This window comes from Trachypithecus francoisi, unplaced genomic scaffold (assembly GCF_009764315.1).
Source record: "Trachypithecus francoisi isolate TF-2019V2 unplaced genomic scaffold, Tfra_2.0 Lachesis_group1, whole genome shotgun sequence".
NCBI lineage: Eukaryota > Metazoa > Chordata > Mammalia > Primates > Cercopithecidae > Trachypithecus > Trachypithecus francoisi.
Window position 1 is genome coordinate 105,229,010 of NW_022681454.1, and position 71,730 is coordinate 105,300,739.

Here is a 71,730-nt window from a genome sequence, read left to right on the forward strand (position 1 = left end):
CCATCCCTGTAAAGCAGGGCAAGCTTTGGGAAAGGAAAGATGAGTGTAAGGGGGATAGGACAAGAAACTGGAATCCAAAACATAGCATGGAGCCATGAGGAAAGATTGAACCCCAGGTGACTTTTTGTTGCCTTTCACCCTAGTGGTATGGGTGTCCTGCACAGGCTGGGGCCCATTGTCATGAAGATTATCACATACCTCAGGTCCAGGAGTCGGAGGAGCTAAGGGGGATGCAATGGGAAGTGGAGGAGTTGCAGGCTCAGTCACTGCCTCACAGCAAGGAGGTAAGTCAGTGACAATGTGTGAAGGCCACAGAACGGCGACTGCTTCACTTCCTCCCTCAAAATGTTATACCAGAACCTCTCTGGTGGCCCGCTGTAACCACCAAAAACATGCAGGAAAAGGAATTCTTGGAAATTACAAGAATCTAGAATTTAGTCCAAGCAAGTTGACACATTATGAAGTCACCACAGTCTTTCCCACTTAAAATAAGAAGCTATGCATAGCTTGTAAACCATACTAATTTCCAAATAAAAACAATAACAACTTCATGTTTTCACCTAACATGATACAGCTATACCACCTACAACCAAAAACACATTATTTATTTTCCCAGAACGGGATACAGAGTTCCCACGGCCCCTTTAAAAACATTTTTGAGGTGATGTTCCTTTTCCTCTTGCATTCTAGCCATGCTTTTCCTTACCCTAATTGTGTACTAGTAACAACAATTTCCCTTAATGATCAGGATGAGTCACCCCAATGAGATAAAGTAACCTCCCTATATACATGTTGGTTCAATGTCATGAGGAGCCCTAAGTGGTCAGGTGGCAATCTCCCTTCCCTTCCCTTCCCTTCCCTTCCCTTCCCTTCCCTTCCCTTCCCTTCCCTTCCCTCCCCTCCCCTCTCCTCCCCTCCTCTCCCCTCCCCTCCCCTCCCTTCCCCCTTTCCTTTTCCTTTTCCCTCCCTCCCTCCCTCCCTTTCTCTCTCTCTTTGTCCCTCTCTCCTTCCTTCCTTCCTTCTTTCTCTTTCTTTCTTTCTTCTTTCTTTCTTTCTTTCTTTCTTCCTTTCTTTCTTTCTGACAGAGTTTCACTCTTGTTGTCCAAGCTGGAGTGCAATGGTGTGATCTTGGCTCTCTGCAACCTCTGCCTCCCAAATTCAAGTGGTTCTCCTGCCTCAGCCTCCCAAGTAGCTTGGATTACAAACACATGCCACCATGCCTAGTTAATTTTTTTTATTTTTAGTAGAAACGGGGTTTCACCGTGTTAGCCAGCCTGGTCTCGAACTCCTAACCTCAGGTGATCTGCCCGCCTTGGCCTCCCAAAGTGCAGGGATTACAGGCATGGGCCACTGAGTCTGGCCTCAGCTTCTGTTTCAAAGAATCATTGTTGTGTTCTCCAGTGGAAGGATTTCCTTAGAACCAAGACCTCTAGAGCAGCAGAACTTGAAGTTGCAGGAATGGGATGCAAAAGTTTTTTCTAGTAGATCGTTGGGGTAAATAGTGAGAGGAGCCACTTCATTTCTACTCCTTGATACCCAGTCCCATGAATCCTGGGACTCATATATATATAGCACCATATATTGGTCACTGATTTAGATCATATACTACTATGTCCTCAAGGGCAATCTCTCTAGCTACACAAGTTGTTGTCATCTAGCTGGCACCATAAGTGGGTCTTCAAAAGGCCATTTCACCATTTTTGTAAGACAGTTGTTTCAGGATATTGGAGAACATGGCAAGACCAATGAATTCAGTGAGCACAGGCCCTTTTCCACACTTAATTCCTTGGTCAGAAATAATGCAGTGTGGGATACAATGGCAGTGGATAAGTTATTCTGTCCATGAATGGTAGTTTTGGCAGAGAAGCATTGCAGACAGGAATAGAAAACCCATAGCCAGAATAACTGTCTCCTCCAGTAAAAATAAAGCACAACCTCTTCTGTGATTGAAGCAATACAATGTAACCAACCTGCCCCAAGGAGGGGTGGCGGGGGGAGCTGGCTGATCCCCTGGGGAATGATGCCATCTTGGGGGTTCAGTATTAGACATTGCTGTTGGCAGAGTGGGCACTCAGTAGAGGCTATAGTCAGTTCGACTTTGATGAGTGGAAATCCATGTTATTGAGTCTATGTATAACCTCCATCCCCACCACCATAAGCCCATTTCTTTATAAACCAAAGTGATAGGATGGGCAGTGATAGGAGTGACTGAGTGATTGATTCTGACCATCATGGGGAAATTGGTTCTAGATTGCTTCTAGAAAAGCAATCTGCTAATGAAAACTCTTTAGAAAGGAGAAATTAAATAAATAAGCAGTTCAGAAAGGGAAAAAAATAATTGAAAATCCCAAGATAGACATCCTAGGTCAGGAATCTCAGTTATATCCCAGAGCAATATTAGGAGACAGTGAAAAATAAAAGCAAATTATTGAGTATTTGAAAGGAATGAGTGATTAGTTTTATCCTTTAATCTTCTCTCTTTCCTTCATTTTAACTTCTGATCACACCAAAAACATAAACTATGTGTGAGACGTGATAAGGGCATGGCTCACATCAGGGAATCCTCAATGTGTCCCGAATGAGCACTGTTAGAAGATCTTGGCTCTCTGCAAACCCGTCTTGCTTTCTAAATCTGTGCTTTCTACTCTCACAGTTCCATTTCCACTTTAAATCCCGTGCTACTGTTGCTCTCTTCTTCTCTCTAGGGAATGGAAAATGAGCTCTGGCTTTCTACTTGCTTGTGGTAGCTGTTTATTTCAGTTCACAGATGATATCGCTATTGATATAAAAAGTAGCAAGGATGCATAAGTCAGCATCTGGTGGCCAATGTTTCGTTACATCCAAGTCCATATGACCTGGTAGAATCATAGTGTATTTGTTACTGTGTCACTCGGGTGAGTTTTCCTAATTAACATTTTTATGTCTGTCACTGATGGATAAACTGTTTTTCTTCTTGCTCGCTAGTAATTGAGAATCAATTCATCAAAATAACTGGTTTGACTGCACTTCATTAGGAGAGTCAACCATCCATGCCAGTTGATGACTCTTTCATGTGTCTGATACTAACATTTTTAAAGGGTGTGACTGGCCTGGGAGTCAGAGTCCTCTGGGTGCCAGCCCCAGCTCTGCCTCTGAGGCTGTGGGGGCACTTCAACCAGAAAAAAAGCAATTGTGATCTATGTAAATCTAATATAATACTGAGCATATAAAGTAACACAGATAGAGATACAACAAGTTATGGCAAAAACCACAATTACTTTTACATCAACCTATAGATTTATAAATACAGATGTAGTTAGGCCCAAAGTCATAAACTTAAAAGACACAAAAGTAACATTCCAGTTAGGATGTGATAAATGAAGTCAAAGAATTCTAAAGTGTTTGCATTAATCAGAAAGAGGACAAAAATCTCAGTGAATACTGGATTATTGAGTCAAGGATGTATGCTCTAATTTCTGGGGTAACCACTTAAAAATGGTAAAATGGCAAATAACTTCCAGATTCATGATGAGTAAGAAACAAATGGAATGATAAAAAAAAAAAAATGCTCAATTTATCCAGACAAATTGGATAAGTAAAAGAAATACTCAAATATATTCCAAAGAAAGCAAGAAAGGAGAGAAAAAGGAAAAAGGAACAAATAGAACAAATGATAATTAATAAAAAAGATATATTTAAATTCACATATATCAGAACTACATTACATAGAAATGCTCAAATTAAAAGACAAAGATTGTCAGATGGAATAAAAAATACAACTCTATATGCTCTTTATAAGATGCCCATCTGGCCAGGTGTGGTGGCTCATGCCTGTAATCCCAACACTTTGGGAGGCCAAGGCGGGTGGATCATGTGGTCAGGAGTTCAAGATCAGCCTGACCAACATGGTGAAACCCCGTCTCTACTAAAAATACAAAAATTAGCCAGGCTTGGTGGCACGTGGCTGTAATCCCAGCTACTCAGGAGACTGAGGCAGGATAATCACTTGAACCTGGGAGGTGGAGTTTGCAGTGAGCTGAGATAGCGCCACTGCATTCCAGCCTGGTGACAGAGTGAGACTCCGTCTTAAAAAAAAAAAAGATACCTATGTAAACTCATGGATATAGAAAAATTGGCAATAAAAGAGTAAAAAGTCTCTTCTTTGGAAATATTTAATAATCATACATTTGTATGCATCTAGTAATATACTCCAAATTCTATAAAGGAAAAATTGATGGTACTACAGAGAAATAAAAATGTCATGCTTATTATGGGAGACTTTTACACCTATCTCTCTGTAATTTATAGACAAGCAAACAAACATTACAATAAAGATATATAGAAGGTTTGAACATGATCAAAAACTTAATGACACACATAGAACACAGAATTCACACGCTTTTCAAGTACACATAACACACTTAAAAAAATTGACCACATAGTAGGTAATAAAATAAATTTCAACAAATTTCAAAGGAATGATAGCATGCAGAGTATGTTATCTGACCAAAATGCAGTAAGAAATCAATTAAATTGATAATTTAAGACCTTCTCACAAAGAAAATACCAGCCTCAAATGACCACTCAGTAAATTCTACCTAACATCTAAGGAATAAACAATGCTAACATTCACAAATACTTTCAGAGACTGGAGAAGCAGAATTTGTTTTTTGAGGCCAGCCTAACCCTCGTACTAAAAATTGAAAAGGACATTATCAGAGAGAAAATTTTCAGGCTAATCTCACTCAGGAGCATAGACATGTAAATCCAAAACAAAATCCTTGCATACCACATGTATATGTAATAATGCATCATGACCAAGTGGGTTAATTTCAGGCTAGTTTAGCATTTGAAAATCAATTTGTGTACACCATCAATGTAATTTTCCTGCCAAAAATGTGTAACCTGAATTTAATCAAGAGAAAAATTAAATTCACACTGGTGTTTTTCAAAACAACTATCTTGGACTCCTAAAAAATGTCTATGTGCTGAAAGAAAAAAAAAGATAGAAAAATATTTTGGATTAAAGGAGAATGAACAGAAGCAACAACCAAATGCTATGCAGGATCCTAGAGAGGATTCTGAATTTTTAAAAAAGGCTACAAAGGCCATTATTGACACAATTTAGGAAATTTGAATATAAATTTACATTAGATAAAATAACAATGTTAAATGTTCCAAACATGATCATTGATTTGTAGGAGAATGCCCTTGTTTTTAGGGGAGACAAAGAGGAATACTCTTTGTTTTGGGGAGAGACAAAGCCCGCGCTGTCCCCTGTGCTGTCCCCTCTGCCACGCTGTCCTGTCTGTCTCTTTTTGTAGAGACAAGGTCTCATTATGCTGCCCAGGCTGGTCTTGAACTCCTGACTCAAGCGATCCTCTCCCCTTAGCCTTACAAAGTGCTGGGATTACAGGTGTGAGTCATCACCAAAACCCAAACTGTGTGTGTATGTGTGTATGCAGGTAGTAAAGCAAGTGGGGCAAAATATGAACAATTGGTGAATTCAGTGAAGGATACGATGTGAAACTTCATGAAAGCTTTGAAATTTTTTAGAATAAAAACTTGGAGAAAAATACATAGGAAAAAAATTTATAAGAATTTCCCTGGAGAAGGAAAAATTTAAATAACAAAACGTAAAATGGCTACTGATGTGAAGGAGATTAACAATTAAAATAGGGCCCGGTGCGGTGGCTCAAGCCTGTAATCCCAGCACTTTGGGAGGCCGAGACGGGCGGATCACGACGTCAGGAGATGGAGACCATCCTGACTAACCTGGTGAAACCCTGTCTCTACTAAAAAAATACAAAAAAAATTAGCCGGGCGTGGTGGCGGGTGCCTGTGGTCCCAGCTACTTGGGAGGCTGAGGCAGGAGAATGGCGTAAGCCCAGGAGGCGGAGCTTGCAGTGAGCTGAGATCCGGCCACTGCACTCCAGCCAGGGTGACAGAGCGAGACTCCATCTCAAAAAAAAAAACAATTAAAATAAAGTGATAATGTATAGTGACTTTAAGAGAATGCACAATGTAAAGGAAGTCCTCAAAGAGGACTGAAAGCATTAATGGGCAATAAAAGATAACATGCTTTAAAAAGAAGAAAGAGAAAAATCAATATAATCACCACATGTAGAGAAGAAGAAATCATATCATGCTTTAAATAGATACACATATCCTTTGATAAAATTTATCATTCACAGTCTTACCAACATGGTGAAACCCTGTCTCTACCAAAAATACAAAAATTAGCCTGGCATGGTGGCATGTGCCTATAATCTCAGCTACTGGGGAGGATGAGGCAGGAAAATCACTTGAACCCGGGAGGAGGAGATTGCAGTGAGCCAAGATCACGCCACTGCACTCCAGCCTGGGCAACAAGAGTGAAACTCTGTCTCAAAATAAATAAATATATAAAACAAAATAAAACAAATCACTTACTAAATACCAAGAACAGTGAGAAAATGGAATTTTTAAAAGGATACCATTTGCAATGGCACCATAATATATCAAGTACCTCTGAATAAAACTAACCAAATGTAGACCCATCAAGGTATAGATTCTTTATTTCAGAAATCTTGGAGAGGATCCCAGATTTTCCTTGCATCTACTTCAGCTTGACGTCTTATCTTGGATATTGAGAATATTTTTTTCTTGCTCTCCCTGAAAAATATCCCTCCACCCTCTTCACAAAGTGCCCTGTTTAACGCCTACTTATGTGCTTGCCTGTACTGCCCCAAAGAAAGCCTTATCATCTTAGTCAAGTGAATGCGTGCCTTGTTGAAGGATGTGGGCAGGAAAATTCACTGCCTCTCAAGGCTTCACTAATCAAGACCACCTGTGTGGTCTTCACTAGTCAAGACCTCCCGAATGCATGATTGGGATGGACGTACAGACACTCCCTAACATACCATTGTTCGCTTGGAATTCTTTCACTTTACAGTCATGTGAAAGCGATACTCATTCAGTACAAATTGTACTGTAAATTTTGAATTTTGATCTTTTCCTGGGGCTAGTGCTATGTCATTGGATACTCTCTTGTGATGCTGGGCAGTAGCAACGAGCCGCAGCTCCCAGACAGCCCGGGCATCACAAGGATAAACAAGTGAGATCTACAGTGTGCTGTGCTGCCTGATGACTGTGCCTAGTTGCAGGCTAATGGAAGTGTTCCTAGTATGTTTAAGGGAGGCTGAACTAAGCTATGATGTTCAGTAGGTTAGGTGTATTAAGTACATTTTTGACTTAGAATATTTTCGGCTTACAATGTGTTTATCAGGAGGTCACACCATCATAAGTTGAGGATCATCTGTACTTGGCAGTTGGAGTAATCCCCAAGTCCTTGACCTGTGGAATAAGAGCTGTCATGGTTAGGTAGGCAAGGTTGGGGCACCTGAAGCTACCACTCCACATTCCTGTTCCCCCACCAACCAAGGTGATAAATCAAAGACAACATCATATTCTAGGGAGTTGATGGGGGAGACTAGTGCCACTCTTAAAAATCTAAAGGATGCAGGGGTGGTGGTTTCTATTCCTCATAACATCTCTCCATTAGCCAGTAGGGCATAGAGACTAAATGACAATTATGGAGAATGACTGCATATTATTGCAAACTCAGCCACGCAGTAGTCCCAATTACAGCTGCAGTGCCAGGTGTAGTATTGTTGCCGGGGCAAATTAGTAAGACCTCACCTACATGATATATGGCTGTTAAATGGGGGGAATATACTTATTTTTAAGCTAATCATAAAAGAAAATCAGAAATAATTTGCATTCCTATGGAATGGGCAATATTCTTTACACTTTTGTCTTAGAGCTATGCTAATTCTCCTGCCCTCTGTCATAACTTAATCTGAACAGATTCAAACCATCTGAGCATCCTGCAGAGTATCCAGTGATCCATTATGTTGATGACACCATGCTGACTCAGCAGGAGGAGTAAGAGGTGCTTCTCGGTATGACCCAGTACGCTGGAGGCCTGGGTAAAACAAGCATGCTGGGGAGGGCGGGAGGTAAACCCTATGAAGTTTCAGAATCCTGCTATTTTGTAAAATAGATGCTGGCTGCTTTCTAGCGACACTCGGTGGTGGCCTTGAAAGAGCAGCAATGAAAAATCTTCCCACTGGTAGCACTTTGAGTAGCACACTTGGTCATCCACCTTGTGTGGAAGGAGGAGTGAGGTGCATATGGAGTTATGAGCAGTGGTGAATGGCCTGGCTAGCTAGCCAGGAGTCTGAATGTACTAGAATACCTGAGACAAAGGAGATATGGGATAGAGGCATATAAATGGGTATAGGGAGTAAATACCACTTGTTATTTTTGTATCACATGTAATATCCACTAAGAAGTGTCCACCCCGGAAGCGGGACTGAACAACTGAGTAGACAAAATTACTTGACTGGTTGACATTAGCCAGTTTTTGTCACCAGCCACCCCACAACAGGCACAATAGACTCATGGAGGCCATGCATGGGTCAACAGCATGCATTCCCACTTACCAAAACAGATTTAACTATTGGCCCCTGGCATAGCTAATCCACTCACAGCAGAGAACAACACTGAGCCTCCAATATGACACTATTCCTTGAGGAAACCAACCAGTCACTTGGCGGCAAGTTGACTTTATTGAGCCCTTTTCATCCTGGAGGAGCCAGAGATTTGTTCCCACAGGAATAGAGTGCCCGATGCCCAGGCACAGAATCCCATAAATCAGATCATCCAAAGAGCAGAGCCACACTACAATTAAGATGTGCAGGAGTGGGCCTGTGCCCATGAGACTGACCAGTTGTATTACACTCACACCCTCCAGAGGCAGCCAGGTTGGTAGAATTGGAGTATACTGCTGGAGGTGCAGGTGAGGCACCAGCTCAGGGGCAATTGTCTGCAAACATGGGGTGCCATCCTTCAGGATGCAGTAGCTGCACTGAGTCAGAGATTTCCATGTCACTGTGTCTCCAATATGATCCTGCCAAGAGGCAAAATCAGGCAGTGGCCGCACTTACCTTCAGTGACTCGCTGGAGAATTTTATTCTCTCCATCCCTGCAACTTTGGGGAGGTTGGAGGCCCTGGTCCCGTAAGGGGGTGCACTTTTGCCAAGGGAAAAAGCAAGGGTATTGTTAAACTATGACTGACACCTGAGCACTTTTGACTCCTTATGTCTAGGGAGCAGCAGGAGCCCCTGTGTTGGTAGGGTTAACTGACCGCGATCAGCAGGTAGGTAGGGCTGCTTTCCACAGTAGGGGCAGGAAGGATATGTGTGGAACCCAGAGGACACACTTTGGTGTCCTTTGGTGCCCCTTGTCTAATTGTATCTCTGAATGGACAAATACAGCAGCCCTGGTCCAAGAAGGGCATCTTCACCAGGGGCTCAGACTCCTTAGGAATGATGATTGGTGCATGTCCAGATGGGCGGAAGTGTTAGCTGAGGGTGAGTGGAATTTCAATCGTGGACAAAGGACATGATGAGTCCAGTTGTGGCCCTGGGATTATTTGCAGTGTCTGGGGTCCAAGAGGACCACACTGACATAGCCTTGATTTTGACACCATGGAAACGAGGCAGCTACCTGAAACCTCACTCACAAGGGGTATGTCTGTTGTATTCAGGAAGGAGTCATTTATTTCTATATCTTCCTTCCTGGTTATAAAACCTAAATTATAGGAGTGGAGTATGTCAAAAAGTAAACCCTTAGTTTTCAATTATTTTCTACTTGGAGAACTCATAACACAGGTATGAGACTTTCTCCTTCCTCCCCCTCTCTTGAATGTAATAACAACTCCGATAAGAATGTAATAACAACTCTGATAAGAACGTAGTAACAACTCTGATAAGAACGTAATAACAACCTGCTGATCACGGTTAGTTAACCCTGCCAACACAGGGGCTCCTGCTGCTCCCTAGACATAAGGAGTCAAAAGTGCTCGGGCACTCTCTGAGCGTGCTAACAAAATATGCTCACAGGAGTGTCGATCTGTGAAAGATCTGATTATTCTCGAAATGCTCTTGCTCCCTAGAAGCAAACCACAGAGATCTCTCTTCCGTCTCCTCACCAGCTCCTGGCAACCAACCTCAGCATTATCCAACCAGGGTCCAGAGTCACAGTGTAGTTTTAGGAGCAAAAAGTGTTTAACATTAAGACCCTGCATTTTTATGATGAACTCAGGAAGGAAGCTTTTTACAATTAATTTTCCTCTCAACCTCCCGCTTAGCTATCTTTAAACAGAGGTAGCAAAATTATCTTTTCTTTATGGAATAAAAAAAAACAGGCCGGGCGCTGTGGCTCACGCCTGTAATCCCAGCACTTTGGGAGGCCGAGGCGGGTGGATCACGTGAGGTCAGGAGTTTGAGACCAGCCTGGCCAACATGGTGAAACCCCATCTCTACTAAAATATACCAAAGTTAGCCAGGCATGGTGGCGTGTGCCTGTAATTCCAGCTACTTGGGAGGCTGAGGCAGGAGAACCCCTTGAACCTGGGAGGCAGAGGTTGCAGTGAGCCGAGATCTTGCCCCTGTACTCCAGCCTGGGCAACAGAGCAAGACTCTGTTTCAAATATAAAATAAAAATAAATCACAAAGTTTAATAATTATTAGAAAGGCAATAGGGAGAGAATGGGAAATATTAACCCTGAAATTCAGATTTCTTTCAGTTCAGTCTATTAGCCTCCGAATGAACCTCTCATGGCAGCATCATGTAACTAAGAGATCCTCGATGTCCTAGTTTCCTCCAACTTCCTTTTGCCAGTGCTGGGCTAGAGATTGTGTGTGTGTGTGTGTGTGTGTGTGTGTGTGTGCACGCGCGTGCGCATTCATGTGCTCCTGCTAGAGTGCATGCGGGGGGTGTGCATAAGTGATGATAAACTTGATGATAAGAGAAGATTTCTTGGCCGGATACAGTGGCTCACGCCTGTAATCCCAGCACTAGGAGGCTGAAATGGACGGATTGCCTGAGCCCAGGAGTTCGAGACCAGCCTCCTGGGCAACATGGTGAAACCTGTCTCTACAGAAAATACAAAAATCAGCCAGGTGCAGTGGTGTGCACCTGTAATCCCAGCTACTCAGGAGGCTGAGGTGGGAGGATTGCTTCAGCCTGGGATGTCGAGGCTGCAGTGAGCCATGATAGTGCCACTGTACTGCAGGGTGCTCTTTCTCACACCCTCAGCAGCTCAGGAGAGAATGGCAAGGCCTTCTGCTGGAAGCACATCAAATGCAGGAACTAGGCCAGGCAGTGCCAGACAGTTCCCAGGCCCCACTGCCATTCGAAGCTTACACTTCATTTTAGTTGCCTGGGCAACTACCCTGCCTCAAAAGATCATTTCTTACCTGACAGGTAAATGATACAATCCATGAATAGACAAAGCAGAAGTCTCCTGACTCTGAATGCCCTGCTTCAGCTCTGGCTGCTGTTCCAGAAACATCTTTGTGCGTGTGTTTCTGTGTATACTCCTTGTTCCCTTCTCAGTCCCCACAGGATGGTGATTAACCAGGTTCCTTGCTAGAGGTCTGAATTATTCTATCACTTTTTAATATTTGCTATTTGTGATTTTTTTTCTGAATGACTTTGCTTTTATCATCCCAACCCTTAATATTCCCTGCAAAGGGTAGGTAAACACTTTTCTGGTATTTTTTTGTTTACATCATATTTTATTTTATTACAGTCAATAAATATACTATTACATATGAAATCCTTATAGAATACATATTTTAAGGCACTAAGTCTCAAAAGTGAAGGAACCTGTTACACTTTGCTCTCTAATTTGAAACATTAAAACATGAGAGGTAAACCTGCCAATTTATTTTGAGTTTGCAGGCTTACGTTTAATAGAATAAATCAGGTAGCTTCAGAAATCTCAAGTAAGAAAATTAACAGGCTAGAGTCTGAACTAATAATCTTGACATGGTTTGATTATCACTTGGGTTATTCTGATTACTCATTTGCCTTTTTATTTACGAATCTAAACTGACAATTCCACCTTTAGAGGTACAATAGAGCTATTAACTGATGAGACACATTTACTCATTCTCTGTAACTCTGGGCATCTCATCTTGCTTTAAAATGCAAATCGTTCATGTCTTGAGCCTCTTACTGAGCAGTGAATGTGTATCTGTGCACATTCCATTTCTCTTTCTGCTGGGATTTTCTCTGGAGTCAGTGGTGCTGTCCCTAAGCAGTTCTACGTGGGCTTCTTTCAGCATCTGCAAGACAGGCACACAAAGCTCCAGTGGGCATCCACCTCTAATCCCAACCAGCCTCCACAGGACTGACTTAACAAGCCCACACACAAACAAAGGACACAGAGAAACCAAACAAAATAACACTGCTTGCTCCTTTCTAACCTTCTCCTCAGTATCTTCAATAGACATTTAAAATGTGATGGCAACAGAAAATCTGGGACTCCGAGTCAACTTTTCATAACATGTGTGCCAACTTTGCTAACCCTAAAGTGGGATTTCTTGTGCTGAACATTTTTGTTTTGTTTTGTTTTGTTTGCAGGACTCTTTTTAATGCTTGGGGAACCAGTAGTTAACGGCTGCAATTCTGTCTTAGACTTGATAAACTATTCTTGACATCAAAGAATAATTGATTCCTTTAATTGGTTTGTGTTGTTAGACGAGACAGAAGCCATGCTGTTAGCAAATCACTCGCTCTCCTTCAAACAGCCTGATGATTTTAATCATGTAAAAAGACTTTGCTGACTCCACTGGATGTGCAGGAGGGCTTGAGGCACTGGGTGTTCCTTTATGCATCTAACTCATAAACAAATAACAAATTATGCAACAAAGCCTCTCAAGTTTTTGCCTTTCTGTTTCCAGTCCAGGGTGCTCTTTCTCACACCCTCAGTAGCTCAGCAGAGAATAGCAAGGCCCTCTCCTGGAAGCACATCAAATGCAGAAACTAGGCCAGGCAGTGCCAGACAGTTTCCAGGCCCCACTGCCATTCGAAGCTTACACTTTAGTTCATTTTAGAACCGAACTCTGGCACTTCAGAACCTTCCTGCTAATGCTTCTGCTGATTGTAAAGGCAGTACTTGAGAATCGGAGGCAGTGTCAGGCAGCCCTCAGGAAAAACAGAAAGGAATTTAGGCCGTTTGAATCCTCCCTCCATATTTTGTAGGCCGTCTTTGCAGGCCCACGAGGCTGTTTTTGGTATAGGAATGATCCTGTAAGAATGGTTCTTTGGCTTTAGTCCTGTCAAATGATGTGACACTTGCTGTGGAAATTTAATTGTGCACTCAAAATTGCAACAATAAGCCAACCTAATACAGGCTGGTATTGTTCTAATGGTTATTGCACAATTTTTTGAAAATTTGTATTCCCTTTTTAAACATTCCCCAAATTTTAAACTTTCCCCTAAAAATAAAGTAGCCGACTCTTACCTTTGTTTTGCATGGAGTATTCTCAGAGGTCACACTTTCACTTTTGGTTCCTGTGGCTTCTTCTAAAACTAAATCAAGGAAGATATTATGGAGAAGACATAACATAAAATAAGATTAAAACCTAAGAAACAAATCTCTTTGGTATCTTAGCAATACCTTCAATGAAGAATAGAAGGAAATGTTATGTGTTAAAAAAAAATGGGCTGGGTGCGGTGGCTCATGCCTGTCATCCCAGCACTTTGGGAGGCCGAGGCAGGCGGATCACAAGGTCAAGAGTTCGAGATCAGCCTGGCCAATATGGTGAAACCCCGTCTCTACTAAAAATACAAAAATAATCCAGATTTGGTGGCATGCGCCTATAGTCCCAGCTACTTGGGAGGCTGACGCAGAAGAATCACCTGAATCTGGAAGGCAGAGGTTGCAGTGAGCTGACATCACACGACCGCACTCCAGCCTGGGCGACAGAGCAAGACTCTATCTCAAAAAAAAAAAAAAAAAGAAAAAAGAAAAGAAAAAGAAAAAGAAAAAGAAAAAAAAAAAGTCACTATTAAAATCGCTTTAAGATTTTTTTGTAGTATTTTACCATTATCATTTATAGGTGGCACTAAGCCCATTTTACCTATTCATCATTCACTGTACTCAAAAGAAATTCTTCTGGTCTACTATTAAGAACACTCAAGCTCTGAGGTGATGCAGACATAGACTGACAGATTGTCCCAAACCACACTCTCTCTTGTACCCTGCCCTATGGGATCAAAGGACACACCTGCTTGTGAGGAATGCTTGCCAGGTCTGGATGTGAGCATGCACTCTGAGTCCAAAGACAGTGACCGTATTTTTAATAACTTTAGTGGACTCTCAAGTTTCCAAACATTCACTATTCACTATCTATTTTGTATGCTATATGGATTCCTAGCTTCTCAGTTTTACTCTGAAAGCTGAGTAAAGAAGCTGAATCTTTTTTTTTTTTTTGAGAGACAGGGTCTTACTCTGTCACCCAGGCTGAAGTGTAGTGGCACGGCTCACTGCAACCTCCACCTTGCAGGCTCAAGTGATACTCTCACCTCAGCCAAGTCCCAAGTAGCTGGGACTACAGGCGCATGCACCACCATGTCCAGCTAATTTTTGTTTGTTTGTTTGTTTTTTCAATAGAGACAACCTTTCACCATGTTGCCCAGGCTGGTCTCCAGCTCCTGAGTGATCCTGATCTCAACTCAAGCGATCTGCCTACTTTGGCCTCGGGGATCTTATAGGCATGTGCTGCCATGCCACCCTGAATTGTAAAAATATAACTAAAGCAAAAACAACAATGCCTATCATTTGTATCATGCTTTATGCTATTCAACATGGTTTTACAGTACTAATTTACTTTCTAATCCAATGTATGTTCATAACAAAGAAATAAATTAACCTAGTTGCATAATATAGGTAAACAAAAGATACATTTTTATGATAGACAATGGGCATGGTAGCATGCTCCTGTAGTCCCGGCTACTCAGGTGGCTAAGGGAGGAGAATTGCTTGAACCTGGGAGGCAGAGGTTGCAGTGAGCCGAGATCCCACCACTGCACTCCAGCCTGGGTGACAGAGCAAGACTCTGTCTCAGAAAATAAATAAATAAATAAAAATTTAAAAATAAAAGTTAAAAATGCAAAGTTAGGCTGGATGCAGTGACTTACATCTATAATCCTAGCACTTTGGGAGGTCGAGGCGGGTGGATCGCCTGAGGTCAGGAGTTCAATACCAGCCTGGCCAACACAGTAAAACCCCATCTCTACTAAAAGTACAGAAATTAGCCAGGCATGGTGGCGGGTGCCTGTAATCCCAGATACCCAGGAGGCTGAGGCAGGAGAATCACTGAAACCTGGGAGGTGGAGGCTGCAGTGAGCTGAGATCACAACACTACACTCCAGCTTGGACGACAGAGTGAGACTCAGTTCCCCAAAAAAAATAAAAATAAAAATAAACCTTGCAAAGTTAAACGATTCAGCATATAGCAAAGAATTGTCACACTCTAGCCTATATAATTTTTTTATCAGAAATGTTTCATATATTAATGGCACAATGCTGAAATACTATACACTGTAGTATTTGTGGTGCATGGCACAATGCAGACATGCACTTTTAAATATGCTAGCTAGTCTAAAGTAAAAATAAATGACAAAACAGTATGTTCCTTCAGCAAAAACTTATATTTGGAGTTATATGAGTACAAACTGAAAATTTCTTTTTTTTTTTTTTTTTTTTTTTTTTTTTGAGACGGAGTCTCGCTCTGTCTCCCGGGCTGGAGTGCAGTGGCCGGATCTCAGCTCACTGCAAGCTCCGCCTCCTGGGTTTACGCCATTCTCCTGCCTCAGCCTCCCGAGTAGCTGGGACTACAGGCGCCCGCCACCTCGCCCGGCTAATTTTTTTGTATTTTTTAGTAGAGACGGGGTTTCACCGTGTTAGCCAGGATGGTCTCGATCTCCTGACCTCGTGATCCGCCCGTCTCGGCCTCCCAAAGTGCTGGGATTACAGGCTTGAGCCACCGCGCCCAGCCCAAACTGAAAATTTCAATTTAAGAGTCCATGTGGTTACTTTTTGGCTATCTTTTTCTAGTCCTAAATGGAAAGTTACACATTTATTTCTGCCCTGCCTCACTTCCATCATGAATAACAAGATGCATATGGTCATTACGGCTAGGCCAGTGGGTTTGGGAGAGGCAACAAGAAGACATCTTAAAGATCCATGGACCCACCTGTTAGAACCCCATCAAGTTGGTCCACCATGAACTTTGCATCTTCTTCAGTGAAGCACATTGGTGGTTTTATTTTAAGTACATTTCTATGAGGTCCATCGGCACTGAGAAGCACACGTTTTTCTTTCATCCTAATTTGTGTAGGAAATGCATGTGAGTGCGTGCAAAGGATAACTACAATTACTGAAGAATGATGTGAACATAGAGCAGTTTAAGTATTCTGCATTTAAGAAGCCCACATTATAAATAGGATGTATTTTAAACTTTCCTTTTTCAGAGGGATGGGAGGAAGTCAAGCAAGCTTTCAAGTGGGTAGGCATCCTGCAGCCAAGATAGCAAACAGGTGGGTGTGGGGGTGAATTACTTGTAGATGATGTGCTGAGCTTCCGCTGTGGCAGGGGTCCTTTTCAGATGGTCCTTCACTAAATCAATTCCAATAAAAAGGCCAACGCCCCTGCGAGAGGTAAAGAAAAACTTGACACACAACCTGTCCAACACTCCATTGTCACAAAAAGTTAACACTATCCCCAAACTTCCATTTAATTTCCAAGTTTAATTCTAACTAATCCAAGATACCAATCTATGTTCACAATTGTTTCTACTTTTGGAAATAAATTAGTTTTTGTCATCCAGTTTTCTTTTCTCAATTATAAAAGAAAATGGCTTAAAAATAACCCTTTCATGCTATTTAGTTTCTCAGGATGTTAACAATGATAAATGTTAACATATATGTATATGCCAATGTTTCATATATATATATGAAAAATATCCAGCTTTTCAGAATAGCATTTTAAATAATTTTCAATAAATTATTTAGAGCTACATTAAGTTCCTTCTTTTCATCTTTTGGGTGCTGACATTATCCTAACTTTATTTAAAAAGTATAAAAGTCAGGAAAGACATGTACCGAAATGTTTTTTGTTGTTGTTGGTTTATTTATTATAGAAACAAGGTCTTGTTATGTTGCCCAGGCTGGTCTCAAACTCCTGGGTTCAAGCAATCTTCCTGCCTCTGCCTCCCAAGGTGCTGGAATTACAGGTGTGAACCACCACATCCGGCCCCACCCAAATGTTAACAGTGGTGATATCTGGGCTCTGGAATAAGAATAATTTTTGCTATCTTTGTTTTTTGGTGTTTTCTAGATTTAGTTTTATGTACTTTATTGCAAACTTACAAGATAAAATATAAGCTGTTATTGTTATTAGAGACAGGATTTCACACTATCACCCAGGCTGGAATGCAGTAGCACGATCTCGGCTAACTGCAACCTCCACCTCCCAGGCTCAAGCGATTCTCATGCCTCAGCCTCTCGAGTAGCTGGGACTATAGATGTGCGCCACCACACTTGGCTAATTTTTTGTAGTTTTAATAGAGATGGGTTTCGCCATGTTGCCCAGCCTACAAACTATTATTATTTTGAAAAAAATGAGTAACTACATGACAACTTCATAATGAACATACCTAATATCTCCTATCAAAGTATGTTTAGCCTTCTGTTTTTTCAGTAACTCAGTAAGATAATTCCCTACTCTTGTGGCGTTTCCTTGAAGGTCTTCATTTTCAATTATATCCAGGACAGCCAAACCAACAGCACAAGATACTGGATTTCCTCCATACTGTAAAAAAAAAAAAAAAAAAAAAAAAAAAAAAAGATGACAAATGAGAAAATATACCAGTTGAATTAGTGGTATTCCCTCATCCATGAGAATTTGGCTCATACATACATAAGTGAAGATATAATTTTAATAAAATGTTCTCTTATAATATTAGCTTCTCATATTTAGAATAGAGCATGACTCTATTTATTCAGGATTGAGTGAAAATTCGTTCTAAATTATACTCTCCAAGCTGCATAGCTGGTATGAAGGACTACCAGGGAATTTATTTGCTCATCCAAACAAAAACCAGACATTATGTTGGCAGTTTAGGATTTCATAGTGTTGCCCTGTGAAGGAAATAGGGGTTTCTGCCCTTGAAGAGCTGAGTAAAAATAGCTAAGCAATGACATGTTCTCCAAATAATTTATGTCCTCAGATTTGAATCTTACTTTTAGATGTAACAAGTCCTATTATATATACTGAACAAACTACAATAATTTTTTCAAGCTTAAAGCTTATGGGGATAAAGCAAAGAAATATAATATCCCAAAGATAAAAATTTAGTATCTCTTATGACAGCCATATAACATTCATAGTACTGAGTCACCAAAATACTTTAAAAGTGTTTTGGAAATTTAAGTATGATATGAAACAAAGAAATGAAAATATCATAACCTGTGGAATTTAGCAAGGCAATCATCTATCATTGGAAAAATTATAAGACTGTTTTAGGACAGGTAAAGATACACAAGCAGAAATACAAGAAGCATTTTGCCAGATAGAATGAAATCTGGTTGGATAAAAGTTTGGCCATACCTAATGCACGTGGGGCTTAAAACCTAGATGACGGGTTGATAGGTGCAGCAAACCACCATGGCACATGTATACCTGTGTAACAAACCTGCACATTCTACACATGTACCCAGAACTTAAAGTAAAATTTACGTGTTTTATTAAAATAAGAAAATCTTTGGCCAGGGTTCTGGGTGGTTAGCCGACAATACTGAGCTTTATTCTTTACTACATTGTCAACAAATATAAGAACATGCATTGTTTTTCCTTCTTAGCATTAAAGTTGGAGACCAAAATGTACCGTATTAAAATATTCCATCCCAGAGCTGCTGAAGGCTTCTGCAATTTCTTTGGTTGTTACCACACATGCCACTGGATGGCCGTTGCCCATAGGTTTTCCCATTGTGACGATGTCTGGAACAAAGTCTTCACCATGCATTTGGAAGCTCCAGAAGTATTTCCCAACTCGGCCAAAGCCCACCTGAACTTCATCAGCTATAAACACACCCCCTGCGCCGTGTACATATCTGAAAAGCAAAGCAGTAGTCTAATGCATTCAGGTCACTGAGAGCCGCAAACCCAACCACAAAGATGCAAATTACTGAAGACAAAAAAAAAAAAAAAAGTTGTTAACCTGAAGACTTAATTTTTGTTAAAAAACATTTCAGTACTCTAAACCCCACATAAATGTCATTGACTTTATAATATAATCACATAATTTTTAGATTAGATATATTCCATACCAGTTGGGTTTGTGCTGCTTAAAGTAAGCTATATTGCAGTATTTTTTTAAGTTTTTTTAAGAGATGGGAGCTCACTCTGTTGCCCAAGCTGGAGTGCAGTGCAGTGGTAAGATCAAACTCCCTGTAACCTCAAACCCTTGGGCTCAAGCCATCCTCCCACCTCAGCCTGCCCTGCCGAGTAGCTGGAAGTACAGGCATGGGCCACCAAGCCCAGATAATATTTTTAAAAAAGTTTTGTAGAGAGGGAGTCTTGCTATATTGCCCTGGTATTGAAGTCCTGGCCTCAGGTGATCCTTCTGCCTTGGCCTCCCAAAGTGCTGAGATTATAGGTATGAGCCACAGCACCTAGTCCTATTACAGTATGTTAAGTGGGAAGAGAAAGAATCAAACAAGTAGTTGGTAACAGGGTTAGTCTTCAAATATTTACCAATTGGGAAGGCTTGTGTGATGGTTAATACTGAGTGTCAACTTGATTGGATTGAAGGACACAAAGTATTGATCCTGCGTGTGTCTGTGAGGGTGTTGCCAAAAGAGATTAACATTTGAGTCAGTGGGCTGGGAAAGGCAGACTCACCCATTATCTGGTGGTCACAATCTAATCAGCTGCCAGCAAATAGAAAGCAGGAGAAAAATGTGAAAATGAGAGACTGGCCTAGCCTCCCAGCCTATATCTTTCTCCCATGCTGGGTGCTTCCTGCCCTCAAACATCGTACTCCGGGCTCTTCAGTTTTGGGGCTTGAACTGGCTATCCTTTCTCCTCAGCTTGCAGACAGCCTATTGTGGGACCTTGTGATCAAGTAAGTTAATACTTAATACCCCTGTGTGTGTGTGTGCATGTGTGTGTGTGTGTGTGTGTGTATGTATGTGATTATATATATATTATTAGTTCGGTCCCTCTAGTGAACCCTGACTAATACAGATTTGGTACTAGTCAATCAGAGAGGATGCAGGCTGGGGGCTGGAGCAGAGTTCTGAACCCCCGCTGTTGGACCATGTGTTAACCTTGTACATGCTGGATCTTGGGGAAGGCTGAGAGAGCATCCAGGAGTCCTGGGATGGCAGGCACTCAGGTGTGGCTATTTACCAGCTAATCAGGAATTATTTTGATATCTTAGCAACTAGTATGGCCCTACAGAATTGTCACAGTGTTCTCAGTTTGACCAAGGAGGCCCAAGTCAAGTACATACTTTGCCACTTTCTGGAAGTAGCCTGCTGGAGGAATTATTTGTCCACCACAACTCTGCATGGATTCAGCAATAAAGGCAGCAATCTATACAAAAGAAGATGGGGTCAAAGTCCATTAGGTCCCCCTACACCCCCCCCCACCGCCAAAAAGAGGATATCTTATAGAGCAGGTTGTTTTAAAAATAGCTAGGAATAGACCTGTAGCAAGTGGCAAATTGGCCATTTGATTAAAGAAAAAAGAACAGAAAGGGACATTAGATATAATCCTTTTCCATCTCTTCATTGAATCCCTTTTATAAAAGATGTTGAGATGTTTCCAAAGCTATAAATACAAACCTTCCTTCCACTATTATGAGCATCTTCAATGATTTTCTTCACTTCATCTGCATAAGCACTGGCTGGGTCTGCATGGTCTTCTCTATATTTTCCTCTGTAAGTATCTGGAGTTGGTGCCTGAAAACGTCAAATAATGTGGTTGCTTGTAATTTACCCTTTCGACAAACCTTAACAAAAAGGAATTTCCTGGCTGGGTGCGGTGGCTCATGCCTGTAATCCCAGCACTTTGGGAGGCCGAGGCGGGTGGATCACGAGGTCAGGAGATTGAGACCATCCTTGTTAATAAGGTGAAACTCCGTCTCTACTAAAAATACAAAAATTAGCCGGGTGTGGTGATGGGCGCATGTAGTCCCAGCTACTCAAGAGATTGAGGCAGGAGAATGGCGTGAATCCGGGAGGCAGTGCTTCCAGTGAGTCGAGATTGAGCCACCGCACCAGCCTGGACAACAGAGCGAGACTCCATCTCAAACAAAACAAAACAAAATAAAACAAAACAAAAAGGCATTTCCCCACAAGAACATGTTAGAATGGTGATCATGGGAACTTAAGATACTTTAGGTTTTTTTGTTCTTTTTTTTCTTAACATTTCTAAAATCTGTGAAGAACTGACATCTTCGAACTGTGAACAGAAGCTTGGATTTGCTTCCAGACTGCTATAAATCAAGACTATATCCCTCCTCACATAAATAGAAAATTCAAATCAACAAGTGTGATGATACTATTTTAAAATGTCAGTGAATGGAAACTGTATTAACTAGTCTGTATTTAAAATGAGCCAACACTGATCAACTATATTACAAATCGTAATCATTCAGAAAACTAGAGTGTGTTAGCACTCACTCCAGATCTTAAAATCTTGAAAGAAAGTATTGATGATTCTCAAGAAATTGGCCAGGCGCGGTGGCTCACGTGTGTAATCTTTGGGAGGCTGAGGTGTGCCAGTCTCTTAAGGTCAGGGGTTTGAGACCAGCCTGGCCTACATGATGAAACCCTGTCTCTACAAAAAATACAAAAATTAGCAGGGCTTGGTAGAGTATGCCTGTAATCCCAGCTGCTCTGGAGGCTGAGGCTAAAGAATCGCTTGAACATGGTAGGCGAAGGTTTCAGTGAGCCAAGATGGTGCCACTGCACTCCAGCCTGGGTAGCAAAGTGAGACTCTGTCTCAAAAAAAAAAAAAAAAAAGAAAAGAAAAGAAAAAAAGAAATTATGCTGATCCTCAGTTAAGACAAACACACCAAATAAACTTTACTTTTTCAACAACTTGGTTGGTTTCTTTATTTTACTTAATAAAGCTATATAATAATTTAGCATTATTATACAGAGCAATTTTTTAAAATTTTTTTCCTTTTTTTCTTTTGAGATGGAGTCTCGCTCTGTCACCCGGGTTGGGGTGCAGTGACATGATCTCAGATCACTGCAACCTCCACCTCCCGGGTTCAAGGGATTCTCCTGCCTCAGCCTCCCAAGTTGCTGGGATTACAGGCGCCTGCCACCACACCTGGCTAATTTTTGTACTTTTTTAAAGTAGAGACAGGATTTCGCTATGTTGTCCAGGCTGGTCTTTAATTCCTGATCTCAAGTGATCTGCCCGCCTCGGCCTCCCAAAGTATTGGAATTACAGACATGAGCCACTGTGCCCGGCCAAGAGCAATTTAAATACACACTTAGTTCAACTCTGAATTTTGAGTTGGCATTTGTGACAGAAAATGTAACTGAAGATTAAAGAGCAAGAAAAATAAAATGATAGCTCTGAACAACTACTAAACTAATTTGCCTATTGTAATACTCATCAATATATTTTAAATAGATAAATAGATTTTAAATAACATTCTGTCATTATTTAGCCCTTTGACCTTAGCAAGCCACATAACTGCTCTTGATTTTAGTTTCTCTTTCATGGTTCATTTAGATGAAAGCATTGGGCTGGATTATCATTAAGCATTCCTCCAGTACTAACATTCTGATTTAGGATTCTAAGACACTTACCACATGTACAAATTCTTTTTTGACATCTTTTCCTTTCTGAAACTTATATGGGCTAATCTCAATTAAGGATGATAGGTGACCATGGTAAGCACTGAAAAGAATAAAAAATAAATAAAAAATAAATAAAAAAGATAAAATAATAAAAAATAAAAAAATAAAAAATAAAAAAAAAGAAAAAAAATAACTAAAATAATTCCAAGAGAGATGTTTTCAAATATATGAAAACCAGTGTTGCATTTCATCCATATGTATCCATCCAGGGAGAATCTCAACATTGGTGCCAGATTTGACTATATGGGATCTAATTTTTCATGGCAAGACTGGCCCTTAATGTATCCAATTCTTCCTTTACATGTAATACAACTCACAGAAAGCCAAGCATGTGTCCTCATTGACAATTTCTTTTTAGTTGGGAAAAACTGATGTATTTGGATTATATTGCTAAATCAGATTGTCTAAATGTGAAAAATTGTTTTCTATATCCTCATGCAATACTTTACATGTATGTATTCTTTAAATGTGTTAAAAGAATACGTGTTACATTCTAGTAAATTTAAAAACAACTTTATCTCATAGAATGGGCATCTGTTTCTGTTTGGGATGATTTCTAAAGCATGTCCACTTGCTAATATTAGGCAAATACTACTTGAGTAGGAAAAGGAGGCCTTTTTAAGAACTAAGATTGAAGCTAGCCATATGCAGAAGAATGAAACTGGACTCCTGCCTTTTACAATATACAAAAATTAACTCAACATGGATTAAAGACTTAAATTTGAGACTTAAAACTGTAAAAATACTAGAAGAAAACCCTAGGAAATACTATTCTGGACATCAGCCTTGGCAAAGAATTTATGAATAAGTTCCCAAAAGCAATTGGGAAGGGCATGAAATGAGGTGCATATTTAACTTCACCCTCTACATCTGAAGTCAGTGAGTAGAGTAGACAAAAATTTAAAAGAAAAAAAAATCCCTAGGCTGAGCTCGGTGGCTCACGCCTGTAATCCTAGCACTTTGTGGGGCTGAGGAAGGCAGATAACTTAAGGTCAGGAGCTCCAAACCAGTCTGGCTAACATGGTGAAACCCTGTCTTTACTAAAAATACAGAAAAGTTAGTTGGGCATGGTGGAAGATGCCTGTAAAACCAGCTAACTCCAGAGGCTGAGGCAGGAGAATTGCTTGAACCCGGGAGGCAGAGGTTGCAGTGAGTGGGGATCGCGTCACTGAACTCCAGCCTGGGCGACACAGCGAGACTCCATCTCAAAAAAAAAAAAAAAAAAAAAAAAAAGTCTAATAAAGATGGAAGTTGCCAGATTTCTTGTTTAAAATGTAATAAATTCATGTTTGAGAGCTAAGATTAGATAGTGACTGTTAATAATTACAGGCTAATGAAAAGTTTTAAATTTTACCTGGCTGCTGGTTTTCTTTAAAATTTGCTCTAAATTGTTATCTTTAAAATTAGTGACTGCGAATAATCACAATAGTGAAGTGAGTGCTTGAATTTTTTGGAAATTAATTATATTCTTATTTGGAAAGCAATTTTATTACTTACATGTTACTAGTGGCTCAATAAATAATGTGTGAAAAATAATCCATGATTCATGCAAACTCCATGAAGCTACATCCCTGACAGTACCCAAGAGAGCTTCTCCCACTTCCTGGTACTTAGAAGGAATCAAGTATTCCTCTGGATTTAAGCTGGCCTTAATAGCTTAGTACATAATTTTTAAAAACATGGCTCCATATATCTGTCCTCCTTCACGTGTGTTTATGGTATTAGTATGGATAGGATCAATACGATTTTGTCTCTGAAGAATCTTCTTGCTTAGAAACCTTGTGTCCAAGACTTACTGGTCAAGAGTGATCACATCCTGGTGGCCTCTGAACTGCCGAGCCAGGCGTAAGGCTAAGTCGTTGGCTTCGGATCTATTAAGATAACAGAGAGAGAGGACACTGACACAATCTCTTTTTAAAACATTTAGGATGTGCCAGGCACGGTAGCTCACACCTGTAATCCTAGCACTTTGGGAGGCCAAGGAGGGCCGATTGACTGAGCTCGGAAGTTAGAGACCAGACTAGGCAACACGGTGAAACCCCATGTCTACTAAAATACAAAAAATTAGCCAGGCATGGCAGCGTGGGCCTATAGTCTCAGCTACTTGGGAGGCCGAGGCAGGAGAATTGCTTGAACCTGGGATGTGGAGGTTGCAGTGAGTGGAGATCGCCCCACTGCACTCCAACCTGGGTAACAGAGTGAGACTCCATCTCCAGAACAACAACAACAACCAAAACAAAAACATTTAGGATGTTAATTACAAAAGTTGTAAGATTACATTTATTCAGAAACTTACAAAATAATAAGTTGAAATCCTCTCCTTCCTCTAACTTGCCCACCCACTTTACCCTTCTAATATAAGTTTCCCTAGATGTTTTCAATAAAGAATGAGACGTATAGAAGAAACCCCATAAACTTTAAGGATATGCTGCCCATTTCAGACTTTAGTTCAGCCACATAGTGACTGAGGACATGAAGAAGCCTTCATTAAACCTGATCTCCACAGGAGGAATGGTAGACTGAGGGCCCATTAGGTTGGCTGCCAACCTATGTCGTATTTAGCCAATATTTGACTAGCTTCCTTCTCTATAAAATGAGTATCAAATTTTTTCCTATGTATTTCAGATAATCTAAATATACTACCCAAACACAGGAAGAAAATAATAATAAGTGGAATGTTTACTATCTGCTAAACATCATGCTGAGGATTTTGCTTGTATTTATTCTTGTAATATTACAAGTACTGCCATCTCCTTTTTATGGATAAAACAGCCTCAGAGAGGTAAAGTAATCAGAATAAGGTCTCATAGCTAATATGAGGTAGAGCAGGATTCAGACTGAAGACTTTTTTACTTTAAGAATATTTTGTTGGCCAGGCATGGTAGTGGTGGCTCCTGCCTGTAATCTTAGCACTTTGGTAGGCCAAGGCAGGAAGATTTCTTGAGGTCAGGAGTTCAAGATCAACCTGACCAACCTAGCGAGACCCTGTCTCTAAAAATAATGAAATATTTTTTTAAATAAAAAAAAAAAAGAATATTAGTCTTGGATGGGTGCAGTGGCTCATGCCTGTAATACTAGCACTTTGGGAGGCTGAGGCGGGCAGATTGCTTGAGCCCACGAGTTTGAGACCAGCCTGGGCAACGTGGTGAAACCCCATCTCCACAAAAAACACAAAAATTAGGCCAGGCATAGTGGCTCACCCTGTAACCCCAACACTTTGGGAAGCTGAGCCAAGCGTAGTGGTGTGACCCACCACGCTGGACATAAATTTGGTTTTAAAATATCTTAATGAAAAGTGAATCACAGAGAGTCATATAATCAAATATTCACAAAATGTCTAATAGTTAATTTTCTTCCTTCTTTCTTTCTTTCTTTTTGACGGAGTCTCATGCTGTTGCCAGGCTGGAGTGCAGTGACATGATCTCGGCTTACTGCAACCTGACTCCCTGGTTCAAGCAATTCTCCTCTCTCAGCCTCCCAGGTAGCTGGGACTACAGGTGTGCACCACCACGCCAAGCTAATTTTTGTATTTTTAGTAGAGACAGGGTTTCACCATGTTGGCCAGGATGGTCTTGATCTCTTGACCTCGTGATCCACCTGCCTTGGCCTCCCAAAGTGCTGGGATTACAGGCATGAGCCACCACCCCCAACCATATTTCATTTTTAAAATAGGAGTTTCTTTTTTTTTTAAGACGGAGTCTTGCTCTGTCACCCAGGCTGGAGTGCGGTGGCCGGATCTCAGCTCACTGCAAGCTCCGCCTCTCGGATTCATGCCATTCTCCTGCCTCAGCCTCCCGAGTAGCTGGGACTACAGGCGCCCGCCACCTCGCCCGGCTAGTTTTTTGTATTTTTAGTAGAGACGGGGTTTCACCGTGTTAGCCAGGATGGTCTCGATCTCCTGACCTCATGATCCGCCCATCTCGGCCTCCCAAAGTGCTGGGATTACAGGCTTGAGCCACCGCGCCCAGCCAGGAGTTTCTACTATACATTTATATAGCTTCCCCTAATATAATATTGCATTTCAAGCACATATTTAGGCACACATTCGCAAAAACATACTTCTAGATATCTGCATAATAGTCTATAGAATGGATATACAAAGATTTGAATTTACAGAATGTAAAAGTAGGGGCCAGGCACAGTGGCTCACACCTGTAATCCCTGCATTTTGGAAGGCTGAGGTGGGCAGATTGCTTGAGCCCAGGAGTTCAAGAGCGGCCTGGGCAACATAATGAGTCCCTGTCACTAAAAAACAAACAAAACAAAACAAAAAACTAAGTTAAAAAGTTGAGGCAGCCCGAGGGGCCTGTGTGGGGATGGCCAGCCTGTGGGCATTGGTGCTGGCCCCAGGGACCCCACGCTGACCCTGAGGTGCCACTGGTAGCCTCATGCATGGCCTTCCAGGCCAGCCCAGCCCTCTTGGGTCTCCTGGCTGGGCGCGGTTGCTCATACCTGTAATCCCCGCACTTTGGGAGGCTGAGGCAGGCAGATCATCTGAGGTCAGGAGTTTGAGACCAGTCTGATTAACATGGAGAAACTCCATTTCTACTAAAATACAAAATTAGCTGGGCGTGGTGGCGCATACCTGTAATGCCAGCTACTCAGGAGGCTGTGGCAGGAGAATCACTTGAACCCGGGAGGTGGAGGTTGCAGTGAGCCGAGATAGTGCCATTACACTTCAGCCTGGGGAAAAAGAGCAAAACTCCATCTCAAAAAAAAAATAATAATAATAATAATAAATAAATGAAACTTGCAATGTATCTATTTGAGTTTCCCTCTTTTTCCTTTCTTTCTTTCTTTTTTCTTTTTTTTTTGAAATGGAGTCTGACTCTGTTGCCCAGGCTGGAGTGCAGTGGCACGATCTTGGCTCACTGCAAGTTCCCCCTCCCGGGTTCACACTATTCTCCTGCCTCAGCCTCCCGATTAGCTGGGACAATGGGCACCCACCACCACGTCTGGCTAATTTTTTGTACTTTTAGTAGAGACAGGGTTTCACTGTGTTAACTAGGATGATCTCGATCTCCTGGCCTCATGGCCTGCCCTCCTCGGCCTCCCAAACTGCTGGGGTTACAGGCGCGAGCCACTTTTTATAGGCAGGCCTTCTTTTTTCTTTTTTTGTGTTTGTGTTGGGGAAATATGCTCAAAAATCTTTAAAAAGTTATAGCTTGTTTAGTAGAGTTATTTCTCGGCTAAAGTTCCTCATACACTCATTGAAAGAATATCTTGGCCTATTGATCCTTTAGCTATTTATTGCACTGCCTGAGGAGGTGAGCATCGTTTGACCAGTTTGATTCAGAGTCTTGGAATAAAGTGGAGAACCAGAAAGGCCAGGTCCCTAATGTGTGACCACTTAGTGAATGGCAAGAAACTCAGCAGACCTTTTTAGACAAGCTCCACCATGAATCAAAAGGAAAGATTTGTGTGAAAGAGTAGACAAAGTTTAGTGGGAATGGGGAGGGGTGGGAAACCATGAAACATACCCTGAATTTGTAAAATAACAAACAGAGAGTTTTTCCGGCAGAGTGGCTGAAAGGCGCTTGGCATACTCAACAATGTTGTCGTGGAGGAATCGAGAATTTGTATTTAGCAGTTCCATTTGTTTCAGGGCAGCTTTGACCACTTCTGGGTGACAGTGTCCCACTAAAGTTTATGAAACAAAAGCCCAAGAAGTAAGTTAGAATTCTAAGTGCCTGGGAATAAGAGGAATGATGAAGCAAACAAACAAACAAACAAAAGAAAGTTGAGTTCCTTTCTCTTCCATATTTTGCTGCGATTTTCCCTGCTAGGACTACTGGCCCACTCAGCAAAGGAACTGCAGCCACTGCAATTCCCTAGACAAATATTAAGTGTTCCAAGTCAGCTTTACTCCATAAACATTTCCTTCAAAGCACTGCAAGGACAGGACATTTACCATGGGCAACATTGTTGATGCAGTCCAAGTACTGTTCACCGTTCTCGTCAAACATGTACTGCCTCCGGGCTCTCACTATTTTGATGGGATCCGATGCAAAGAAAACTTTGCATGAGGGCCTAGAAATAATCAAAGGAAACACTTTGGTCTGGTAGGACTACTCTCAGTATTTTTCCTTCTCAATGAATGTCACCATCTGTGGAAAAGTACAATTACATAAAGGAAAGGGAAAACAAAACCTGGATGACATATATTTCTTTTCATTTCATGTAAACCTGGAAACTTTTATGTTAATCCCCCATTCATGACATTGTTCACACTCCTTATGCTTGTTATGTTAAATGTGCCATGATTTGACAGTTTATTAGAGGCACATGAATCCGCTCTCTGATGGTTCTAATCACATAAACCAATAACTACTTTTCCTTTGAGAAATTTTGTTCTATCAGAAAAAAAATAACCAAGTTTTTTGGGGGGCTTAATGTGTCAGAAACTGTTACATATTTTGTAAATATTATTTAATTCTGCCAACAATCCTATGAAATAGAGGTTATTATCATTCTTACTCTCACAGGTGAGGAGACCAAGGCACAGAGAAATTAAGAAACTGGCTTAAGGTTACACAGACAGTAAATGAGAAAATCAGAATTTGCAAGTAGGCTGTGTTGTGCCATCGCCCAAGGTAGACATCTCTATTTCCCCTTCAATCTAATGTATAAAGACATGAATAGCACTGAAAACTAAATACAAATAACCTAGAGTTAAATACTACGAAGTTTTATAGATCATTTTCATTTTCATGTATTTTGAGTGGTACTTGTCCTGTATCAAATGGATTTTCCATTATTAACTAATGACATTCAATTATGCTTCTAATCACTTAATATTTTTTTAGAGCATAATAAAGTCATCCATACTTTTATTTGCATGAATGTCTGGAGTATACATTTTATCACACAGAAATTTCATAAAGGCTTCTAATCTTGGCTTTACGAACATTTAAAAACTAAAGTTAAATATATTTATTTATTTTGGTGGTTTTGCATACACACAAAAAAGCCCTCACACGCATTGGAGGTAGTTTTAGTAGTAGAAATATACTAAATTGGTATGTAACTGTTTAGAAGGAATTTTGATTATTATGAACAGTAGGTAACCTCAAATTTTAAAATTGCATAAGGGTGTGTTATATATTGATGCTTTTTAAGCATCATCAGCTGAAATGAAAATAGTATTTTATAAGAATTTCTTATTGGTTCAAACTCAGCTATTAGTTTACACCTAAAAGTTAAAATCCAAAAAAAAAAAAAAATCTTTGTTAAGGATGTGGGCTGAAAGCTGCAGACTTCACATTGCCTTTTAAACCCATTTTCCACCTTGCCCGTCAGACTTCAGGTAAAATTCTCCTTCTTCCAGTCAGCCCATGGCTACACTCGTGCTTTTAGAAAATTTGTTCTGCTCATATCAGAAACTATTAGGCATTCACTGGAATCTAACTATGTAAGATTGAAAACTAACGGAGTGAGTGATTAGAAAAAGTAGGGTAGTGATTGATTAATGGGGGAAGAACTGGACTATTTTGACCCCACTTCGTGGCTGAGAGAGACAGGACTAGTCTTCCTAACCATCATCTAGAAACCCCTCCAGTAGAGTGAGGAGCTTCAGTCTGAGAAACTGTCCAGCATTCCTCTGAAGAGGATGCGGATTGTTTTCCTCCTTGTAATCTCAAGCGCTCTCTCATGCCCACTGGCCCAGCTGCAGTCGTTCATTTCAAGTGAATATTGCAGATGGTTGACTTTACAGTGTTCGGGGTCATGAATCATCGTTTATATTGACACGTATCTTTTTAAAAACCACCCACAAAACACTAACATATTAATCTCATCTGCTTGCTCCTGTGAAGTAGAATGTTATTCCTACTTTCATAGAAGAGGCATTAAAGTAATTTGACAGAGGTCACACAGGGAATATGACACCCAACGAGGGCCAGAGCCCCGTTGGTCTTATATGCTCACCATTAGATTACCAAGTCGTCTGTGACAGGGGCAAGACAAGCAGGCTGGGGAGAACGCAGCTTGGGAGACCAAGTTGGGTAAGAGGGATCGAAATAAAATCTCTGCTTTTCTAACTGAAGGTGGTTTCAAGTTTTCCATTGGCTAGGTTAACACTTCACCGCTTAACCAAGCATGTAAGAAGAAAAAGTTCACTTTGAGTAAAAATTGTCAGAATTAGTTTGTTTGCAGAGCTATCATGAAAAAATATTTCTGAGTTCACAGTTTCCAAAAACTTTCGAGTTGGGTGGGGGTGGCGGAGCGCTATCTTTCTTCCACCCACCTCCCATCCCTGGAATGGTGTCTGCTAGGGCTACTGGTTGTCTGCTAAGGCTATTGGCTGTCATCCATCAACCCCTCTAGTCGGCCGGCAGGCCCCGCTAGTCCGCCGACTGCAGAGCGAGCCGGGGACTTTCGAGCGGGCAGGGAGCCCAGCGTTCCGGGCTCCAGGAGCGTTTCTGGGAGCCCGCGCGGCCCCTGCAGGTGGAGGCGTTCAGGGCGTGTGCACAGGCGCGGCGGGCACGGAGGGCGGCGGTGGCATCGCTGGTTCCCTACCTGGCTTTATCTCTCCACCCTCTGCACTCGTTATTGCCCCCTGTCTGCACTTTCTTCAGGGCCAAGGTGCCCTTACCCGATGTGCTTCTTCCTCAGCGCCAGAGTGTCCCGCTTGCAGTACAGCTCGCACATGGTGGCGGGGTGCAGGGCGCCCCGAAGCTGCAGGATGCCCCTGTCCGGTCTGCGCAAATCCTTCGCGAGCCTGGGACTGCCTTGGCGGCCCCGGCCTTCCTCCCGTTATCCCTCGTGGCGTTCTCTTGCCCGGGGCATCGGAAGTCACTGGTGTCATCAACTAGCTAGGATTATCTCCCTTTTAAGTCTGGCTCTGGCGTTGACCTCCGCCAAGCCCCTCCTCCTCCCCCGCCCGGGCCGCGGGCAGGTCGCCGGGCTGGCAGCTCATTCGACACCACCCTGTCCTGCCCGGGCGGCTCGGCCCTGCCCGCCCCTGTCATTCCTCTGAATTCTCCTTTCTTTCTCCTAACTGCCTCCTTTGCTTTTCCTCCTCCTCTGCCTGCGAATTCCCTCCTTCCCACGTTCTTTCTGTTTCTTTTTAGTGTAGTCTTTTATTTTCTGGTAAAGATTCAGGAGTTAGGCGTTTCCCGGATCAAGACTCACTGCGCAGTCGGATAAGGTAACCTACCATTTACTCAGCACAAGGACACGTCCTAACGAGAAATAACCCGGACTCAGCCTGTTATCTCCATTGGAGGTAATGATGTAGGTAGTGTTTCAAATATCTCCTTTAACAATAATTACACTTCTAATTCCTCTAACTACACAACTTACAAAACACATTCACATGACTTATCTTGTTCAGTCTTCAAAACAACCCTGAGAGATGACCACGAGTGTTAATAAACGGGGAAAGTGAGGTTATTCCCTGTTATAATGATTACACATCTGCTGGATGCTGAAAACGGGACTCATTCTTAGATTTCTTGACTTCTCTAAAGATGGTCTTCTCACACTGATCATATCTGAAGCTAAATATGTGCACAGGTAGAATCTTAATTAACTGTATCATTAAATCATACATTATTTTAACTAGAAGTCATCTGGTTTAACTTCTCTGCTCTGTAGATAAGAACGATGAGGCACAGGAAAGGTGAAGGTTTATTCAAGTTCACACAAACAGTCATTGGGTTAAGGATAGGTCATTTTATTCTCTCTGTGTTTTGAAAGGGCAGCAGGGAAAGCCCAATTTGCATGTAGCAACACATTTGATAAATATTTGCAACTGATCTGTCTCTTGAAAAAAGTTATTAATATATATTCATGCACTGCAGGAGGAGTAGAATTGGATTACCTAAGGTAGAAAGAGAAATGGAGTCCTGTGAGGAACACTGTGTTAATTCCAGGTTTTAAGCCAGGCATGGTGACTCATGCCTGTAATCCCAACGCTTTGGGATTAATCCCAAACAGGGCAGATCACTTGAGGTCTGGAGCTCCAGACCAGCCTGGCCAACATAGCAAAATCTCGTCTCTACTAAAAAAATACAAAAATTAGCCAGGATGGTGACGGACAACTTTAATCCCAGCTACTCGGGAGGCTGAGGCAGGGAGAATCGCTTGAACCTGGGAGGCAGAGGTTGCAGTGTGTTGAGATCATGCCACTGCACTCCAGCCTGGGGCTACAGAGTGAGACTCCATCCCATCTCGAAAAACAAACAAACAAACAAAAAAGAGTTCCATGTTTTATAAATGAAAAGCAGGAAGCACTTTGGAGACTCGCAAGAGATCCCAATTATGTAATCTTGGTCTAGTTCTGTGCCTGAAAGATATTGCCAACTATGTATCTACTCTCAAACCACCCTGACCTGGTGAAGTCGTAGTCACGCTTCCTTCACAAAACTTTATGGATTCTTGTTGTTAATATTCCCAGTGCCTTAAGAAACCCTGGATTAAGAGTCTTGGGTTCTAGATCTGGTTCTTCCATAAAACCAGCTGGGCTTCTTAACCTTTCTGAGGCCAAATTTCTTTGTATTGAAAACTGAGCTCCCTGGCTAGTGGGGAGGTACACAGCTGTAATCCTAACACTTTGGGAGGCCAAGGCAGGTGGATCACTTGAGCTCAGGAGTTTGAGACCAGCCTGGGCAACCCGGTGAAATTCCGTCTGTACAAAAAATGTAAAACTGAGCCAGAGTTGGTGGCATGTACCTGTAATCCCAGTTGCTTGGCAGGCTGAGGTGGGAGGGTCCCTTGAGCCTAGGAGAAAGAGTCTGCAGTGAGCTAAGATTGTGTCACTGCACTCTAGCCTGGGTGACACAGTGAGACCCTGTCTCATAAAAAGAAGAAACCCTCCAACTCAAAGCGTTACAAGTAGGGCTTGAATGAGATCATGATTTTGTCTTTATAAAAGTAGAGTCCTGAGCCCTCTTCTTTTCTCTTCACTCTTTCCCAAGAGTGCTAACTTATGTTTTAACCATTTATTTAGGAGAAGGCTTTTTAGATTCATTACCTTTTATGGGAAAGCAAGCCATTGCTACATAAAAGATAATTTCCCCATTATTTAACTTTTTTCACAATAGAATATATAATATTGACTAAGTACCAAGAACAGTCTTTAAATAAAGAACTGACACATAATGGATCAAAATAAGGACGGATAAAAGTCGACAGACAACCACACTATACAAAGCTTTATCAAAAACAAATCCCAAGGTATTTTGGGGTATATTTTCTTTTTTTTTTTTTTTTTTTTTGAGGCGGAGTCTCGCTCTGTCGCCCAGGCTGGAGTGCAGTGGCGCAATCTCGGCTCACTGCAAGCTCCGCCTCCCGGGTTCACGCCATTCTCCTGCCTCAGCCTCCCAAGTAGCTGGGACTACAGGCGCCCGCCACCTCGCCCAGCTAGTTTTTTGTATTTTTAGTAGAGACGGGGTTTCACCATGTTAGCCAGGATGGTCTCGATCTCCTGACCTCGTGATCCGCCCGTCTCGGCCTCCCAAAGTGCTGGGATTACAGGCTTGAGCCACCGCGCCCGGCCTATATTTTCTTATGTACCTCTCAAATGTATAATTATTTGGTAGGAATGTATGCTGTAGTGCATTTTCTCTCCAGAAGTTGACACTTGCGCCAGGCATGGGCCGGGCAAATGCTGGGATTGCAGGCTGGGACCTGCAATCCCAGCACTTTGGGACGCAGAAGTGGGCAGATCTCTTGAGGTCAGGAGTTCAAGGCTAGCCTGGCCAACACGGTGAAACCCCATCTCTACTAAAAATGCAAAAAATTAGCCAGCTGTGGTGGCGTGTACCTGTAGTCCCAGCTACTCAGGAGGCTGAGGCAAGAGAATCACTTGAACTTGGGAGGTGTAGGTTGCAGTGAGCTGAGATTGTGCCACTGCAGCTCCAGCTTAGGTGACAGAGCAAGATTCTGTCAAAAAACAAAGGAAAAAAGAAGTTGATGTTCGCTCAGTGTTGGTTCTGACCTTATTGATTGGCTCACTCTATTAAGTGAGTCCTGATCCGAAGGTCATAGATTTCTCAACAACCTAGGCTTGGTCAAACAAACCATACTTGTGCATGACTGAAATGAGGAGGTACAGCCCACACAAGCTTGGGAAAATAAGAATTCCATTCAATAGTCCAATGAGAAGAGTCTGAATGACAAGTTTTAATTTTCTTGTTGGTAAAAACTCTGCAAAAATGGGTGGGTGAACTATACGTTTCCAAGAACAGAGATTATTCAGCTTATTAGACATTACTCAAGATGGAACATGGGCATTTGAAATTTTTCACTCTTTCCTGTTACCCTGTCATGCCCTAATCTACCCTACCCTTCACAGGGATTTGCGTTTTCTGAAAATCATACATCGTCTAGGACAAATGCTGGGTGTGGTGCTTTTCTGACCTGACATACGATATCCAAAGAGGGCATCCTTGATCCCAGGCAGAACTTTGCATGAGCAATATAGTTCACATGTCTGAACTTCACCTGAGAACTCTACACTGCTGTCAACGTGTGCATATAACTGGGCACACAGCTCCTAGTTCAGATTAGAAGGAGGCTGACAGGTTAAAACAGGTGTCTATCTCTGGGAGTTCAGAACCACTTCAAAGAAGCCATTTGAACAACAATACGTGTGGGCTGGGTGCAGTGGCTCACACCTAAAATCCCAGCACCTTGGGAGGCCAAGGTAGGTGGATAACTTGGGGTCAGGAGTTTGAGACCAGCCTGGCCAACGTGGTGAAACCCTGTCTCTACTAAAAATGCAAAAATTAGCCTGGTGTGGTGGCATGAACCTGTAGCAGCTACTTGGGAGGCTGAGGCAGGAGAATCGCTTGAACCCAAGAGGTGGAGGCAGTGAGCTGAGACTGCACCACTCAACTCCAGCCTGGGTGATAGAGTGAGACTGTGTCTCAAACAAAACAAAGCAATAAGTGTGAATGTGTGTCTCTACTGTGTATCAATGGCACATCAAGATTGTGTAAACTGGCTGGGTACAATGGCTCACACCTCTAATCCCAGCATTTTGGGAGGCTGAGGTGGGAGGATCAGTTGAGCCCGGGAGTTTGAGACCAGCCTAGGCAACATAGTGAGATTCCATCTTTATTTTCTCTAAATAAATTAATTAAATATTAAAATTGTATAAACCTTTTTCTCTACTCCCTTCATCCTGAAATTCCCTTCCAAACTAAGTCCAGAGGAGTCTTCCAGACTTGTGTTTGTGTGTGGTGAGGGGAGACTTCTGGAGAGGGGGCAGTAAGGTTATATTTTAAATACCCTAGTCTCATCTTAGTTCTCACTAAAACCTCTAGCCAACCTAGGAGCCACATACAAAACTCAAGAAGCTGATGACTGGTACTTGTACTTCATGGTGCTCCGGATGGAGACAGGGATCTAGAATATGGCTTCAGTTTATTTCTCGTGAGTTTATCTCCGGTGGTGAAGTGGAGCAGAATATGCCACTGTAGAATAAAAGTTAATTTGAGCTGCAGGTATTTGAGAATCAACAGATGACAGAGAGGCTTGTTTTCTCAACTCCCTTATCTACCTAAAAGCAGAGTCTCCCAAAGGAACTCAGTTGTCTTGAGTTCCCTCCCTAGGAGTTTCACAAAGAGGGAAGATTGACTCTTGTCACCAGAGCCCAAGAAGCCAGCTTCAGGATACGAGATCACCTAAGCAGACATTGCCACAAAGCTATCTTATCTCCCAAGTATTTTCCCAAGGACCCATTTATTCTTCTTAAATGTCATTTGTTTTTTCTTTTTTTGAGATGGAGTTTCACTCTTGTTACCCAGGCTGGAGTGCAGTGGCGTGATCTCAGCTCACTGCAACCTCTGCCTCCTGGGTTCAAGCGATTCTTCTGCCTCAGCCTCCCAAGTAGCTGGGATTACAGGCGCCTGCCACCATGCCTGGCTGATTTTTTTGTATTTTTAGTAGAGATGGGGGTTTCACCATGTTGGCCAGGCTGGTCTTGAACTCCTGACCTCGGATGATCTGCCTGCCTTGGCCTCCCAAAGTGCTGGGATTATAGGCATGAGCCATGGCGCCCAGACCATCCATTTGTTTTTTTCGTAAGTGCTCTTCCTCTCTTCCTCTCCTTTCTTTTCTTAAGACGGTTTATAAGCCCCCAATTCTTTTTTCTTTTTCTTTCTTTCTTTTTTCTTTTTTTTTTTGATGGAGTTTTGCTCTTGTTGCCCAGGCGGGAGTGCAATGGTACAGTCTCAGGTCACTGCAACCGTCGCCTCCTGGGTTCAGGTGATTCTCCTGCCTCAGTCTCCCAAGTAGCTGGGATTACAGATGCCCACCACCATGCGGGAGCTTCCCAGCAGCTGAACATGTGGAGGTTCCTGGAGGATGGTGCCCCAGGTAGTGCATGGGAGCTCCACGCCCCTTCCCTCATACCTCTCCTTATGCATTTCTACATCTGTATCCTTTGTAATACCTTTTTTTTTTTTTTCTGAGACAGGGTCTCACTCTGTCACCTAGGCTTGAGCACAGTGGTGTGATCTCAGCTCACTGCAACCCCCACTTCCCAGGTTCAAGCGATTCTTGTGCCTCAGCCTCCTGAGTAGTTGAGATTACAGTCGCGTGCCTGTATTTTTTCTATTGTTAGTAGAGACAAGGTTTCACCATGTTGGCCAGGCTGGTCTTGAACTCCTGACCTCAAATGGTCCACCCATCTCGGCCTCCCAAAGTGCTGGGATTACAAGTGTGAGCCACCACGCCTGGCCTCCTTTGTAATATCCTTTATGATAAACCAGTCAATGGGCCTAGTAGAGAAAAAAAGAGATGAAATTCATTTTAAGTAAGTTAGAAGCAGCACAGAAATACTTGGCACAGAAGTGCTGTATTGTTGTGCTGGGCTTGGGCATGTTTGATAAGCATCACATGTGCTGTGGAAAGGAGAAAATGTCAGACACACAGAAAGACTGGAAACTCTTTGAGTCCTTTTACTTTCTGTACATACATGCCCTGGATTGTTTTCCAAAGTCAACACTTGACAGAGATTGAGGAAGAAGTAGCAAGGCTCTTTTGTACAGTATGTTCAACATTCCTCAAAAGAAGCGTGAAGATGAAGAATCGGGAGGAGAAAAGACAGCTTGACTTCTGTACCTTTCAGGAGAATGATGGCAAAACACCTAGCAATGAAAAATGAGCATGTGCTCTTCAGTCATGTCTACTCTGCTGCCACCTCTCAGAAAAAGCTCAGAATGGCATTGTGTTTGAAGTAAACTGTTTGAATTAATTAGATGTGTCTTTTATATATATATATATTTTTTTTTTTTAAGCAAGTTTATTAGGAAAGTAAAGGAATAAAATAATGGCTGCTCCATGGGCAGAGCAGCCATCATTATATCCTTAAGGCCTATTTTTTTCTCCCTAGAATCAAAGTTCTATAAGCTAGGGACTGTATCTGACCTTATTCCACTTGCCCTAGCATCTAGTCCAGGGTCTGGCACACAATAGATTCTAAATAAATACTTAAAAAATAGATGTCGATTTTAGTAATTAGTGGATAACAATCACAGCTACAAATTATTGCCTCTTCCCACCGTGTGGTTGGTATATGCTGGCTACTTGGATTTACATCTCTCCTATCTTCATATCAGCAGGGTAGATATTATCTCCATTTTCACAGAAGAAAACTGAGACTCAGAAGGTTGTACGATTTGCCCAAGGCCACAGAGCTGCTTTGGGGTAGAACCAGGACAAGTTTCCCGTCTGTTTCTGTTTTATTCTAAAATCTGTGTCCCTTCCATTCTGACTGACTGCTTTGAGGGCCACCTGATGTGCCATTGTTATTTACCCTCTTCTCAAAATTCTTGTCTTCAAAATTTTGTGTTTATTCTCTTCTTTGCAGTACCAAGATAGTCTCTGCTAACATAGAGTTAAGACGAAGCTCCTTGCACATAGGAGAATGACAGCATCAGCTGATTTTCCTGGAGATAGTCTATGTTTGAAAATCATAGTGAAATGGAACAATCTTTTTAAAAAGCCGTCTACGCAGCAGCATTCAGCTGACATATTATAGTTCCCTTTTATGTGGAAGAAGTCCACAAATGTCAATAAGTCTCTAGGTAAGTAGGTACAGAAATAATGGGTGACACTGCAATAACAGACATGGCACACGGGGTACCCACGCCTCCAGGCAGCTTTCCAGGAAACAGCTTCACTGGGAACTGGCAGGCCTTAGGAGCCATGCGGCCGCCAAGTTCTTGCCCAGTGAGAGCCCTTTCTTCCTGGCTTGTCCCTGAGACTACAAGGACATGGAAGCAGACCAGAAGCAGCAAAAGTTGTACAGTATGTGTGTTCAACTTTTAAAAATGGAAGTAAAGTGGGTATCTAATTTAACAATATAAATTAAGTATTATAAGCTTTTTGTTTGAAATTTTTACTTATTTATTTATTTTTGAGATAGGATCTCGCTCTGTCACCCAGGCTAGAGTGCAGTGGCATGATCACAACTCACTGCGGCTTTGACCTCTCTGGGCTAAGGTGATCCTCACACTTCAGCCTCCTGAGTAGCTGGGACCACAGGCGTGTGCCACCACGCCAGGCTAAATAATTTTTGTATTTTTTGTAGAGGCAGGGTTTTCCCATGTTGTCCAGGCTCGTCTCTAACTTCTATGCTCAAGTGATTCACCTGACTCAGCCTCCCAAATTGCTGAGATTACAGATGGGAGCCACCACGCCTGGCCCTTATAAACATTTTTTTTTTTTTTCCCACCGAGACGGAGTCTTGCTCTGTCACCCAAGCAAGAGTGCAATGGCATGATCTCGGCTCACTGCAACCTCCGCTTCCTAGGTTCAAGCAATTCTCCTGCCTCAGCCTCCCCAGCAGCTGGCATTACAGGCATGTGTCACCACACCTGGCTAATTTTTTTTTTTTTTTTTTTGTATTTTTAGTAGAGACAAGGTTTCACCATGTTGGCCAGGTTGATCTCGAACTCCTGACCTTGTGATCTGCCCACCTTGGCCTCCCAATGTAAACTTTTAAAAAAGTTAAGCATACTGAGGTTTTCATGGTATTTAATATTTGTAGTCTTGAACCTTTAAATACCACTCCTTCAGTTTTCCTGATTATAAAGATATGTGGTATGATTTATAACCAGGAGAAAATTGGTACTGTAAAAACCAGAATCACGCTTCCTTTGGGAAAGAGAGCTACTGTGGAAAGCAAAATGCCTAAGGCTTCTGGATATGAAATAGTAAGCTTGGGGGCAGGGTCTTAAATGGGCAGAGTAAGTGACTGAATTGCTCCGCCTGGAAAAGAGGAAGAGCATTCTTGCTCTGGGAATGGAGGGCTCAAGGAGGAGAGACCAGTGGAAAGAAGAGAGAGATGAGATGAGCCTGCAGAGAAGAAAAGGTCAAGGAATCTTTCCATTATTCCATTCTGATTTGCTTGATTTGATATAGTCGTGTAGACCCTTCATGCCACCAAGCCTTAGGCAAGTGTATCATACACACACACTGTGTTTCCCATGTCACTGTTTTGTGGAAATCGTGAGAACAGGGCTGAATTCCATGCCTGTGTCCCCAGCAAGAGTGAAAAGTAGGATTTTGCAGGCATGGGAAAGTGAGGCAGAGATGGTGAAGAGAAAACAGCAACCTTGGCCATGCCTGGGAACCATGGTCTTCAGGATCCTGTGTGGGACTTCTCCCAAAATGCAGAAGGGGGTTTATAGACACTATTTCCTAGATTTTGAGGAGGCAAGATGACATTTGGGTTGCACCGGTGGAGTTTCCCAGGCCTGTCTCTTGTATTCATCCTTGGTACCTCTTTTCTTTTTAGGGAAACTGGTAGAGGGAAAAGGAGTTTCGGAGACAGGCTAACCTGAATTTGCAACCGATCTCTCTTTCTATTGCTTAACCCATTTGAGCCACTTTTTTTTTAGCCATAAAAAAAAAATCTCACAGGACACAGGATGGTGAAGAGGCTTGAATTAAATGACATCTCATACACAGGTTAAAAATTCAGGTCTTGACTCCAAAGTGCTTGATTCAAATCCCGGCTCTACCATCTCTACCATCATGTGACTTTGGATAAGTTATTCAATTTCCTGTTATAAAAAATGGGGCAGCTGGGCCCGGTGGCTCACGCCTGTAATCCTAGCACTTTGGGAGGCCAAGGTGGGCCAATCACTTGAGGTCAGGAGTTTGAGACCAGCCTGGCCAATATGGTAGAGAAATCCCATGTCTACTAAAAATATAAAAATTGGCCGGTGTGGTGGCCTACACCTGTAATCCCAGCCACTTTGGGAGGCTGAGGCAGGAGAATTGCTCGAACTCGGGAGGCGGAGGTTACAATGAGCAGAGAGCACATCACTGCACTTCAGTCTGGGCAACAGAGTGAGTCTGTGTCTCAAAAAAAAAAAAGGAAAATGGGGCAAATCAGTGCATCTACCCTCTGTGTTGTTGGGAATGTCAAATGAGATAATACAGTAAAGCACTTTAGTGTAATTGCCGGACAAGTTCTTCTTGCGCATTGCACTGATAAACCCAATTCACTGAGACATGTTATTGCAGTGGAGAAATAATTTAATTATTGCAAGGCAGCTGAACAGGAAGATGGGATTTATTATTCAAATCCACTTCCATGAAGGCTCAGAGGTTAGGGGTCTTCAGGAATAGTTTGGTGGGCATGGGGACATTAGGGAATGGGTGCTGTTGTTTGGTTGGGGATGCAATCGTAGGGGTGTGGAAAAACACAGGGTACTCCTCTGGGTGGGGTCCACAGGACCGGTTGAATCCTGAGTCATGGGTTTGGGTGGAGTCGGTCAGTAGCCAGAAGGCAAGAGTCTGAAAAAGCATCTCAAAATATCAATCTTACTTGTACAGTAATGATGTTATCTATAGGAACAATTGGAGAAGTCTCAGATCTTGTGACCTCCAGCACAGTAAAGGATTATAGCAAGGCACGCTACGCCTACATTTTAGCAGAACTCAGGCCCCTCCCATAATCCTAATCTTGGGAGCTTTCATTAGTTTTACAAAGGTGGTTTCAGTTCCTGGGAAAGGAGGGGGTTAGTTTTAGGGAGGGACTGTTATCATCCTTGCTTCAAAGTTAAACTAGAAACTAAATTCTTCCCATGGTTAGCTTGCCCTATGCCCAGGACTGAGTGAGGACAGCCAGCTTGTGGAGCTAGAAGCAAGATGGAGTCAGCCATGCTAGACTTTTTCCATTATCATAATCTTTGCAAAGGCAGTTTCAATCACATCTGGTATTACAGCAAGTACTTAGTAAATGGAGGCTGTTATTGTTATTATTATGTATGTAAAATGTCTGGTTTGGTAAGACATTGATTAATGATTTTGAACCTTCATTTGATCAAAATGTAAGAACTGTGAATTTCCATGCTCCCCACACCTCTTTTTCCTAGAGGAATTAACTAAAAGAGAATCAACTGATCACTTATATCAGTTATAAAGGTTCATAGAAGCTTAAAAAACACCCCTGCACTTTTTAAAGATAAAGACTTCTGACCAAAGAAGTTTAAGATGTTGTTGATACATACATATATTTTATTTGGAAAAAAAAAAAAGGTACTGTCAGTTCTAAGAAATATACTCCATGTTTTTCTTTGCACTTCAACAATCTGCTTGTCATTTGTCCTTTAATGCAGAATCTTCGACCTGCCAGTGTGCATCCTCTCCCTGTGCACAGCACACTCTGCGTTTTCATGCTACTCAGTTTTCCTCACACTTCAGTCTGTTTTCCTATTATTGCTTCAGGTTGATAGCAACTTTCCATGGTATTTGAGGCATATACCCACATGCCAGGATTTTGAATGTCATACTAAATAAAGAGGATTTTTTTTTTTTTTTGGAGTCAGAGTCTCACTCTTTCACCCAGGCTGGAGTGCAGTGGTGTAGTCTTGGCTCACTGCAGCCTCCACCTCCCAGGCTCAAGCAATCCTTCTAACTCAGCCTCTCAAGTAGCTGCGACTACAGGCGCATGCCACCACACCCAGGTAATTTTTGTAGAGATAGGGTTTTGCCATGTTGCCCAGGCTAGTCTCAATCTCTCAGGCTCAAGCAGTCCTCCCACCTTGACCTCCCAAAGTACTGGGATAAATAAAGAGGTTTATTATTATTATTATTTTTTTTGACAAGCCTCACTTTGTCACCCAGGCAGGAGTGCAGTGGCACAATCTTGGCTCATTGGAACCTCCGCCTACCAGATTCAAATGATTCTCCTGCCTCAGCCTGCTGAGAAATGCACCACCTCGCCCGGCTAATTTCTGCATTTTTAGTAGAGATGGGGTCTCACCACGTTGGCTAGGCTGACTTCGAACTCCTGGCCTCGGGTGATCCATCTGCTTCGGCCTCCCGAAGTGCTGGGATTACAGGCATGAGCCACCGTGCCCGGCAAAGAGTTTTTTAAAAAGAAGTTCTGGAAAAAAAAGAAGCTTTCCTGCCTGCCCTTTGTCATGGTGGAGCAGAACTATCTGGTGCTCTGATTGTGAGGAGCTCTGCTGAGATATAGAATAGCTTGGTGTGAGAGTTCAGACTTTAGGGTTAGAGGGCTTGGGTTCAAGTCCTGACTCAGAGCTTACTTGTGTGACCTTGGTCAAATCACTTAGTTTTTCTCTTTTTTTGGTTTCCTTGGGTAAAATAGGGTAGCTGGCTCTGCAAGGAGGGAGAGTAAATAAATTAATAATCCTGATGAGCGGTAAATATGTTGGTTCTTATTGTTAATGTGCTAGGCTATTTTAGTGAATTATTTCTGACCCAAACCAGTTTCCCACCTCCAGTTTCAGGAAAATAATAAACGTAGTAGTGCTGAATTACCAGGACGCATGTAGGGCTAGTGCTTGATTTTATTCCTTATCCCTGAATGTGCATCACCCTGTACTTTGCTGTAATCTTGAATTAAATGGTTCTGAACCTCCTAATTGTAACACATTATTGACAGCTTTAGCTTTCTTGAGAGATCTCATGAGACCTCTGAAACTCTTTCTGCCTGGAGCTGGAGCCAGGAAGCTTGGATTCTAGTCCCTATTCCTCACTTCCTATGGGGGATTGGCAGCAAGGCAATTCACTTTCCTGAGCTTGTTTTTGTAGATTGGGTAAGATTCACATGACATTTTACATGAAATGATTTTTAAGTTGGGGAATGTGCAAAAGATAAGTTACTGTGTGATATGTTGATTATAATGGTAACAGTAGTAAGTGCACTTATTTTATTAGTAGCGTGACCTCAAGGCTTACCTAGAGCGTGTTTCTAGTTCTTTGAGTTCTCAAAATGCTGAAGATCTTAGGCATATAATTCTTTTCCATTTACAGTGGTGGCAGCATTTGGGCAAGATATTATATAGAAGAAAGATTATAAAACATATATTAGTCAAATGTTGCTAATTATTTGCCATGATATATAATTTGAAGAAGGAAGATAGAATTTTGGGGAGATTCTTATGTGGAGTTACACAAACCATGTGCTTTTTGGATAACTTTGGAGAGAGTAAAGGGGGCATATAGGCATTATATTTATAGATCCTTTGTACATTTTAAAATTTTTATTTGAGACAAGGTCTCACTTTGTTGTCCAGGCTGGAGTGTAGTGACATGATCATAGCTCACTGCAGCCTCGACCTCTGGGCTCAAGCGATCCTCCCACCTCAGCCTCCTGAGTAGCTGGGGCTACAGGTGCATGTTACCACACCTGGCTAATTTTTACAATTTTTTTGCAGCGATGGGAGTCTCACTTTGTTGCCAAGGCAGGTTTCATATTCCTGGGCTCAAGTGACCCTCCTGCCCTGGTCTCCCAAAGTGCTGGGATTACAGGCATGAGCCACTGTACCTGGCTCTGCAGATTCTTTCATGCTCAAAAATAAATGAAAATACATTCTCCTTTATTTCCAAATGTGCTTTTTTCTGGATCCTCAAACTACTTTCTTATTTTGTACCTCAGTAAACACAGTGATTAGCAGAGGCTGAAGGAGAAATCACAAGCTGTTTTCCATAGTCTTAACTACATTCTGTCATGGAATAAAAATGACTGATTGTCCTATGTGTTCCAGCAGAACTATTAGATACATTGTTTTCTGGGAACGCCTCCTTTTGAATTCCTCTCATTTTGAGGGTCACCATGGCCCAAAGCCACCACTGGTTTTAGGGGACAGTCCTAGGACTCCAGTCCACTCCCAGACAGGTCACAGCTCTGCCTGTCCATTGGTAATATATAAAAGGTATTTATGTATGTATGTATGTACGTACGTATGTATGTATTTTTGAGACAGAGTTTCGCTCTTGTTGCTCAGGCAGGAGTGGAGTCCTGCTCTCTCTCCCAGGCTGGAGTGCAGTGGTGCAATCTTGGCTTTCTGAAGCCTCTGTCCCCCAGGTTCAAGCAATTCTGCTGCCTCAGCCTCCCAAGTAGCTGGGACTACAGGCATGGGCCACCATGCCTGGCTAATTTTTGTGTTTTTAGTGGAGATGGGGTTTCACCCTGTTGGTCAGGCTGGTCTTGAACTCCTGACCTCAGGAGATCCACCTGCCTCAGCCTCCCCAAGTGCTGGGATTATAGACGTGAGCCACCACGCCTGGCCTTTGGATTTTATTAATACACATCTTTCCTTGGATTTACGGGAAAAATCTGCTAGTTGTATATGTGAAGTCTTTTTTTTTTTTTTTTTTTTTTGAGGCGGAGTCTTGCTCTGTCGCCCGGACTGGGACTGGAGTGCAGTGGCCGGATCTCAGCTCACTGCAAGCTCCGCCTCCCGGGTTTACGCCATTCTCCTGCCTCAGCCGCCCGAGTAGCTGGGACTACAGGCGCCGCCACCTCGCCCGGCTAGTTTTTGTATTTTTAGTAGAGACGGGGTTTCACCGTGTTAGCCAGGATGGTCTCGATCTCCTGACCTCGTGATCCGCCCGTCTCGGCCTCCCAAAGTGCTGGGATTACAGGCTTGAGCCACCGCGCCCGGCATATGTGAAGTCTTATTCTAATTCTTGCGTTATTTGGATCTGGGACTTGTAGAAACGTTTGTTTGCTTATTTACTTGCTTTTTGATACATTTTCTTAAAAACAGAAAATTATTTGAAAGATAAGATGTATGTGTAGAGAAAACATATTTCAAATAAGTGCGTTAGATTTGGAGTCACTGACATAAGTGGAAAGACTTGCAGCTGCAATTCTTTATTATGTGTGAGCTTATAAGGAAACTGGGCTCAAGGGCATTGAAGGATACATAACTTTCATTGGCATTCAGGGTCTGCCCTCTATCGGTGATATGTGCATAAATATATCTTTACCCCTTAGAATTCCGCACTAGATTGAAATAAATGTTATCAATTAGGCATAGTGTATGGGAAGTCAGATATGAATGAGGTAGAAAACCCTTTAAAAACTCAAATTATAATTTTTCTTACTGTGGGATTTGCTGTTAATGCAGAAAGGATAGGGATAAAGTTAAAGAAAAATAGACAAATTACAAACATTTTTAAATTTCACAACTAGAAGAAGAAGTAATTTAAAAATCTTGAATTAAATGAGGGATTGGACATCTTTATTGATGCAGGAGTAAAGTCCACTCCATTTTCTCCATGCATTGAATACACTATTTGATTTTACATAAACGTGTCTTGATCCTTTTTGTAAACCAGCTTCTCACTAATAGTAAACTCAGTGCTCTTGTTAATTATTAATGAGACTCTAAATATTCAGAGAGATAACTTTTTTAGTTCATTGCATAACACCACCAATGTAAGGGTTTTTAATTTACAATGAAATTATAACTTCATGAAACAAAGTTATAATATAACTTTATTAAAAAATTAACATTTAATGGAATTATTAAATAGTGAAAAATACTAAAATTATATACTCTTCATTGTTTTTATTTTTTATGTAATCTTTTCTTTGGCATTAAAAAATTAACATGTCAGAAATCTTGGAGAAGAAAAATACATTGTTGTATATTACTCTCTAGGGAGTAAAGCTACATGAGTGGGCTGTGGAATCTAACTGGTTTACACATTGGCATTTTTGTAATTTAAAAACTGCCCATGCCGGGCACAGTGGCTCATGCCTGTAATCCCAGGACTTTGGGAGGCTGAGGCGGGCAGATCACTTGAGGTCGGGAGTTCGAGACTAGCCTGGCCTACATAGTGAAAACCCATCTCTACTAAAAATATAAAAATTAGCTGGACATGGTGGTGCGTGCCTGTAGTCCCAACTACTCAGGAGACTGAGGCAGGAGAATGGCTTGAACCCAGGAGGCAGAGGTTTTAGTGAACCAAGATCACACCACTGCACTCCAGCCTGGGCAACAGAGTGAGTATCTGTTGCAAAATAAATAAATAAATACAGAAATAAAAAACTATCTTTGTTTTTAAAACTGACTTCAAAATATACTACAAAACTATAGTAATAACCAAAATAGCATGGTATTGGCATAAAAGTAGACACATCACCAATGGAACAGAATAGAGAACAAAGAAATAAATTCACACAGTTATAGCCAACCGATTTCCAATGAAGACATCGCAAACACACATTGGGGAAAAGGCAGTCTTTTCAATAAATGGTGGTAGTCTCAACAATAAAGTCAGTGTCTTCAATAAAGGCAGTCTCTTCAATAAATGGTGCATGTGAATGTCCAATTTTCCTACCACTGTTTATTGAAGAGACCCCTATTTCTCAGCATATACAAAAGTCAGCTCAAAATGGATTAAATATAAATGTAGGCCAGGCATGGTGGCTCACCCTTATAATCCCAGCAGTTTGGGAGGCTTTGGTGGGAAGATTGCTTGAGGTCAGGAGTTCGAGACCAGCCTGAGTAACAGAGCAAGACCCCTTCTCTATGAAAAATTTTAAAAAATTAGCCAGACTTGGTGGCACGTGCCTGTAGTTCCAGCTACTCGGGAGACTGAGTTGGGAGGATTGCTTGAGCCCTAGAGATCGAGGCTTCAGTGAACTGTGTTCATGCCATTGCACTCCAGCCTGGGCGATGAGACCCTATCTCAAAAAAAAAAAAAGATTAAAGGATTTAAATGTAAGTACTGAAACTATGAAACTACTAGAAGCAAACCCTGAGGAAATGCTTTATTACACTGCTCTGGGCAAAGATTTTTTTGGATAACAATGCAAACTTATAGGCAATAAAAGCAAAAATAAACAAATAGAAGTATACAAAACTGAAAAGCTGCACAGCAAAAGAAACAATAAATAACTGCATCTGACCAGTGGTTAATGTCTAAGAATAGGTAAGAAACTCAGACAATTCAATACCAAGAAAACCAATAATATAATTTTAAAAAATGGGTGAAAGCGGGCATGGTGGCTCATGCCTGTAATCCCAGCACTTTGGGAAGCCGAGACCAGCCTGGCCAACATGGAGAAACCCCGTCTCTACTCAAAATAGAAGTGTTAGCCAGGCATGGTGGCAGGAGCTTGTAATCCCAGCTACTCAAGAGGCTGAAGCAGGAGAATCACTTGAACCCGGCAGGTGGAGGTTCCAGTGAGCGGAGATCGTACCACTGCACTACAGCCTGGGCAACAGAGTGAGACTATTTCTCAAAAAAAAAAAAAAAATTGTTTAAAATGTTCACTTCAAGAAATATGTATACACACACACACACACACACACACAAAATAATTGCAGCACTAAACCAGGCACCTTCGACCAAATCACAACCTCCTCTTTGATTCCCCTTCACTCTAAGCCTCTTTCGAATTCTTTTTCCTGAACTGGAAAACCGGTCAGATGCCCACGGGGTCAGTGCAACGCACCTTCCCAGCCGGGCAACTGTGAACCTTTCTCTAGGAGTGCATGGCGTCTTTCCCCGCAACTCCTTGTTTTAAAGGATTTAACCCATTAGGAAATTCATTTTTCAATCTAAGCCAAAAGGAGGTGTCAGACATGGCAGTCTTCACTTTGAAGGTCCATTTCCTGCTCCAGTCCCTGGCAAGCGTTCTAGAAGAGCCTAGCTGTCGGGTTTACATGAGGCCACCAGAAGATCTAAGCCCAGCTCTGCCCAAGGCGGCTCCTGCAAAGGCTGGGACCTCGGGTGCTGCTTCCTCAACCCTCTCGGTGACCACAACTCAAAGGAGAGACCTCAAGGATGCGAGGGGCAACACATGCTTGGCCTGTGTTCCAGGAAAGAGACCTGTCCAGAGAAACAGAGTAGGCAGTCACATGGAAACTTGAGTCAGAGATGGTGGTTTGGGGGTGATTTGGACAAATTATATTAGTTTAGCAAAGCTCTGAAGTGGCAGAAGAGCTCCGCTGGACTACTGATTGAACCTGATTGAACACAGAACAAGAGATAAGCATGGTGTCAGACTAGGTCTTAGAGAGATGCAGGCCAGTCTCCTCCTACAGGGCCTTTGGACTGCTGGGACAGACACTGCTACCTACCCTCCACCAGCAGGAGTCATGGTAAGGAGCGACTGGGGTGGAAACTTGGGAAAAAAGCAACAACTAGATCGTTTTTGGCATTTTAACATGGAGACAGTGATAAGTGGTAACAACGGCAAAAGAAAAAACAAACAAACAAACCTTGAAGAGACCAATATTTAACCCCCATCCACCCAAGTTTCACACTTAAGTTCTATTCCCATCTCCCCCATTAGCACCACTGAACTAAATACCTATTTTAAAGCACCCAAACCAGTCTAGACCCTCTGGAAACCAAAAACCGGCCAGAGCTGTCACCTGTCTTGGGTCCAGGTGAGAGGAGGGTTCCAGGAAAGGCACCTAGTTAGTCACCCAGCGCAGCGCACAGGGCGGCAAGCTTGGGCATGAGCACTTGATGGGGACGCAGTTGGCAGTCACAGCATCCGTGCTGACACGCGACGAAGGGGACTCTTCGGTAATCCTGACTATTTGGTACCACAGCCAAGACTGGAGGGAGCTGGGTCAGCAGAAAGGTACCCCGAGTCTCAGCAACAGGATGGCCGTGAGAGGCAGGATCCAGGCGGGAGAGAAAAGGGGACCAAAGTACGTCTTGCACAAGGCTGGTACGGACAGGGCTGATCCTTCTTGCAAGGACCAGATAATGCACTTGACTGCTGGCTGATCAATCTCTAACTGGTGAGTGTGCGTGACAAGGCTCGGCCCTGGCTCCACAGGGAGCCACGAAGCTGACTCAACTGATACAAATGTTCCCACCTCTGCCCCACCCCCAAATTCCCATGGTTCCACCATCACCTGATTTTCATTTGGACTTCTTTTACAGCTAAAGTAGGTATAAATGGCTAAACAGAGACCCCCAACACCCCCACCAGGAGGGACACGGCAGATTCTATAATGGTGCAGCCAGAAGGCTGTGGGCGTATAGGCAGCAAGTGGGGAGAAATAGAGCCGACACCGGCCTCAATCAGAACTGACACCGGCCTCTGCTGATGTGCAAGAAAAAGCGGGAAAGGAGTGCCACAGATGCTTCTGAAGCACGCGAGCGTGATTTTGGATGGAGGCCTGCCGGCAGGGACCAACTTTGCCTAGCTGGCTGCTGCCAGTTCCTGTAAGGGGCATTTTTTCTGAGTAAATGGCGATTCCTCTTCCATGTAGCATTCGCTTGGATCACGATGCTAATTATAACTGGAAAGGGGTGTTTTGGGGAGTGTATTTAGGAAAGGAAGAAAGAAAAAACTTAGAAAAAAACCTAGACTGCTCAAAGTTTCTGCCTCTTTTGTAGGAATAATAAGTCAACTATGAGCAAACACTTTAATTCAACATTAAGAGGAAAAAACATACTTTGGAAAGCATACAGAAAAACAGGTAGTTAATGTTGGATGGCTTGTAAAACGGAACCTCAGGGAGCCTAAACAAAAATGCATCTGTGGTCAACTTCTGCTTTTTTTTGAGATGGAGTTTCGCTGTTGTCACCCAGGCTGGAGCGCAGTGGCACGATCTCAGATCAATGCTACCTCTGCCTCCTGGGTTCAAGTGATTCTCTTGCCTCAGCCTCCCGAGTAGCTGGGATTACAGGTGCAAGGCACCATGCCTGGCTACTTTTTTGTGTTTTTAGTAGAGACAAGGTTTCATCACATTGGCCAGGCTGGTCTTGAACTCCTGACCTCAGGTGATCTGCTTGCCTCAGCCTCCGAAAGTGCTGGGATTACAGGCCTGAGCCACTGTGCCCAGCAACTTTTGCTTTTTTAAATTCCTAGTTTGACTTCACTTCCCAGTGCTCATGGAAATGACATCTGCTGCGAGAAGCGTGGAGTTGGAGGAGTCTCTGGGAGCATCAGAGGGTTGGGAAGTTTTATTCTGGCAGTTTCTTGATCTTCTCTTTCTCGGTCTCGCGTTTGTCTCTTGCTATCACCAAGGAGTGTGAGTAGCCCTTGGTGACCTGCTCTGAGAAAATGCTATCCAGAGTCTTCACCTCCTGGGCTGCAGTGGAAGACTTGGGCTTGTGGTCCCCGTAGCCCTGTTCCTCGAAGGTCGGCAACAGGCACCAGCTGATGGTACTCTCATTGGCGGCCACAGTGATGCTGCTCTTCCCACAAGCCAGGCTCTGGATTCTCCAGCCACAGAGGTCCTGCACTGCTTTCGGGTACACGGTAGATTCATGGGAGGTGCTGGTGCCCCCCCGCAAGAGAAACAGACCACCCACTTCACTGATGGCAAAGAAGCAGGTGTAACCAGCATAGATCTGGGATGCCCCACATCCAGAAAAGTCAAACAGCTGCACCAGACAGGGGACCATCTCCTCCTTCCGCTCTGCATGGCCCAACCTGCCATAGCCACTGGAGCCCGAAGAGAAGACTGGCTTCTGGGAGTCCAGGACCAGTGTGTCGTTAGCACCACAGACCACGTCTTGCACAACCATATTTGGCACAGGCAGCATCTGTTCATTTTTGGTCTTCTTGATGAAGATGGCCACTTGCCAGGGCACCAGTTCGCAGTCGTATTCTATCTGCTGTGGCCAGGCAATGAACTTCCCATCCGAGTTGTGTCTCAGCTGACCATATTCAGGGCACCCAAAGGAACAGAGGTTTCCTTTGCAGTCTGTTATCGTACTGAATTCAGCCCCACAGGCCATTTTGGTAATTGGCTGGCCATTGTACATTATCTGCGTGGGGCTGTGGACAGGGTCTGTCTGGTTGCCAAGGACCAGCTGCCCCATCTTGTTCTCCCCAAATGCAAACACGGAGCAGATTTCTGTCAAGGCCAAGGTGTGGTTCCGCCCACATGCTGCAGACACGATCACTTTGTGGCTGAGACCCTCAAAGAGTCTGGGGGCTTTCACTCTCTTGGTGTTGCCATGTGCCAGCTGCCCCTTCTTTGAGGAATTTTTAAAAGCTGATCTCTTAGAAATATAGTAGAATAGTGGTTACCAGAGGGTCACGGTGGGGTGGGGTAAGTAGGGAGGATGGGGAAGTGAGGAGAGGTTAGTGAACGGGTACTAGTTTGAAGAAATAAGGTCTGGTGTCCTATTTTTGACTATATTTGACAATAGTGAATATTTCAAAATAATGAGAAGTTTTGAATGTTCTTATGACAAAGAAATGATAAATGTTTGAAGCGAAGGTAAGCCAGTTACCCTGATTTGATCATTTCACAATGCATACCTGTATTTAAAGATCACACTGTGTCCCGTAAGTATGCAAAGTTATAGGTCAAAAATAAAATAAAATGTAAGAAATCTCTGTCTTTGGAAATTACTATTTCTCTCTCTCTCTTTTTTTTCTTTGAGATGAAGTCTTGCTGTGTCACCCAGGCTGGAGTACAGTGGCTTGATCTCGGTTCACTGCAACCTCTGCCTCCTGGGTTCAAGCGACTCTCCTGTTTCAGCCTCCTGAGTAGCTGGGATTACAGGTGCCTGCCACCATGCCTGGCTAATTTTTGTATTTTTACTAGAGACAGGGTTTCCCCATGTTGGCCAGGCTGGTCTCAAACTCCTGACCTCAGGTATTCCACCTGCCTTGGCCTCCCAGAGTGCTGGGATTACAGGCATGAGCTACCACGCCCAGCCTGGAAATTACTATTTAAAGTTAGGAGTTAATCTGTTTACTTATTTGTTGTCCCTGTTGTTTGACTTGTAGACTTTGGTACAGCCTGAAGTGTGAAATTCCTATTGTTAACTACATAAAATCCTGTTCTTAATAAACAAACTCGAAAGAATACCAGAACAAACATTTCTTTATTATGAAGCCCTCTCTTTTTAAAAAGCATTCAGCAGAAACAAACAACATACTGTATGCCAGAATATCAGCATCACTTCCAGAAAATTACTCCAAGTTTCACAGCAGTGTACTGGTTTCCACAGTTTTGGGGAATAGAAAAGCAGAGTAGTAGCTGTCATATCTGTATTCAGTTTCTTTCTTCCATTGTATCCTCCTTTTTTTTTTTTTTGAGATTGCCCAAGGTGGAATGCAGTGGTACAATCTCCACCGCAACCTCTGCCTCTTTGGTTCAAGCGATTCTCCTGCCTCAGCCTCCTGAGTAGCTGGGACTACAGGTGCGCATCACCACGCCTGACTAGTTTTTTTTTTTTTTTTTTTTTTTTAGAGACGGGGCTTCACCATATTGGCCAGGCTGGTCTCAAACTCCTGACCTCATGATCTGCCCACCTTGGCCTCCCAAAGTGCTGGGATTACAGGTGTGAGCCACTGGGCTCGGCCTATTGTATCCTCCTTTAATGAGTTTAAAGTGTCCCCTCAAAAGCTGTTGAAGTTCTAACCCCTGGTACTTGTGCATATGACTTCATTTGGAAAATAGGATCTTTGCTGATGATCAAGTTAAGATGAGGTCATTAGGGTGGGCTCTAATCTAATATGATTGAGTCCTTACAAAAAGGGGAAATTTTGTCACAGAAACTGACCCTTAGAGAGAGAAGACAATGTGAATACACAGGGATAAGGCCATCTATTTAATACCAGCCAATGAACACTTGAGGGTCCCAGAAACTAAGAACCCTTTCAGATAATCAAAATGCCAGTTTTTTGTTTGTTTGTTTTAAGATAGAGTCTCACCCTGTCACCCAGGCTGGAGTGCAGTGGCATGATCTTGGCTCACTGCAACCTCCACCTCCCAGGTCCAAGCGATTCTCATGCCTCAGCCTCCTGAGTAGCCAGGATTACAGGTGTGTGCCACCACACCCAGGTAATTTTTTTTCTTGTATTTTTAATAGAGATGGGGTTTTGCCATGTTGGCCAGGCTGTTCTCAAACTCCTGGCCTCAAGGGATCCATCTGCCTCAACTTCCCAAAGTGCTGGGATTATGGGTGTGAACCACCATGCTTGACCAAAATGCCAGTTTTCTAAATGTATGTTTACTTTTTTGGTTTCCTGCATATATCCCAACATCCATATCTTTTACTTGCCCACTACGTTCCCGTTTCTCTTTAAATCAGATTTTGATTTTCTGAAAGTCTGAATGTTGAATTCACTGGTGTCCTGGAATACACTGCAAATAATTCCTACTTGCATTTCACGGACACTATGTTGCCTTTCCCTGGGTAAGTTCTGCTTGCTTAAATTGTATATGTAAAGGTACCCTCAGCACTTTAGAGGACATATACAGTATGAATTCAAAATATAATTACTTTTAGGAGAGTACATAGAAGTACTCTGAACCATGGAGTACCATTAAATGGAAGTTTTTATTATAATTACCAATTTTACATGATACATGCAGTTATGTATGTGCTCTGATTCCTGTCTCCTCCCTTACTGTGAAAGGGCTGGTTAATTGAGGAGAATGTGAAGGTTATTTCACCACAAAATGCTCTAACGCTCTAACTCAGAGTATTAACAGTATTTATTCTGATTGTCAGTTTTTTCTTATGCATCCCTTTTCATTATCTGATTCACATCTCTCACAAGTGATGTTAGTGTAAATGGTTGAATATTTTCAGAGTACAGTAAATATAACAACATAGCACCTTAATCTCACAATAAGGTTATTTTTTCTGTCTTAATTTTATCCTATTTTATCCTTATATATTTCAGAATATGGATCAGCAGTCTTTTTTTTATTAATTCATTTTGAGACAGAGTCTTGCTGCTCTGTTGACCAGGCTGGAGTGCAGTGGCATGATTACAGCTTACAGCAGCCTCAACCTCCTGGGCTCAAGTGATCCTCCCATCTCAGCCTCCCTAGTAGTTGAGACTACAGGCATGAGCCACCACACCTGGCTAATTTTTACATTTTTGGTAGAGATGGGGTCTACTATGTTGCCCAATCTGGTCTCAAACTCCTGAGTTCAAGCAATCCTCTTACCTTGGCCTCCCAAGGTCCTGGGATTTCAGGCATGAGCATTACTTTCAGCCAGCTGCTTCTATACAATAGGCTTTGTTCTTACCGCGTTTTCTAATGTATTTTGTGCTATTTCCTACTGTTCTAAGACACAAAAGTAAAAAAAAAAACATATTTTCATATAATATTTACATATATATAATGTTTACATATATATTTGTTTTTTATGTCTGGGTCCAGAGTTATACCTGAAGTTTTTATTAGGTTAACCATGATAATTGGTGTCCTACTGCTGTCAGATTTACTCTAACAAAGAAATAGAATACTGTTTATTATATTGAAGGAAGGGTGTATTTAACAATGGCTAGCTTTTGAAGTGAAAATCTCAACAGATAGTGACCCAATTTATTGTGGGATTTAATATGTTTGATGGAGGGGACAGAAAACATTTTTAGCCAGTATCATGATTTCTAATTTTTGTTTGGGTCTTAGAGAAGAGGGAAGACTTCACCTTCCAGATCCCCTATGGACCAGTTCCAGATGTTGGAAACAGACATTTGGGAGATCTTTGGATTCCTGCATGGACTTGTGACCTCCTATACTAAGTCTGGTAACAATTTTTATTTTTTATTTTTATTTTTTTTAGCATTCTTGAATTGTACAGTGAGAAATGGAGTTGCTTTGGTCAAATGTTCCTCCTTTGTGCCGTGGTGTACTCTGGGCATATCTGTAACTTTGCATTGGCTGTAAGGCTCTTCATTTTAGCTTTGTAGATGGGAGTGTGTTGCTTAGTTTCAAATTCTGTCTCTGCTACTTTCTAGCTGTGTGAGCCTGGGTGAATTACTTATCTTTCTGAGTTTTAGCTTTCTAATGTGTAAAATGAGAGTAATAAAGTGCCTAGTTCATGGTGTGGTTGTAAGGATGAAATAAGATATATGATGGCTCAGCATAATAGTATGTGGTAAGCACTAAGTCAATGACATCTATTACTATTACCTCTATACTTGTGCTGCTCATGAATTCGTGTCTTATTTGCAAAGAGCTTAGCTGCAGCCCTCTGAGACTATTAAACGGAACTGATTGATCAGAGTTTGGTCACCTAGTGCCTACATTATATAGAGCCAAGGAACCAGTTAGTTTTGGACATGTTGGTGGATCAACTTAAATTCATGCCACTGGCCTTGAAGGACCTCGAACAAGAGCATTTTCTTGGTTCATTGCAAATATCACTAGTGTTAGAAAAACAACCTATGCACATGTGTGTTAGAGGCATCACCTCTGTGGAGGAAGCATCATTATAGTTACTTATTGACTTACTGCTGTGCTATATTTTATATAATAATGCTTTAATAATGTTTTAGTCAAAACGAAAGTATCCTTAAAAGAGCTCAAACACACACTGAATTGCTAAAAAGTTATATGACAAAAGAGTGATGTAACGACATTTTTATGAGTCAATCTTTATTGCATGTTGATAAAATTCTGCACTATTCTAGTTGAATAGGAAGAGACTAGTTCATAAGAAGCCAATTCCCCGAAGCTAGGTGTTAATAATCTCTTTGTGTTAATATTACAATATGCTGCATGATGCCAGGCTTGGAATACAAAAGTTCAGGGTTATATAAGTGTTATGGCACGCACAACTGTTTGAGCAAGACACTTGGAATTTCAGCTTGTCCAGCAGTTTAACTAGGCTGTGAAAACAATAGGGGCGAGAATGTAGCAAAATGCCCCTATTTCAACTATTCTTAATATAGCTGTCTTTTAATGACTTTCTCACAAATTGTTCAGTCCTGAGAGTCCCATATCTTTTTCCTATGAATAGTTTATCATTTTTACACAAGGAAACTTGCTAAGTGTCTTAAGAGGTGGTGACATTCATTGTTTTTTAATTTATCTGAAGAAAACTACCCTTTTTTCTCATTAGTTTTTATATAAAAATTAGTCCTTAAGCCAGTATATATAGTGTATAGGTACTTTTGGTACACTAAGTACTCATTAAAATGCAAGAAAAAGCATTTAGTTTTTAAGAACAAATGTCTCACATTCTGAACATAGAGCAGAACTTCTTAATCACTGCAAACTTTCTACTGATCTGATAGATAAACAAGGCTTCTGTTCTGAAGAGAAAAATAGCTAGTGGTTCATTGAGAATTGACTGGGTCAGAGTCTGACCTAAGCATGTACGTGTATTAACTCACTAAATATGTGTGTTAACTTACCACTTTGAGATGAGTAATTTTATCTTTTCCATTTTACAAATTGGAAACCAAGGCCCACAGAGATCAGGTAACGTGCTTTAGTAAGTGGTTGAACAGGGATTCAAATATAGGCTAATTGGACCAGGCATGTGGCTCATGCCTGTAATTCCAGCACTTTGGGAGGCTGAGGCAGGTGGATTATCTGAGGTCAGGAGTTCGAGACCAGCCTGGCCAACATGGCAAAACCCCATCTCTACTAACGATACAAAAATTAGCCGGGCTTAGTGGCACATGCCTGTAATCCCAGCTATATGGGAGGCTGAGGCATGAGAATCGCTTGAACCCAAGAGGCAGAGGTTGCAGTGAGCTGCGATCACACCACTGCCCTCCAGCCTGGGAGACAGAGTGAGACTCTATCTCAAAAAAAAAAAAAAAAAAAAAAAAATAGGCTAATTGGCTCTAGTAGCTGAGTTCTTCAACACTAACCTATTTGTGTTTTGGATGCCAAAAAAGACTTTGCAAACATCAATTGAGAACATTCTAGAAATAACTTTTTCCTAATATTAAAAAAAAAAAGGAAAAAGAAGAAAATGACGAAAATTTAGAGTAGATTTTTTTCTTGCCCAAAAACTTCTCATGGAAAATACAGGTTAGAAAGGCTTTTGGAACACTGCTTGGTTTTTTGGGCTTTCGTGCTTCATGTCCCGATGAAAGAACAAAGTTATAAGAGTTAGGAGGCTCTGGTTCCAGGCTCTGCTGTTCATAGTTGTATCACATTGGCTAAGTCACTCATTCTCTTTGGATTATTTCTTCCAAGTGAAAATATTAATGCTATTAATCTTTTATAGTTATTAGAAGAATCAGATAGAACTGATAGGAATTGATTTAAAAACACTAAGTGGTATGGAAATATAAAGTGGTATTTATAGTTGTTTATTTTCACCAGCCACATATGGAATCATGTCATCTCAGAATTGGAGAAAGTGTTAGAGTCGTCTAGTAACAAGGCATAGTGGCGGGGTGGAAAGCGCTGTAACATTTGTCCTGCATTAAAATCTTTTCTCAGTCACTTATTTACTTAATAATCTTGGGCTGGTGATCCAACTTCTCTGAGTCTCGGCTTCATTTGTGAAAGAGAATTATATTTTCTTTCCAGGGGTATGAGGATTAAGTGTAGTGTCCTGACACATGGTCTCTCAGGAAATTCTCAGACTAAAAGAAAACAAAACAAAGCCAAAAACAGGCTGCCAACTGAGATCAATACAAGTAGCAAAAATCACACACCATAATATTTTGAAGATAAATTGAAGTCAAAACATATTTGTTAAGTATTACTATAAGAAGAAGTGTTTTGGCGGGGCGCAGTGGCTCACGCCTGTAATCCCAGCATTTTGGGAGGCTGAGGCGGGTGGATCACCTGAAGTCAGGAGTTCAAGACCAGCCTGACCAACATGGTGAAACCCTGTCTCTACTAAATACCAAAAATTAGCTGGGTATGGTGGCACATGCCTGTGATCCCAGCTGCTTGGGAGGCTGAGGCAGGAGAATTGCTAGAACCTGGGAGGTGGAAGTTGCAGCTAGCTGAGATGGCGCCATTGCACTCCAGCCTGAGCAGCAAGAATGAAACTCTGTCTCAAAAAAGAAAAAAGAAGAAAAGAAATGTTTTAAGTATTCTTACTAGATGAGCCTGTGAAAGGTATGAGATGCCAATGGCATCTTTATTTTATTTTTAGTTTTACCTGCAGCCCATGTTTATGATAAGTATCTTTATTTTATAAAAACATAGCAATGCTATGCTAACTACTTATAATTTTTAGAAGATGACAATATCACAAAATCTGGTAGTTTACAGTTTCTTTAGGTTTATCTATATACACAACCTGTGAGCAGTGGCAGTGTGGTAGGCAGAGCTCGGAACTTGTGAATATGTTATGCTGTAAGCCAAGGAGAAATTAGGGTTGCAGATAGAATTAAGGTTGCTTGCTATCAGCTGACCTTAAAATAGGGCGAGTATGTTGGGTTATCCAGGTGGGTCCAATGTAATCACAAGGGTTCTAAAAAGTGAGAGAGAGAGGAGAGAGGAGAGGAGAGAGGAGAAAGGAGAAAGGAGAAGCGAGAGAAGCGAGAGAAGCGAGAGAAGCGAGAGAAGCGAGAGAAGCGAGAGAAGCAAGGAGAGAGAAGAGAGAGAAGAGAGAGACCCAGCGTGATTGCAGCATCTGAAGGACTTGGCCTAATGTTACTGTCTTTGAGGAATGAGGAAGGGGGTTATGAGCCAAGGAATGCAAGAAGCCAGTAGAAGCTGTAAAAGGCAAGGATAATGATTCTTCCCTAGAGCTTCCAGAAAGGAGTGCAGCCCTGCCAACACCTTGATTTTAGCACTGTGAGATCCATTTTGGACTTCTGAACTACAGAACTGTAAGAAAACGCATTTGTGTTATTTTAAGCCACCGAGTTTTGGTAATTTGTTACAGCAGCCATAGAATTAATACAGGCAGTTTTCTTTCTTTTCAACCCTTTTCTTTTCTTTTTCTTTTCTTTTTTCTTTTTTTTGAGACAGACTCTTGCTCGTCGCCCAGGCTGGAGTTCAGTGGTGTGATCTCTGCTCACTGCAACCTTCCCTTCTTGGGTTCAAGCAATTATTCTGCCTCAGCCTCCTGAGTAGCTGGGATTACAGGTGCATGCCACCATGCTGGCTAATTTTTGCATTTTTAGTAGAGATGGGGTTTCACCATGTTTGTCAGGCTGGTCTCGACTTCCTCACCTTGTGATCCACCCGCCTGAGCCTCCCAAAGTGCTAGGATTACAGGCGTGAGCTACCATGCCCTGCCTATTTTTCTTTTCTACTTGCATTGGCTAATTGCATTATTTGCACTGGCTAATTGCATATTCTAATTGCATTGTTGCTGCTATTAAATATACTATTAATAACTACTAGTATAATTAATTAGACTATTGTTGCTTCTCTTAATTACAGAAGTAGTATTCAATGTTCTATTCTTGTTTTTCATTTTAAAAGGAATGTTTATAAATTTTTGCTAATAAGAAATATGTTTGCTATAGGTTTTTAATATGTTCATCCCTATGTCAGGTTAAGAAAACTCCATTCTATTCCATATTTTAAAATCAGAGAATACGTAGTAAATTTTATCAAATATTATATCTTAATTTCCCCTTCCTTATGTTATACATTTCTTATCCTATTTTTTTTCTTTCTTTCTTTTTTTTTATTATACTTTAAGTTCTAGGGTACATGTGCATAACGTGCAGGTTTGTTACATATGTATATTTGTGCCATGTTGGTGTGCTGCACCCATCAACTCGTCAGCACCCATCAATTCATCATTTATATCATGTATAACTCCCCAATGCAATCCCTCCCTCCTCCCCCCTCCCCATGATAGGCCCCAGTGTGTGATGTTCCCCTTCCCGAGTCCAAGTGATCTCATTGTTCAGTTCCCACCTATGAGTGAGAACACGCGGTGTTTGGTTTTCTCTTCTTGTGATAGTTTGCTAAGAATGATGGTTTCCAGCTGCATCCATGTCCCTACAAAGGACTCAAACTCATCCTTTTTTATGGCTGCATAGTATTCCATGGTGTATATGTGCCACATTTTCTTAATCCAGTCTGTCACAGATGGACATTTGGGTTGATTCCAAGTCTTTGCTATTGTGAATAGTGCTGCAATAAATATACGTGTGCATGTGTCTTTGTAGTAGAATAATTTATAATCCTTTGGGTATATACCCAGTAGTGGGATCGCTGGGTCATATGGTACATCTAGTTCTAGATCCTTGAGGAATTGCCATACTGTTTTCCATAATGGTTGAACTAGTTTACAATCCCACCAACAGTGTAAGAGTGTTCCTATTTCTCCACATCCTCTCCAACACCTGTTGTTTCCTGACTTCTTAATGATTGCCATTCTAACTGGTGTGAGATGGTATCTCATTGTGGTTTTGATTTGCATTTCTCTGATGGCGATTGATGATGAGCATTTTTTCATGTGTCTGTTGGCTGTATGAATGTTCTTTTGAGAAATGTCTGTTCATATCCTTTCCCCACTTTTTGATGGGGTTGTTTGTTTTTTTCTTGTATATTTGTTTGAGTTCTTTGTAGATTCTGGATATTAGCCCTTTGTCAGATGAGTAGGTTGCAAAAATTTTCTCCCATTCTGTAGGTTGCCTGTTCACTCTGATGGTAGTTTCTTTTGCTGTGCAAAAGCTCTTTAGTTTAATGAGATCCCATTTGTCAATTTTGGCTTTTGCTGCCGTTGCTTTTGGTGTTTTAGACATGAAGTCCTTGCCCATGCCTATGTCCTGAATGGTACTACCTAGATTTTCTTCTAGGGTTTTTATGGTATTAGGTCTAACATTTAAGTCTCTAATCCATCTTGAATTAATTTCGTATAAGGGGTAAGGAAAGGATCCAGTTTCAGCTTTCTACTTATGGCTAGCCAATTTTCCCAGCACCATTTATTAAATAGGGAATCTTTTCCCCATTTCTTGTTTTTGTCAGGTTTGTCAAAGATCAGATGGCTGTAGATGTGTGGTATTATTTCTGAGGACTCTGTTCTGTTCCATTGGTCTATATCTCTGTTTTGGTACCAGTACCATGCTGTTTTGGTTACTGTAGCCTTGTAGTATAGTTTGAAGTCAGGTAGCATGACGCCTCCAGCTTTGTCCTTTTGACTTAGGATTGTCTTGGCAATGTGGGCTCTTTTTTGGTTCCATATGAACTTTAAAGCAGTTTTTTCCAATTCTGTGAAGAAAGTCATTGGTAGCTTGATGGGGATGGCATTGAATCTATAATCACCTTGGGCAGTATGGCCATTTTCACGATATTGATTCTTCCTATCCATGAACATGGTATGTTCTTCCATTTGTTTGTGTCCTCTTTGATTTCACTGAGCAGTGGTTTGTAGTTCTCCTTGAAGAGGTCCTTTACATCCCTTGTAAGCTGGATTCCTAGGTATTTTATTCTCTTTGAAGCAATTGTGAATGGAAGTTCATTCCTGATTTGGCTCTCTGCTTGTCTGTTACTGGTGTATAAGAATGCTTGTGATTTTTGCACATTAATTTTGTATCCTGAGACTTTGCTGAAGTTGCTTATCAGCTTAAGGAGATTTTGGGCTGAGACGATGGGGTTTTCTAAATATACAATCATGTCATCTGCAAACAGGGACAATTTGACTTCTTCTTTTCCTAACTGGATACCCTTGATTTCTTTCTCTTGCCTGATTGCCCTAGCCAGAACTTCCAACACTATGTTGAATAGGAGTGGTGAGAGAGGGCATCCCTGTCTTGTGCCAGTTTTCAAAGGGAATTTTTCCAGTTTTTGCCCATTCACTATGATATTAGCTGTGGGTTTGTCATAAATAGCTCTTATTATTTTGAGGTACGTTCCATCAATACCGAATTTATTGAGCGTTTTTAGCATGAAGGGCTGTTAAATTTTGTCAAAAGCCTTTTCTGCATCTATTGAGATAATCATGTGGTTCTTGTCTTTGGTTCTGTTTATATGCTGGATTACATTATTGATTTGCAAATGTTGAACCAGCCTTGCATCCCAGGGATGAAGCCCACTTGATCATGGTGGATAAGCTTTTTGATGTGCTGCTGAATCCGGTTTGCCAGTATTTTATTGAGAATTTTTGCATCGATGTTCATCAGGGATATTGGTCTAAAATTCTCTTATTTGTTGTGTCTCTGCCAGGCTTTGGTATCAGGATGATGTTGGCCTCATAAAATGAGTTAGGGAGGATTCCCTCTTTTTCAATTGATTGGAATAGTTTCAGAAGGAATGGTACCAGCTCCTCCTTGTACCTCTGGTAGAATTCAGCTGTGAATCCATCTGGTCCTGGACTTTTTTTGGTGGGTAGGCTATTAATTGTTGCCTCGATTTCAGAGCCTGCTATTGGTCTATTCAGGGATTCAACTTCTTCCTGGTTTAGTCTTGGAAGAGTGTAAGTGTCAGGAAATTATCCATTTCTTCTAGATTTTCTAGTTGATTTGCGTAGAGGCATTTATAGTATTCTCTGATGGTTGTTGTATTTCTGTGGGGTCAGTGGTGATATCCCCTTTATCATTTTTTATTGCGTCTATTTGATCCTCTCTCTTTCTTTTCTTCTTTATTAGTCTTGCTAGCGGTCTGTCAATTTTGTTGATCTTTTCAAAAAACCAACTCCTGGATTCATTGATTTTTTGGAGGTTTTTTGTGACTCTATCTCCTTCAGTTCTGCTCTGATCTTAGTTATTTCTTGCCTTCTGCCAGCTTTTGAATGTGTTTGCTCTTGCCTCTCTAGTTCTTTTAATTGTGATGTTAGAGTGTCAATTTTAGATCTTTCTGCTTTCTCTTGTGGGCATTTAGTGCTATAAATTTCCCTCTACACACTGCTTTAAATGTGCCAGAGATTCTGGTATGTTGTGTCTTTGTTCTCATTGGTTTCAAAGAACATCTTTATTTCTGCTTTCATTTCGTTATGTACCCAGTAGTCATTCAGGAGCAGGTTGTTCAGTTTCCATGTAGTTGAGCGGTTTTGATTGAGTTTCTTAGTCCTGAGTTCTAGTTTGATTGCACTGTGGTCTGAGAGACAGTTTGTTATAATTTCTGTTCTTTGACATTTGCTGAGGAGTGCTTTACTTCCAATTATGTGGTCAATTTTGGAATAAGTGCGATGTAGTGCTGAGAAGAATGTATATTCTGTTGATTTGGGGTGGAGAGTTCTATAGATGTCTATTAGGTCCGCTTGGTGCAGAGATGAGTTCAATTCCTGGATATCCTTGTTAACTTTCTGTCTCGTTGATCTGTCTAATGTTGACAGTGGAGTGTTGAAGTCTCCCATTATTATTGTATGGGAGTCTAAGTCTCTTTGTAAGTCTCTAAGGACTTGCTTTATGAATCTGGGTGCTCCTGTATTGGGTGCATATATATTTAGGAGAGTTAGCTCTTCCTGTTGAATTGATCCCTTACCATTATGTAATGGCCTTCTTTGTCTCTTTTGATCTTTGATGGTTTAAAGTCTGTTTTATCAGAGACTAGGATTGCAACCCCTGCTTTTTTTTGTTCTCCATTTGCTTGGTAGATCTTCCTCCATCCCTTTATTTTGAGCCTATGTATGTCTCTGCATGTGGATGGGTCTCCTGAATACAGCAGACTGATGGGTCTTGACTCTTTATCCAGTTTGCCAGTCTGTGTCTTTGAATTGGAGCATTTAGTCCTTTACATTTAAGGTTAATATTGTTATGTGTGAACTTGATCCTGCCATTATGATATTAACTGGTTATTTTGCTCGTTAGTTGATGCAGTTTCTTCCTAGCCTCGATGGTCTTTACATTTTGGCATGTTTTTGCAATGGCTGGTACCGGTTGTTCCTTTCCATGTTTAGGGCTTCCTTCAGGGTCTCTTGTAAGGCAGGCCTGGTGGTGACAAAATCTCTAAGCGTTTGCTTATCTGTAAAGGATTTTATTTCTCCTTCACTGATGAAACTTAGTTTGGCTGGATATGAAATTCTGGGTTGCAAATTTGGCCCCCACTCTCTTCTGGCTTGGAGAGTTTCTGCTGAGAGATCTGCTGTTAGTCTGATGGGCTTCCCTTTGTGGGTAACCCGACCTTTCTCTCTGGCTGCCCTTAAGATTTTTTCCTTCATTTCCACTTTGGTGAATCTGGCAATTATGTGTCTTGGAGTTGCTCTTCTGGAGGAGTATCTTTGTGGCGTTCTCTGTATTTCCTGAATTTGAATGTTGGCCTGCCCTACTAGGTTGGGGAAGTTCTCCTGGATATTATCCTGAAGTGTTTTCCAACTTGGTTCCATTTTCCCCCTCACTTTCAGGCACCCCAATCAGACGTAGATTTGGTCTTTTTACATAATCCCATACTTCTTGCAGGCTTTGTTCATTTCTTTTTCTTCTTTTTTCTTTTGGTTTCTCTTCTTGCTTCATTTCATTCATTTGATCCTCAATCACTGATACTCTTTCTTCCAGTTGATCGAGTCGGTTACTGAAGCTTGTGTTGTCACGTATTTCTCGTGTCATGGTTTTCATCTCTGTCATTTCGTTTATGATCTTCTCTGCATTAATTAGTCTAGCTGTCAATTCTTCCACTCTTTTTTCAAGATTTTTAGTTTCTTTGCGCTGGGTACGTAATTCCTCCTTTAGCTCTGAGAAGTTTGATGGACTGAAGCCTTCTTCTCTCATTTCGTCAAAGTCATTCTCTGACCAGCTTCGATACGTTGCTGGCGATGGGCTGCGCTCCTTTGCAGGGGGAGATGCGCTGTTATTTTTTGAATTTCCAGCTTTTCTGCCCTGCTTCTTCCCCATCTTTGTGGTTTTATCTGTCTCTGGTCTTTGATGATGGTGATGTACTGATGGGGTTTTGGTATAGGTGTCCTTCCTGTTTGATAGTTTTCCGTCTGACAGTCAGAAGGACTGTCTGTTGGTCTGTTGGAGATTGCTTGAGGTCCACTCCAGACCCTGTTTGCCTGGGTATCAGCAGCAGAGGTTGCCGAAGATAGAATATTGCTGAACAGCGAGTGTAGCTGTCTGATTCTTCCTTGGAAGTTTCCTCTCAGGGATGACTCCCCCTGTGAGGTGTGGGGTGTCAGACTGCCCCTAGGGGGATGTCTCCCAGCTAGGCTACTCAGGGGTCAGGGACCCACTGAGCAGGCAGTCTGTCCGTTCTCAGATCTCAACCTCTGCGTTGGGAGATCCACGGCTCTCCCCAAAGCTGTCAGACAGAGTCGTTCGCGTCTGCACCGGCCCCCGCTGCTTCCCCTATTGGACTTCAGCTGTGGGCTGTCCCCAGAGGTGGAGTCTACAGAGACAGGCAGGTTCCTTGAGCTGCTGTGAGCTCCACCCAGTTCGAGCTTCCCAGCGGCTTTGTTTACCTACTTAAGCCTCAGCAATGGCGGGCGCCCCTCCCCAGCCTGCTGCTGCCTTGTGGATAGATCGCCGCAGACTGCTGTGTTAGCAGTGAGGGAGGCTCCGTGGGCGTGGGACCCTCCCGGCCAGGTGTGGGATATATTCTCCTGATGTGCCTGTTTCCTTAAAGCGCAGTATTGGGGTGGGAGTTACCGATTTTCCAGGTGTTGTGTGTCTCAGTTCCCCTGGCTAGGAAAACGGATTTCCTTCCCCCTTGCGCTTCCAGGTGAGGCGATGCCTCGCCCTGCTTCAGCTCACGCTGGTCAGGCTGCAGCAGCTGACCAGCACCGATTGTCCGGCACTCCCTGGTGAGATGACCCCAGTACCTCAGTTGAAAAGGCAGAAATCACCGGTCTTCTGTGTCGCTCGCGCTGGGAGTTGGAGACTGGAGCTGTTCCTGAATGGCCATCTTGCTCCGCCCCCCCTTCTTATCCTATTTTTGTACTCAAAAGAGCATAATTAGGCTTTGTCCTTCTTTCTTACATTTTTGGAAAAGTCAGGGAGGAGAGTACTCTTTAAACATTAATAAATATTTTAGCCCTAAAAGTAGAAAGAATAACTTTATTGTTGGTGAGTTCTCAAAGCAGTACCAAAAATTGCTAGATGAATTAAAGAAGAAAGTGAGAGCTGATTGTGGCAGTAAATTATAGACAGTAAGTTGTGGGCAGCAAATTTAAAATAGCAAATAGTGTAAAATATGTAGCTAAAACTATCTAAGGGTAGGTTCTCTAGTCTGATATATATATATATATTTTTTTTTCTTGAGATGGAGTTTTGCTGTTGTTGCCTGCCCAGGCTGGAGTGCAATGGGGTGATGTTGGCTCACTAAAACCTCTGCCTCCCGGGTTCAAGGGATTCTCCTGCCTCAGCCTCCCAAGTAGCTGGGATTACAGGCACCAGCCACCACATGCAGCTAATTTTTTGTATTTTTTATTTTTGGTAGCTACGAGGTTTCATCATGTTAGCCAGGCTGGTCTCGAACTCCTGACCTCAGGTGATCTACCTGCCTCGGCTGCCCAAAGTTCTGGGATTTCAGGCGTGAGCCACTGCACCTGGCCAAGTTGAACATCTTTACTCAATTTTTTCATTATCTCTTGCTTTTATGTTTGTTTTCATTTTTTGAAGGTAGAAGAACATTACAGGAAACTCCATAATTATTCAATGTCAAAATGGCTAAGATATTTGATACCTTGTCCATTTACTAACCATCTCAACCACAGATGAAGTCAACAACTATTTCCACCACTGTTTGACCATTTCAGAACTCCTGTCTTTCTGTCTTCTCAGCCAGTGACTTGATATATTTGCTCATTATAAATATGACTCTTTTTTTTCTTTCATTGTTTCTGTATTCCAACCTTCCTTTTAATTTGTAAGTATAAACTCATAATTTGGAAAAGCTTATATCTGCTTGACTGCGTTTTATGTACTCTACTGAAAAACATTTTCCAAATGGGACTTTATTACTTTCAGAATTTGTCATTGCCCTTGAATGATGGATTTGGTTGATGCTGAAAGCAGACTTCAATTCAAGCTAAGATGTGAAACCTGGGGCATTTTTGGGTGGAGATATGAGGGGATTGAGGGTGGAGTGCAGTGGAGATTAAAATAATGGAAAGGAGTGCCAAAGAGTGAGGAGTTACCAGCGAATACAGCTCTGAATAGTCACTCCTTGGAACAACTCCTGTGATAGGAATGCCAATTGAGTAACAAGGCCCTGTGTACCTCAGATATGGCAAGTTTTGACTGAATTGGAGCAAACACTGCTGCCGGACAGCATTTCCCAAATTGCATCTATGAAAGACATATCCTTTATCTCTTTAACAGACATTCCAGTTCATATTCTCTTTTTTTTTTATTTTTTATTTAAAACCAAGTTTTGCTCTTTTTTGTCCAGGCTGGAGTGCAATAGCGTGATCTCAGCTCACTGCAACCTCTGCCTTCTGGGTTCACATGATTCTCCTGCCTCAGCCTCCCCAAGTAGCTGGGATTACAGGCACGCACCACCACACCTGGCTAGTTTTGTATTTTTACTAGAGATGGAGTTTCACCATGTTGGCCAGGCTGGTCTCGAACTCCTGACCTCAGGTGATCTGCCTGCCTTGGCCTCCCAAAGTGCCCGGAATACAGACGTGAGCCATCGCACCCAGTCCCAGTTCATATTCTTATGTTTAATTATCTTATTTGTGGAATACTTACCACTATTTTATTGGATAATTGTTTTCTGGAGGACACAGCTTGGTTTAGAAGAAGTAAAGAACAGCCCCCCCACCAAGTCTTTTCTGCTATCACATTTTAATGTTGATACTACAGAGAATAGAAGGGAAAATGCACATAGACTTATGTCCTTTGTTTGGAGGGATCCTTTTGTTTGTTTTTGAGACGGAGTCTCGCTCTGTCACCCAGGCTGGAGTGCAGTGGTGTGGTCTCGGCTCACTGTAACCTCCATCTCCAGGGTTCTAATGATTCTCCTGCCTCAGCCTCCTGAGTAGCTGGGACTATAGACACCCGCCACCACAGCTGGCTAATTTTTGTGTTTTTAGTAGAGATGGGGCTTCACCATATTAGCCAGGCTAGTCTCGAACTCCTGACCTTGTGATCTGCCTGCCTCGGCCTTCCAAAGTGCTGGGATTACAGGTGTGAGCCACTGTGCCCAGTCGAGGGATTCTTTATTATCAATTCTGAATCAGTAGAAAAGCCATGCAGATTTTAATGTGAATTACATGCTCACTGTTGCATTGCATATTCACACACCCAATATTATCCCTGGATGACTTGTTCTTTTTTTCCTTTGGTTAATTGCTTTCATAAATATATTACTTTAATTAGTATGGATTTGAGTGCCAACTATGTGCTGGACATTAAAGACATAAGGGCAGACAACACAGAGCTCTCTCTCTCTATGGAGCCCTGGCATGTCAAAAGTGCTATGATCAATGAAGTACAAGAGGTAAAGGGAGCATGGGGAGAGCTACGCAACCAACACTGGAAAATCCAGAGAAGCTTCCCCAGAGGTAGTAATGTCTGAGCTGAGATTTTTTTTTTTTCTTTTACTTTTTCTTTTTTTCTTTTTTTTTTCTTCCCGAGACAGTGTCACTCACTTTTGAGATCTCCACCTCCTGGGTTCAAGTGATTCTCCTGCCTCAGCCTCCCGAGTAGCTGGGATTACAGGCATGTGCCACCACACCCAGCTAATTTTTGAACTTTTGGTACAGGTGGGGTTTCACCATGTTGGCCAGGCTGGCCTTGAAGTCCTACCTTAGGTCTTCCACCCGCCTCAGCCTCCCAAAGTGCTGGGATTACATGCATGAGCCACTGCACCCGGCCTCTTTTTTTTTAAGCCTCTGAGACAAGTTCAACTAAGCTGACACTTTAAGAATAAGTAGAAGTTAGGGAGGTAAAGTGGGTTTTTAGGTAAAGGAGGGATGAAACAGTGGGCAGAGAGAAAGTCTGGAAATGACAGAGAAGAGCCTGGTTGAATAACTGAAAAATAAGTGCAGGTTGTCTAGATAAATGACAAAGGAATGGCGAGAGGTAAGGCTAGAGGAGTGGATACAGACTGAATAGAGAAGGGCCTTGTAAACGGCAAGGAATTTGAGATTTATCCTGAGAGAAACAGACCTTCAAGTTAAAGAGTTTCAAGCAGGGAAAGATAATTCTAGCTACTGTGTAGGGCAGGACCAACCACTGTAAGACCTGCAGTTACAGTAATTCAGACATGACACAAGTTACTTGGCCTTAGGTTGTGGCCATGCAATGCTGTGAAGATGGCAATGGTAGTTTATATTGAATCAGTAGAATCTGCTGGTCATGAAGAGTGACTGGGGATGATGAGGAGGTAGAGTCGGATATGACAGGTAAGTTTTGGTTTCATCAATTGTGTGAGTGGTGATACTATTCCCATAGTGATACTGTGTGGGGCAGAGGAGGAGGAATGTGGCAGTGGCGCAGTGGGCAAGATCAGTTCTGCATGTGTTGAGTTTGAGGTGCCTGTTGCACATCCAGAAGTATGCAGCTGCAATCAAGACTGGAGTTTGGAGAGAGAGAGTGGCGTATTGATGGTAACTTAATTCCTAAGGCTTTAGGAGCTCATTAGGGGAGACAGTACTTTCACTGTGTGGTGGGGGAGGGCTTAATAATGGATTGAGGAGCGAATGGAAGGTGAGGAAGTGGGTATGGTGAGTACATAATCAACTTCCTAGAAGTCAGTCTTTAAGGGAAAGCAGCAAAAAGAAAGGCCAGCAGCTAAAGGGGTGCACGAGGTTGAGGAAAGACCTTTATAAAAATGGAAGATATCTGAATATTCTTAAATGTGGTTAGTCAAAGGGAAGGACAAGTTGAAACAACAGGACAAGGTTCCTGGGAAGCCTGGGGTGGATGTGGAGCATTTGTGGCAGAGGTTAGCTGTAAGCAGGGAGAGTGACATCATTTTCAAATGTGATAGAAGGGAAGGAAGGAATCAAGGGTGTAGAGGTGGGCCACTTTCAGTCAGCTGGAGGGGTCTGAAAGAGTCTCTCTGTGAGTTTATTTTCTTTTGTGAATGCAAGATCATCTACTGAGAATGAAAAGGGAAGAAATTAAAGGAGAGTAGAAAAAGTTTGAATTACCACCATGATTAGGGAAACACAGACAGAATATTGGTTATTGGTAGTTGTTGAATGCATAGGTGAATTTGGAGACTGAATTTATGATGAACCAATCTGGACTACTGAGTGATCTTCTCCCACAGCATTGAGTGGACTACACCAGGTAAAGATGCAGAGAAGGTGGACAGATGGACTATTACGTATTTGGCTTTTGGCAAGTGGGCACACGGAACAATGGGGTAAGGAAGTTTGTTGGCATCAGTGTAGGTGAAAATTTGTTCTGTGCAACCTAAGTTGGAGAGCAGAGGAAATGGAGCTGTATGGGGCATGGTAAGGAGGGCCGAGAGATATAGGGAATGGAAGTGGTTGTTAGGTGCAAGAACAGTTACAGTGGGAGTCACTGGGAAGGAAACCCTGCCAGGATAGTAGAGTCCTCAGAGTGGGATGTTTGAATGCATTATTCCAGAGTCATAGCAGTTTCAGGGATTGACACAAATTAGTGTGTCAGGGGAGTGAGTTGCAGAACTGGAGGGTGCAAAGTGTCATTAGAAATGAGGTCTGAGAAGATAATGGAATAAGGTGTTGGTTATATTACCCATGTTGACATGTAAGTTACCTCAAATGATAGCATATATAGAGAAAAATAGGACTGTGAACCACGTGCTAAAGGCTTCAATTAATAAAGGGAATGACAGAAGATGGCTGCAAAGAAGGGCAGAGGGTGCTAGTAACCAGTTATCACACGACTCAAAGAAGTGGGGCCTTCTATACATGGATGAAGAATTAATTGTGTGGAACTGGCAATAAGGAGCAATGTGGATGCCCAACTTTCTTCCCATCTAGGTGGGAGAATTGTGGGAAAATCAGCAGCCTCCACTTGAAGGAGATGCAAAAGAATGACCTCAGAGTTTTAGTTAAGGCACTGATGAGAGAAAATTCATAGAAGAGGTTCACAATAAAAGGATGGTTACCACCCCTGAATTAATGTCACTCATATTTTATTAAAATAGACTAGACTAGTAGTGTTTCTGAAAGTGTGGACGTTGGAACAAGTGCACTACCACTACCTAGGAGCGTGTTAGAAATAGAAATTCTCAAGTCCCATACCAGATCTCTTGAATTAGAAATTTAGGGGATGGGACCCAGCTATCTGGTTTC

The 71,730-nt window shown here is 42.1% G+C and overlaps 2 protein-coding genes across 3 annotated transcripts; both read right to left on the reverse strand.

The window, feature by feature from the left end:
- Positions 1–11,585: 11,585 nt before the first annotated feature.
- On the reverse strand, positions 11,586–31,628 carry ETNPPL (ethanolamine-phosphate phospho-lyase). 2 transcript variants are annotated; one of them, XM_033214960.1, is made up of 13 exons: positions 31,361–31,628; positions 28,679–28,797; positions 28,248–28,407; positions 24,564–24,638; positions 22,717–22,807; positions 20,731–20,847; positions 20,397–20,479; positions 18,768–18,993; positions 17,538–17,692; positions 16,441–16,530; positions 16,077–16,207; positions 13,340–13,407; positions 11,586–12,158 (listed from the first exon to the last, which is right to left on the reverse strand). In XM_033214960.1, the coding sequence occupies exons 1-13, from the start codon at positions 31,414–31,416 to the stop codon at positions 12,030–12,032; spliced, it is 1,500 nt and encodes a 499-aa protein (XP_033070851.1). In that variant the 5' UTR covers positions 31,417–31,628; the 3' UTR covers positions 11,586–12,029. The 2 variants fall into 2 exon arrangements, with proteins under 2 accessions (XP_033070851.1, XP_033070852.1); XM_033214961.1 differs by having other exon boundaries at positions 31,285–31,627.
- A 19,303-nt stretch (positions 31,629–50,931) lies between these two features.
- Positions 50,932–54,100, reverse strand: LOC117084928 (protein RCC2-like). Its single transcript, XM_033213331.1, has 2 exons — positions 54,002–54,100; positions 50,932–51,978 (listed from the first exon to the last, which is right to left on the reverse strand). Exons 1-2 carry the CDS (start codon positions 54,098–54,100, stop codon positions 50,932–50,934), a joined length of 1,146 nt encoding a protein of 381 aa, XP_033069222.1.
- Positions 54,101–71,730: the final 17,630 nt, after the last annotated feature.

Bases quoted from the DNA above. Each gene is read 5' to 3' on its own strand.
- ETNPPL (XM_033214960.1), bottom strand. From the start codon at position 31,416: ATGTGCGAGCTGTACTGCAAGCGGGACACTCTGGCGCTGAGGAAGAAG. The intron at 17,693-18,767 runs GTACATTTTGGT...TTTTTTTTACAG, and splicing joins GGATGGAATATTTTAATACG to TATGGAGGAAATCCAGTATC. The intron at 13,408-16,076 runs GTGGGTCCATGG...TCCTTGATTTAG, and splicing joins ACTTGATGGGGTTCTAACAG to TTTTAGAAGAAGCCACAGGA.
- LOC117084928 (XM_033213331.1), bottom strand. From the start codon at position 54,100: ATGCAAGTAGGAATTATTTGCAGTGTATTCCAGGACACCAGTGAATTC. The intron at 51,979-54,001 runs GTAGTGGGCAAG...TATATTTCTAAG, and splicing joins ATTTAAAGAGAAACGGGAAC to AGATCAGCTTTTAAAAATTC.